The sequence below is a fragment of the Solanum stenotomum genome, chromosome 1, assembly GCF_019186545.1.
Source record: "Solanum stenotomum isolate F172 chromosome 1, ASM1918654v1, whole genome shotgun sequence".
NCBI lineage: Eukaryota > Viridiplantae > Streptophyta > Magnoliopsida > Solanales > Solanaceae > Solanum > Solanum stenotomum.
Genome location: NC_064282.1, coordinates 74,751,819 through 74,817,405, shown reverse-complemented (window position 1 = coordinate 74,817,405; position 65,587 = coordinate 74,751,819). Strand labels below are relative to the sequence as shown.

The following is a 65,587-nucleotide window of genomic DNA, read 5'->3' as shown; positions in this document are numbered from 1 at the left end:
ACAGCTAGATACAAAAAAGAAACTACAATCATTCTTAGGACTAGTAAATCAAGTAAGAGAATACATACCAAAATTAGTAGAAAATTTAAAATCATTACAACAAAAATTAAAGAAAGATGTAGAATACCAGTTTGATAAAAAAGACCAAACACAAATACAAAAAGTAAAATTATTATGTAAAAACCTACCTAAACTATATTTTTCGGATGAAAACAAAAAAATTACTTATATAGTAGAATCAGACGCCAATGAAAAAAGTTATGGAGGAATCTTAAAATACAGGTATGATGAAAAAAAAATAGAACATCATTGCAGATACTATTCAGGAACATTTACTAATACAGAAATAAAATGGGAAATAAACAGGAAATAATTATATTCAGTATATAAATGTTTATTATCATTTGAACCATATATTGTATTTAACAAATTTATGATAAGGATAGATAACACACAAGTAAAATGGTGGCTAACAAGAAAAATACAAGATTCGATAACTACAAAAGAAATAAGAAGATTGGTATTAAATATATTAAATTTTACATTTACTATTGAAGTAATAAAAACTTACAAGAATGTTATTGTAGATTACTTATCAAGACAAAGCTACTCAAACTGAGAAAGAAAATACAATTGAAGATACACTCAAACCCATTACTACACTTTGTATCAAAGTGGACAGTATGGACAATGAGATACAAAAGCTAAAGACTAATGAAGATAATCTGAAGTCTAAAGCTAGTACAAGTCAGCAACATGACTATAAAAATGCGGAGCTAAGTCGATCGGAAGACTTTAAAAATTCAGAGCTAGAAAGAGACGTTGGGATACTCCAAAAAACCCATAATGATTGTTTCAATGCAGCTGCAGGTACAAACAAAACAGTTAGGAAACAATATACAAGCACTAATTTAAACAAAATGTTTGAAAAACCATTTACACCAAAAATACCAAAAGACCCATTGATTATATCACCACAAACCTAACGTATGCAGAGAGCCTAAACAAAGACAAAAAAATTTATAACCATATAACACAAACCTATATTAGGAATATACACAAAATCCAAATATATTTGAATCTTAATCCCAGATCTACCACTACTAAAGAACCAACCCAAGATTATTTAACTCAAAAGTTACAAGGGTACAATAAGTTGATAGCTCAACCACGAACTAAAGGAAATTTAGTCAAAACCAGTTACAACTATGGATTATTAAGTACAGTCTATACATACGATGGAGAAGAACTAAGCGGTATATCAGAGATACACAAAGCATTTATAACCTATAAAAGAGTAACAAAAGGCAATCTATTTTATGTAAAGTTTTATGCGGCACCGACAGAGATACTATATAATGAAATAAAATCAATAATACAAGTTGTAAAAATATGATCAACCAAAGATATGATAATTCCAGAAGATATTGGACAACAACCAGAGATACAAGAAATTGAGATACCAAGTTTCTATGCTAATAAGAGAATAATTGGTATGTCAACAATTATCCAAGAACTAGCAAATAATTATCTAAATGGGAATGCAATATAGAGTTATTATTCACGAGACCAACTCATGATATATTCAAACTAAAGGGAGCTAAGGCAAGCAGATATGGATGAAGTACAAAAATGGATATTATCTTTACTCAAACCAGAAGAACAACCTATTACCAGAGCATTAAAGAAGGGATTCATCTCAAATGAACTATTAACCAGATATTGTAAGCTAATTGAACACAAATATCCAGATCATATATGTTCAAAATGCAACGGAGAAGATAATGTGATACCAGATGTCCAGCTAGAGTGATACAAAAGAAAAAGCAAAAACATGATAGGAGAAAAGACAAAAGAAGTGGCAGACAAGTTATGAAGATAAGTGGAAGAAAAAAAAGACAAGTTATGAAAGTCCTAAAGTAAATAATGGAAAGATAAAGTAAAGTCAAAGTTTTTGACTTGTTGTGTAAATTATAATAAAGAAACGTAGTAAAGGACAAAGTAAAGTAAAGTAGAATAGGATAGGTGTAAGGCAAAGTAGAATAGCAAGTAGACAAGTGTAAAGTGGGTAGGTGTGGTAGCATTATTAAGAGACAAGTGTAAAGTGGGTAAGTATGGTAGGTGTCATTATTAAAGGAGTGTGCAGATAAGTATGAGTGCAGTAGATAGGCTAGAATTTCCTTTCTATATAAGGGAATGTATATGTAACATAGTAAGCAAGTCTTCAATAAATGAAGCTTTCTTAAAAAACACTCTCTCAAATATTTAAATACTTAATAGATAATGTAACAACCTTCAGATATCACAGATAAGCAAGAGGCAAAGGTATATTGTTCAAAAAATATGCAGAACTAATTTCATATAATATTGAATATCATATATATGATTGAATAAATTTATGTTAGTTATTATGTTTTAGAATTATTTGAATCATCCTAGTTTATTAGCACACTGGAAACAGGGAGAAAATTTCTATACTATGTCATCCTAATGTTGAAACCGGTAGGCAAGGAAAGCCGTTTAGGGGAGTAAACAAAGTTGAGGCACTGATAAGAAGGAAGTATCTGCTAAAGTACGATGCTAGAAGTGACAGGAGAACATGATAAACATAAAATCTAGTTCATAATGATCTAATATGAATTTAATCAATTATGACTATGATAGGAAGGAATAATTGAAAATAAAAACCTCCATGATAAAGAACATGACTACATACATGCATGATAAAATGATAAAAAACTATAAAACTTTAATCTTATATATACTTAAAGATATAAAAATAATTGAATTAAGAAGAATAATATGGAAAAAATTAATTAATGATAACGGATCAGAAGATATATTAAACCAACAATGATATGAAATAGACCTACATGATTTAGACCTCGAAAGAATAGAATGGTATGATTTAGAAATAAATTCAGACTGAAATGAACTACGAATATTACAATATTGGACAGAATCTATGGAAGATATAAAACTATTTATTCAATTAATGGAAGAAAATTTATATATGTACCTAAAAACCCAAGATATGTTATATCTAGAATATATCATAAATAATATCAAAGAGATATCAAGATTAAGACCCTTGAAAAAAGAACATTATCATCAAATCTTTAAGATAAATTCCTCACCTACCACACTACCACCTACCACACTACCAAAAATATGAATTCATCAATTACCAATTCTGCACCCCAAAAATTGGTATCAGAGCTATGGATGAAAAGAAATATAAGAAGAAACATACTAGTAGAAAGTTAAGAAAAATAAGAAGAAAATTAAACAAATTATATCCAGAATACAAACAACTCAATATCACAAAAACTGATAACGACAAATTAGATCAATTAATAGATAATATATCTAGAATAAAATATTAACAGATTCAGTATTTAAAAATACAATGAATAACGAGAATAACGAACATAGACAAAAACTTACTGAAATAATTATAGCGAAAAGACAAGAATTAGCACATAAGCAAAGTAGACTTAACAGTAATATATTCGCAGGAACTTGTAAAAAATCTATAGTAGCACAAAGAAAAACTATTTTATATCTATAGATACAGATAGAAAGTTTAGAATATAAACTTCAACACAATCTATAAATTAATAAGGAATAATATCCCATAGACAAAAAAACATATGAAAACTATGACGGATTAAAAATAAAGATAATATTTTCTAATCTAGGAAGAAGATATAAGAGACTAGGTGACAATCTAAGTTTAANGAGACCAACTCATGATATATTCAAACTAAAGGGAGCTAAGGCAAGCAGATATGGATGAAGTACAAAAATGGATATTATCTTTACTCAAACCAGAAGAACAACCTATTACCAGAGCATTAAAGAAGGGATTCATCTCAAATGAACTATTAACCAGATATTGTAAGCTAATTGAACACAAATATCCAGATCATATATGTTCAAAATGCAACGGAGAAGATAATGTGATACCAGATGTCCAGCTAGAGTGATACAAAAGAAAAAGCAAAAACAAGATAGGAGAAAAGACAAAAGAAGTGGCAGACAAGTTATGAAGATAAGTGGAAGAAAAAAAAGACAAGTTATGAAAGTCCTAAAGTAAATAGTGGAAAGATAAAGTAAAGTCAAAGTTTTTGACTTGTTGTGTAAATTATAATAAAGAAACATAGTAAAGGACAATGTAAAGTAAAGTAGAATAGGATAGGTGTAAGGCAAAGTAGAATAGCAAGTAGACAAGTGTAAAGTGGGTAGGTGTGGTAGCATTATTAAGAGACAAGTGTAAAGTGGGTAAGTATGGTAGGTGTCATTATTAAAGGAGTGTGCAGATAAGTATGAGTGCAGTAGATAGGCTAGAATTTCCTTTCTATATAAGGGAATGTATATGTAACATAGTAAGCAAGTCTTCAATAAATGAAGCTTTCTTAAAAAACACTCTCTCAAATATTTAAATACTTAATAGATAATGTAACAACCTTCAGATATCACAGATAAGCAAGAGGCAAAGGTATATTGTTCAAAAAATATGCAGAACTAATTTCATATAATATTGAATATCATATATATGATTGAATAAATTTATGTTAGTTATTATGTTTTAGAATTATTTGAATCATGCTAGTTTATTAGCACACCGGAAACAGGGAGAAAATTTCTATACTATGTCATCCTAATGTTGAAACCGGTAGGTAGGCAAGGAAAGCCGTTTAGGGGAGTAAACAAAGTTGTGGCACTGATAAGAAGGAAGTATCTGCTAAAGTACGATGCTAGAAGTGACAGGAGAACATGATAAACATAAAATCTAGTTCATAATGATCTAATATGAATTTAATCAATTATGACTATGATAGGAAGGAATAATTGAAAATAAAAACCTCCATGATAAAGAACATGACTACATACATGCATGATAAAATGATAAAAAACTATAAAACTTTAATCTTATATATACTTAAAGATATAGAAATAATTGAATTAAGAAGAATAATATGGGAAAAATTAATTAATGATAACAGATCAGAAGATATATTAAACCAACAATGATATGAAATAGACCTACATGATTTAGACCTCGAAAGAATAGAATGGTATGATTTAGAAATAAATTCAGACTGAAATGAACTGCGAATATTACAATATTGGACAGAATCTATGGAAGATATAAAACTATTTATTCAATCAATGGAAGAAAATTTATATATGTACCTAAAAACCCAAGATATGTTATATCTAGAATATATTATAAATAATATCAAAGAGATATCAAGATTAAGACCCTTGAAAAAAGAATATTATCATAAAATCTTTAAGATAAATTCCTCACCTACCACACTACCACCTACCACACTACCAAAAATATGAATTCATCAACTACCAATTCTGCACCCCAAAAATTGGTATCAGAGCTATGGATGAAAAGAAATATAAGAAGAAACATACTAGTAGAAAGTTAAGAAAAATAAGAAGAAAATTAAACAAATTATATCCAGAATATAAACAACTCAATATCACAAAAACTGATAACGACAAATTAGATCAATTAATAGATAATATATCTTTTATAAAATAATAACAGATTCAGCATTTAAAAATACAATGAATAACGAGAATAACGAATATAGACAAAAACTTACTGAAATAATTATAGCGAAAAGACAAGAATTAGCACACAAGCAAAGTAGACTTAACAGTAATATATTCGCAGGAACTTGTAAAAAATCTATAGTAGCACAAAGAAAAACTATTTTATATCTATAGATACAGATAGAAAGTTTAGAATATAAACTTCAACACAATCTATAAATTAATAAGGAATAATATCCCATAGACAAAAAAACATATGAAAATTATGACGGATTAGAAATAAAGATAATATTTTCTAATCTAGGAAGAAGGTATAAGAAAATAGGTGACAATTTAAGTTTAATGTTAGAAAAAGAAACGGTAAGACTAGAAGATAGTTTAACTGCTATGATAAGAATAACAAAAGAAAATGAAGAAATAGATAGAAAAACGGAAATTGAAAAAATAAAACAATAAGCAAAAAAAGAAGTACAACAATTAGAAGAAGTAAAAAAATACTAAAATAATAGAACTAGAAAAAGAGCTGGAAATGTTAAAATAAATGTATGAAATGAAACAAAAAGAAAAAGAACAAAAAACAAAATTAGCAAATGAGATAATTAAATTTAAAGAAATATTGCAATTAGAATATGAATTAGAAGAAAAAGAAGAAAATAACCAAGATAATCTACCTGAAATAAGAATTGATGAATTAAATGACGATGATCTAGATGAACAACATTCGGAAACAAGCGAAACATATACGGAACTTTTAACAAACATAAATAATACAAAGAATTTAGAAGTAAATACATGAAACGTAGACATGGATGAAAAACCAAGTACATCAGGAGTTAAAAAACCAAAAAATCCAAGATACTATAATACAAACTATGGACAATATGATAGAGAAAAAACTATGTGGGATAAAAGATTGAATAAAAAATGGACACCTAAACCAATAACTGAACAACATAATTTTTTAGATTTAGATTGTGTAACAGATATAAATAAAACAATCCAATTATGGATGGGATATGTATCAAAACAATTAATAGATAAAAAAAAATAGGAATGACAGAAACACCAGGATATATAGAAAGAACACTTATAGGAACAGTAAAATTATGGCTACAAAATTTATCAGATGAAAGTTTAAAAACTTTAAGAAGTAATAAAAATTTGATGGTGAAATAGCTACCACAACTATGGAAATATTATATAAATACGAGTAGCTATAAGAAACGAATTTAGTAGTATGACAACAGAAGTAGAAGAACAAAATAAAGAAAAAATCATAAACCGAAATCTAATGACAAAATTAGCAATATGTAGCATGTGTTATATAGATGAATATACATGTGCATTGATAGAATACTATTATAAAGGAACATATAACACAGAAGAAAGTAAAGAAATAAAAAAAGTATATTTTACAAAATTACCAGAACCTTTTAATTCAAAAGTAATAAAAAGTTGGAATGAAGCAGGATTAATAGATACCTTAGGAACTAGAATGAAATTCTTACAACGATGATTTATAGATTTATGTGAAAAACTTAAAGAAGAAATAAAAATGGAAAAAATATTGGTAAAAAACTTAGCATGTTGCAAAAATAAAACGGCACCCCAATTTGGTTGTAGGGACAAATACTATAAAAAGAAATATAATAAAAAATACAGATCAAAATATAATTATAAAAAACCAAGAAGAAGATACTAGGTAAAAAACTATAAAACTAAAAGGTCATATAGACCAAAGAAAAAATTAATAGAATGTACCTGTAACAATTATGGAAAATTAGGACATATAGCTAAAAATTGTACATTACCTAAAAATCCAAAGAAAAAACAAATATCAGAAATTCTGGTAGACAATGAAAAATATACACAAATAGAGTACGTAGATTATGAATTAGAAAGTGAAGATAGTATATATTAATTATCAGAAAACGAAACAGACGAAATGGAAAATAATTCAGTAATAGAATCAGATAATGAATACTATATCAATGACTGAAACAGATATACAAATAATAACTAAAGAAAAATATCAAGATGAAGAATCGGCAGAACAAAAAATAATATTTGATAATAATATATTTGAACAAATAAAAGGAAAAGAATTAAACCTAAGCGTAGAAAAAAATATTCTAAATACCAACAATGAGAAATTGGTTTAAACGACAAAAAGAAGAATATTATGTAGTAAGTCAAAGAGAACATATCATAGATTGCGAATACACCAAAGGAAAGACTAAAATACCAATAATAAACAAACGAATAATAAATAAAGAAATACAAGATATTAAGGCTAAAAATCCAATTAAATATGTACATTTAGGAGGAACGGAAATACTAATAAAAACATGTTTTAGAGAAGGAATAGATACACCCATAGAAATATACTTAGCGGATGATAGAATTATACAACCTATAGAAAAAAGTATAATAAGTGCAGTAAAAGGTAACCTCATATACCAAAAATTTAAATTTGTAATAAGTGTTAACTACTCAATAGCAATAAATGACAAAAACATAGATAAATCACTAGTATTATATTGGAAAATGTCAGGGATAGAACTAGCCCCAGGAAGTAAAATATTTACAGCTAGATGTAAAAACTTATATGTTTTAACAACAAAACATAAAATAACAGCAAAAAATAAAATAAATAAAATAAAAATAGAAAATCCTTTTGAAAGGATAGTTACAGTCATAGATAATGATTATTGTTATAATGAGATTGATATAGAAGAAGATTTAGAAATAGTAAAAAAAAGATTAAGCATATCAAAAAGAATAAACTATGAAATACCCCAAATATCATCAAAAATGAGTACCTCAAGAAGAATAGATAAAACTCCACAAAAATCAATAGAAGAAGAAATAAAACCATATCATTACCAGATAACGGGAGTAATGGAAAAACGAAAATATCTAATATTAATAAATACAGGACAAGAAGAAAACTATATTACAAGAGAACTAGTAACAGAAGATGAAATAATTACTATTGAACAATCATGCCCTGAACTACCAAGGCATTAATATATACCGAAGAAACTACAGAAAATGAAATAATAATTGGAGGAGTACCAATAGTAATAAAGTTTAAAGTATATCAAGGAGATAAAAATATAACTTTATGAATAACTGTATTGTGATTTTATGGGTCATGAAAATAAACTATTAAATGATATAGGGGTTCTACATGTTAACCTGAAAGTGTGATAATTCATTGTACCTCTAGTTTCATATCTGTATGATAACATACATAAGCTTCCTCTTATTTTTTCCGTAGTAGATATGCCTTTTCTTTCTATAAATTGCAAAGTTTTCCATACAGAATCTGGAAAAGAAAGAGCCATTGCTTAATTGAAATTTGAAATACAGAAAACCGAATGGATTGGTTTCTTATAAAGCAAGTTCGGATTCCTTTGTGTTGGATGAAGCAACAACGTTCTGCTTCTTTGAATATGGTCATAAACAACAATAGCGTGCTTATGTGGTACTTCTACCTTCTCAATTATAATTTTCTCTTTGAATTTGAGTCGGGGCTTAAATGTTTAGATCAAGTCTTGAAGGTTTTTCTTGTAAGAATTATTATTTATTTACTATTAATTATTTCTTACTTATGGCCCAAGTTTACTTGGAATCAAAGTAATACCATAAATAATATTTAATAAGGAATAGATCTCGTCCGTACATTAGTTACTTGATGGACGTACCAGATTAAGTCATAACCTCTATAAATTGGTTCTCCCTCCACCCATTAGGGTTACCACATATTCTCTACATTAATTCCATCACTGACGGTTCTGGTAACATAATGTTAGGGCAAGGAGGTAGAAACCAAATTACGACTAACGCTTCCGCTTCTCTTTGTGATGATGTCTTCTGCATCAGGTATGTGCCTATAACATTTTCTATGTAAGATTATCGTGTTCAAGATCCTGATACGCATTAAAGTATTTAATCTTACATGTGGCATCAGAGCATAGATTGTTTGAACCGATAATTTTCGTAAATTATGTAACCGCATCACAAATTATGTAGCGTTGTATTTATGAATTACGTGAACCACCTTACGTTATCTTCAAATTGTGTACATAACAACAAAGCAGTTCGAGTTGATAATGTATGTTAATTAACCGTTTTAAATTTCTTCTCTTTTGGGGATGCTACATTATTCGCTATTCTTGTATGTGCTTCTTTGTTGCATGCACTGGAAATTTTTTTATTGAATTTCTTGTGATTGGCTAGATTACATCAATACATGTTGTCCATGCAACTTGATTGGTTTTAAGTATGACTCAGTTTTCTGGTGTTTCCAAGTTAAACTTATAATAGTAATTATGGCCACAAGTTATTATATACTCTTACGTTAACTTCAAATTATAATCAAACTTGTAGCTAATTTTGTACTTGTGTTTGGACCCATCAGTTAATCCTCCCATAATGCAATGGTTATGTTTTGTTTTAGATTGTGCAATAAATTAAAGTGATAGTTATACTAAACAATAAATATTATGTGTGTACTTTGCGCATCAGTTTGTTAGTCACCAAAGTGGCCAAACTAAAATGTTTAAAATTATTCACATGCACAAAATTTTATGAGATTATGTATGCATTTGTATTCATATAGCTTGTTAGTCACCAAAGTGGCCAAACTAATATGGTTAAGAAAAATATGCATTCATAAAACTGTCAGTTATCTATGAAGGTTAATTAAATGCCTATATATTGAAAAATAAATAGATAAATTGACTTTCACTATTGCTAGAACTTAAGAATTTACCCAATGGTGAATCAATCATTCTACGAATAGTGAAAATTATGAGGTAAATTAATCTTTTTAGTCAAAACTATATTGTATATCCAAAGATGTCATATATGTTTGATTAAAAATATTCAATTACCTATTAAAGATAAAATTGACATTTAAATTATGATAATGTGTCGTAATATCTACCCAAAGGAGAATTACGATATATTTTTTATCGCTTTACTGAATTCACATTATTTTATGATTTGTGAGCATGTATATCTATTTTGCAGTTATTCCTCTTCATTCGCATGCTTCGTCTGTTACTGTGTTCAATGGATTAAACTTCTCTGAATGGCATGAACAAGTACAGTTCCACTTAGGTGTAATGGATCTTGACTTGGCTCTGCTGAATGACAAACATACTGCAATTACTGATAAGAGCAGTGATGATGAGAAGTCTTTTCATAAATCATGGGAACGCTCTAACAGATTAAGTCTTATGTTCATGCGAATGGCTATTGCTAACAACATTAAGAGTACTATTCCACAAACAGAAAGTGCCAGGAAATACCTGAAGTTTGTGGAAGAACGTTTTCGTTCTGCAGATAAGTCTCTCGCTGGTACACTAATGGCTGAACTCACAACCATGAAGTTTGATGGGTTGCGTAGTAAGCAAAATCATATCATCGAGATGACTAACATTGCAGCAAGACTTAGGACCTTGGGGATGAAAGTGGATGACACCTTCTTGGTTCAGTTCATTCTGAACTCATTGCCTCTTGAGTATGGACCATTCCAAATTAACTATAACACTATTAAGGATAAGTGGGATGTTAGTGAATTGTCCAGTATGCTTACTCAAGAGGAGTCAAGACTTAAGAAACAAGGAGGTCATTCCATTAACCTCATAGGTCAAGGAGCTGGTAAAGGACTTAAAGTGAAGGTTAACAAGTTTAAGAAAAAGAAAGCACCTGCTAAAGTTCCACAGGATGCTCATAAGGAACTCAAGGCTGATGTGTGTCGTTTCTATAAAAAGGAAGGACACTATCAGAAAGATTGCCTGAAACGTAAAGCTTGGTTTGAAAAGAAAGGTACATTTAGTGCTTTTGTATGTTTCGAATCAAATTTAGTAGAAGTTCCTAATAATACTTGGTGGCTTGATTCTGGTGCAACTACTCATGTATCCACTATGTTGCAGGGATTCACTGCGATCCAAACTACAAATCCAAATAAGGATTTCGTATTTATGGGAAATCGCATGAAGGCTCAAATTGAAGGCATAGGGACTTATCGATTGATCTTGGAGACTGGACATCACCTTGATCTATTACAGACTCTTTATGTTCCTTCAGTTTCTAGGAATTTGATTTCCCTTTCAAGACTTGATGTTTCTGGATTTGATTTTAAGTTTGGACATGGATGTTTCAATTTATATAAGAATACTATTTTTTATGGTTCTGGTGTTCTTATTGATGGTTTATATAGATTGAAACTCGATAATAATTTTTCTGAATCCCTGCTTACTATTCATCAAAATATTGGAATTAAACGTAGTTCACTAAATGAAAGTTCTGCTTATTTGTGGCATAAACGTTTGAGTCATATATCCAAGGAACGATTAAAAAGATTAGTAAAGAATGAAATTCTTCCGAATTTGAATTTTGCTGATCTTCATATATGTTTGGATTGCATTAAAGGAAAACAAACCAAACATACCAAGAAAGGTGCCACAAGGAGCACTCAGCTTCTTGAAATTATACACACTGATATTTGCGGACCCTTTGATGTTCCATCTTTTGGTGGTGAAAAATATTTTATCACCTTTATCGATGATTTTTCACGTTATGGATTTATCTATTTGTTGAAAGAAAAATCTCAAGCAGTGGACACTCTCAAAGTGTACGTTAATGAGGTTGAAAGACAATTAGATAGAAAAGTGAAAATCATTAGGTCAGATAGAGGTGGTGAATATTATGGAAAGTATAACGAATCAGGACAATGTCCAGGTCCATTTGCAAAATTCCTTAAAGAACATGACATATGTGCACAGTATACTATGCCAGGAACACCTCAACAAAATGGTGTTGCAGAAAGGCGTAATCGAACACTTATGGATATGGTTAGGAGTATGATGAGTAATTCCTCATTACCCAAATCATTGTGGATGTATGCTCTTAAAACCGCTGTATATTTATTAAACAGGATTCCTAGTAAGGCAGTTTCAAAGACCCCTTTTGAACTGTGGACGGGAAGGAAGCCTAGTTTAAGACACCTGCATGTTTGGGGTTGTCAAGCGGAAGCTAGAGTTTATAATCCACATGAAAAGAAATTAGATTCTCGAACGGTAAGTGGTTACTTTATTGGTTATCCAGAGAAATCTAAAGGGTATAGGTTTTACTGTCCAAATCATAGTTCGAGAATTGTTGAAACCGGTAATGCAAAATTCATTGAGAATGGTGAAGTTAGTGGGAGTGTTGAACGACAAAGTGTGGAAATTAATGAGGTAAGGGTAAATATTTCATTGCCCATAAATGTACCTACTTCCGCACCAATAACAAATGTTGTTCCTATTGTTGAAAAACACTTTAACAATGTTGAACAATATTTGGGTGAAACACTTCAAGAAAGAACTAACTCACAAATATTTGACGCAAATGAATCACAAACAGTGCCATTAAGAAAATCTCAAAGAGAAAGAAAATCGGCCATTTCAGATGATTATGTGATTTATTTGCAAGAGTCAGATTTTGACATTGGAATTAATAAAGATCCGGTTTCATTTTCACAGGCCATAGAAAGCACTGAGTCTGATAAATGGATTAATGCCATGAATGAAGAGTTAAAATCCATGGAATACAACAAAGTCTGGGATCTTGTTCAATTACCAGAAAGTTCTAAAAGAATCGGATGTAGATGGGTCTTCAAGACCAAACGCGATTCTAATGGTAATATTGAACGATATAAAGCCAGACTTGTTGCCAAGGGATACACTCAAAAAGGAGGCATTGATTATAAAGAGACATTTTCACCGGTCTCAAAGAAAGACTCATTAAGAATTGTTTTGGCTTTAGTAGCTCATTATGATTTAGAGTTACATCAAATGGATGTGAAAACTGCCTTTCTAAATGGAGACCTCGAGGAGGATGTTTATATGGACCAACCAGAGGGTTTCGAAATTAAAGGAAAAGATCAGATGGTGTGTAAACTAAAGAAGTCAATATATGGACTCAAACAAGCCTCACGACAATGGTATATAAAGTTTAATGATACCATAACATCTTTTGGATTTAAGGAAATTACCGTTGATCGGTGCATATACCAAAAGATTAGTGGGAGTAAGTTTATATTTTTAGTCCTGTATGTTGATGACATTTTACTTGCTGCTAATGATTTAGGCATATTGCGTGAGACGAAAGACTTTCTCTCTATGAACTTTGAAATGAAAGATATGGGTGAGGCATCCTATGTGATAGGGATAGAAATATTCCGTGATAGATCACAAGGATTATTGGGACTGTCTCAAAAAGGTTATATCGAAAGAGTTCTAGAGAGATTTAACATGAACAATTGTTCAGCAGGAATAGTTCCTATTCAAAAAGGGGACAAATTTAATCTCATGCAATGCCCAAAGAATGATGTAGAACGAAAGGAAATGGAAACAATTCCTTACTCTTCTATTGTTGGAAGTTTGATGTATGTTCAAACTTGCACAAGACCGGATATTAGTTTTGCGGTCGAAATGCTAGGAAGATATCAAAGTAACCCTGGAATTGATCACTGGAAAGCTGCAAAGAAAGTCTTAAGGTATCTGAAGGGAACAAAGGATTACATGCTCATGTATAGGAGATCCAATCACTTAGAAGTTACTAGATACTCGGATTCAGATTTTGCTGGATGCGTTGATACTAGAAAGTCCACATTTGGTTACTTGTTCCTATTAGCTGAAGGAGCAATATCATGGAAGAGTGCTAAGCAATCTGTCGTTGCTACATCCACAATGAAGCAGAATTTGTGGCATGTTAAGAAGCCACAATTCATGCATTATGGCTGCGAAACTTCATTTCAGGACTTGGGATTGTCGACACCATTACCAAGCCGCTGAAAATTTATTGTGATAATACTGCAGCAGTATTCTTCTCCAAGAACGATAAGTACTCCAAAGGTGCCAAACATATGGAATTAAAGTACTTTATTGTCAAGGAAGAAGTTCAGAAACAAAGAGTGTTACTTGAGAATATTAGAACTGATCTCATGATTGCAGATCCGTTAACAAAAGGCTTACAACCAAAGACATTTAAAGAACATGTTCAAAGAATGGGTCTTGGTTGTACTTATGATTGATGCACTTGTGATATTTTTACACTCTGAGCTCAAATTATGTGTTTCTGATATACATTAATGAATTTCTTGTTTCTCATAATGGTGTACACATTATTGTTTGAGATAATACAAGATAAGACTCTATGAGACATTATTGTGGACCATAAAATGTTATATGTTTTTATAGCTTATGAACCTAGTATGATAAGTTGCTAATGCAGTAGTATATGGAAGGAAGTATGTAGCTTAAAATTTATGTACAACCGCCATAACTCGCATTAGTAGTTTATTATATTGTGGTATTTATGATGAACATTATAGAAGAGATTTATTAGACGTGCAACTAATGTTTATTAAATATTAATGCTATATGGTCATTGGGTCAAGTGGGAGACTGTAAGAATTATTATTTATTACTATTAATTATTTCTTACTTATGGCCCAAGTTTACTTGGAATCAAAGTAATACCATAAATAATATTTAATAAGGAATAGATCTCGTCCGTACATTGGTTACTTGATGGACGTACCAGATTAAGTCATAACCTCTATAAATTGGTCCTCCCTCCACCCATTAGGGTTACCACATATTCTCTACATTAATTCCATCACTGACGGTTGTGGTAACATAAAATTAGGGCAAGGAGGTAGAAACCAATTTACGACTAACGCTTCCGCTTCTCTTTGTGATGATGTCTTCTGCATCAAGTATGTGCCTCTAACATTCTCTATGTAAGATTATTGTGTTCAAGATCCTGATATGCATTAAAGTATTTAATCTTACATTTCTTTATTGGGATTTTTCTAGGAATTTCGGGTAACTTTCTGTATTAGGTGAAGCTTACTTCCGGCGGTAGCCCCTTGGACCTTATCCTCTAAAGGGTTGGGTTCTAGTGGCGGGCTCTTGGGTCGCCCGGACCCATATCTGGTAAAAGTGGTGGCCTGTTGTCCCTACACCCTCTTATCATGCGTGTCTGTGGGAGCAGTTTGTGCTAGCGTTTTGGCGCACACCTTATGATTCTCAGTCCTCTTTCGCCGAGATGCCTTTTAAAAAGATCTTTTCCCGCATCGGAGATAATATCAATTGATGTCCAAACTCTCTTGGATTGGTAGATATGGAAGGTAGATGAGAGATGGAAGGTGATGTGGAATTGTAGTTTCCTGTTTGGTAGCTAAATATCCGAGTTTTTTTAGTTACTATTGTTATTGAAAGTAACAGATTGTGGCATTGAGTTTCAATTTCAAAATGTGAATTATTTTTTATAGGATTGGAACATCTGTTCTACTTAAAGCCTTTTAGGAGTGTGTTCTGTACAAAGGATATGTTTGCTGCGAGAATAACATAATTTGTTACTTATTTTTACGTGTTCGGTACATAAACAAAAAAATATTGTCCTAAAAACATGTGTATGCAATCTAAATACATACTCTGAGAGGTGGGGTAGGGATAAGTAGGCTTGTTCATGGTTATGGTTAAAAAATCAAACCGAACCGCAATTCGAACCAAACCGATTAAAAAACCGATATTTGGTTTGGTTTGATTTTAAATTTTGAAAATCGATACGATTTGGTTTGGTTTTGGTTTTACTAAAACACAACCACAAAAATAACCAAACCGAACCAAGAAGTTAGATTACACGTGCGTTGCACGTGATTACCAATTCTAAAAATATATGTTATAGTAAATAGTATTGCTTATTTAACCGAAGAGTTGAATAATAAGCTTAGCAAAAAAATAATATTGCAGATTCTTTTGTGAATGTTCGACGTAGATCGTTATATATATTTCTTATTCACGCAAACCTATGAAGATGGTCAATGAAAAAATTTTATTAGTAAAATGCAATAATGTATATATTTATTTCAATTTGATGAGGTTAATCATGTAATTAGTCTTATCTCACTAATATTACCTTATAGACCATATTTGCTTTGTATTTTTCTTGTCATCTAACCAGATGTGTTTTGCATGTATATTTCATGTTAAATTGTTTAGATGTCATAGAAACATGTGAGGAGAACAACTAAATTTTATATATTCACATATTTTAACATTGGTTGTGAGTTTTTTTTTAAAAAAAAAACTCAAAACATTTTAAAATAATATATTTTGAAGTTAGAAGATCTTGTTAACTTGATAATACATTTGTGACATATATAATACTTTAATTTAAATACAAATACCTACCCAAATATAAATATATATTTGCAGTAATGAAAATATTTATCTCATAAAAGTAACTATTAAATAAATAATAAAAATTAAAATAATACAAACTTCAACTGGCGTTATTACAAGTCATATGAACTTTTCTTCTTCTAAAATACTAAAATATTAAGGAATAGTAAATAAGTAAAATAAAAGGACAATGTTTATATAATAATTACTATTTTGAAGTAAACTTCATAAGAGTCTAAATCACATAAGTAGCATTGATAAATAAAGTCATTCTTTTGTCTTGAGCATCAAAAATAAATCGTGACAATTCTCTAAATTTTGGAAAAGATATTCAGAACCATACATCTACATCAGAAGAGAAATTGTTAACAAAAACAAATGAATTTAGACTACATGTTAACTTCATATATTGGAATATTACATACTAATGTATATATTAAGCAAGAAAATAATTATTATATCATCAAAATTATTTTTCTCAAGTATACGAGGTTATGAAATATACACTCTTAGGATAGAACAACTTACTTCATCAGAATAGTGGTACCTCATATTCCGCTAAACTTCAAATTCTCTCAACGACAATAAATCACACAAAAAATTTTAAAATGCAAGAAGAAGAAGAGTAGAAGATTTAAAAAATTGCGGTTGAAAAATGAGAGGAAGTCCCTCTATTTATAGTCAACAAAGGATAATATGAACAAATATTTTTTGTGTCTTATCCGAAAAGTCATAACCTTTTCGAGAAGTCACAAACCTTTGGAAAAGTCATAACTTATTGAAAAAGTCACAACTCTTTGGAAAAGCCACAACTTATTGAAAAAGTCACAACTCTTTGGAAAAGCAACAACTCATCGAAAAATCACATCCCTTCGAAAAAAGTCACAACTTATCGAAAAAGTCATAACTCATCAAAAAAGTCACAACTTAAGTTAGGGATATTATAGTAATTTAACATTCAAGTTAGGAGTTCATACTTTTAAGGTAACTAGATTCACCGCACGTGCATTGCACGTGGTTGCCTTGTCTTGAGATTGACATGAATATGTAAATATATAAGACTATATTAGTCACAATATATATATTTTTTTTGTAGATGATTTTTCCTATAGTTGCAACCGTTATTTATGGGTCTCCAATTATAGATTCCTAAATAATATTGCCTTATGCTCGAGTGATTTACTTACTCATAGTGTTTTTTTGGCGCTGCCTTTGTTATAAAAGTAACTTACTGAATTGTTGATAACCATAAATTCCATAAAAATGGTGAAGTGGTGATACCACCGATAAAAGTTACAATAGTGCTGCCCTCACTATTTGTTACATATTTCATCGGGGTATTATTTATACAACACGCAATAATATGAACACAAAATTTAGTATTTGTTTATTTAGTAGTTGTCTTTGTTTGGTGCGATCATAAAGGGTGTGGATTCCACTTGTATTAAGTTGTATCAAACTAAATAGCTTACTAAATTTTCAACTAAAAGTGAGACCAGCTCATTAGGTACATAACTCCCCATGTATTAACTGATCAAAACTGCTTTACCATCTGAACTCATAGACAATTTTCAAGATTACAATGCTTCATTAACAAACGCACCTTTCATTAATGGTCTCTGGTGAGGATTTTCAAATGAGTAGACACTTCAATCATTGATTATGCACAAAGAGACCAGTTAGAAGGGACTCTGCTTGACGACAATGTGGCATATTATGCACATTGACATCGAGAGGGAGCATACGATACTCAATATCTAGCTCTCTGGATATCTTAACCATTTCCTCAACTAAGAGGGCTCTCCTTGCCCATCTCTCTCTCATGTCTTTCAAATTCATTGTGTGTGTAATCCATACTGACCATCTTATCCTATTTAAGTCTTCAATATCCCTCATGACAACTGAGGTATCTAGATATCAATGATCACTTTTGTTCTGATCTGAATATACCTAACATAATAGAAGCCATACCATAAATTATTATAACGGAAAGAATATAACTCACTTCATTTCAATTTGTTTGTTTGATTTTGACTTGGTATATGGAGTTTTAGGAAGTTAAGAATACTTTTGAATCTTATGGTCTTAAGCATTGTGATGTGGAAAGTTTATGTTAAAAGGTTGCAAAAAGGAAAGATATGTTTTTTTAGACGAACTCAAAAGGAAAGTAAGACAAAGAAATTGAAACGGAGGAGTAACTGGTTTCTTGCTTATGCTGAGAAGCAAGTCAAAAGGGGGTGTTTTGTTCCGTCTATTTTACCAATAGTAATAATTCCAAAAAAAAAGTCAGGATAGGTGCTTTGTGTGTAGAGAGACTACTAAGATGAGTGTATTCTTATTGTGAGCATCATGAAAGAGCAAGTCAACCACTATAACGCAAGAGATCCGTAAAGGAAACAACTGAAATTTATCAATGGAAGATGAATAGTTGTATATACCTTGTTATTTTTTCTTTCATCAATGCTATTTTTTCCATAGGAGTTGAGATATACATGCAGAATTCGATTGCATCTTAGGACTGCGATAGTAGTTACTTATGGGCTTTGTAGATAAGACACTGTTGGGATATATGATCTTCAAGTTATCGTATTTCAGGAGTATCGTTGTCAATGTATTCATCTCTTCTACAATCAGCTGAGACCCAAGAATCAGAAAAGGTCCTTTAATAAACAAAGTCGAATGGTATCTAAAGATCTATATTAGAGTGGATGAATTCTTACATGCACTCTGTCTATTCCAACACAATGCCCTACATCAAATGGGTGCATCACAAATAAGAATATTATTGCCTTGATTGCTGTCTTGACAGTGTTTCCAAACATGAATACGACCAGAAGAACCTGAGAGCTCATAAGACCAGGAAATGTGTAGTGTCAACATTGAGTATAAGAAGACAGATGACCAGTATGATAACCCATACTAAGACGTTCAACAAGTGATGCAATTTGTTCACAATAGTATTTGTGTCTCAGTCGCCATGTGGCCTGAATCTCGATGAGTGCAGGTACCTGGGGAATGAGTGCAATAATGTTAACTCCAAGGGTAAATTCATATTAGTAGCATTGATGAGGGTAACATATGGTAATAGTCTGCAATAATTGGCAGTAATTTGATGCATAAAAAACGTTATCCGTAAGATGCACCGTGCGGGTAACCTAAAGCTAGCAGTAACATATATATTTATATATTATAAAGACAATTATAATTGCCAGGGGACTGCAGGTAAGCAGAAGAACCAATAATAGTCCATATAATTGTTGCCTCAAGGGGATGTAACAAAGTTGATTAGTGCCATGTATATGCTAGTTTGTATGGTATTTTCCTTCTGGACTGTGAAGCAGAGTTGGTGTGATTGTGATGCATACAAGAGGGTAGCAGTAAGATGTAAAGGTCAAAAGTAACACATATATGGGAAACTTGTAATTACAAATGGCAAGGGATTGTGATTCACCGAAACTAAAACAAATCAAGTCTAGAAATAGGAATATATGTTATAGTAAATAGTATTGCTTATTTAAGCGAAGATTTGAATAATAAGCTTAGCAAAAAATAACATTGCAGATTTTTTTGTGAATGTTCAACGTGGATCGTCATATATATCTCTTATTTACGAAAACCTATGAAGATGGTCAATGAAAAATTTTATTAGTTAAATGTAATAATGTATATGTTTATTTCAATTTGATGAGGTTCAATCATGCAATTAAATCTTATCTCATTAATATTACCTTATAGACAATATTTGCTTTGTATTTTTCTTGTCATCTAACAAGATGTGCTTTGCATATGTATTCCACTTTAAACTGTATAGATGTCATATGAACATGTGAAGAGAACAACTACATTTTATATATTCACATATTTTCACATTTGTTGCAGGTTTTTTTTAAAAAAAAAACACGGAATATTTTAAAATAATATATTTTGAAGTTAGAAGATCTTGTTAACTTGATAATACATTTGGGACATATATAATACTTTAATTTAAATACAAATACCTACCCAAATATAAATATATATTTGCATTAATGAAAATAACTATCTCATAAAATTAACTATTAAATAAACAATAAAAATTAAACTAATACAAATTCCAGCTAACGTTATTACAATTAATATGAATTTTTCTTCGTCTAAAATGCTGAAATATTAAGAAATAGTAAATAAGTAAAATAAAAGGGCAATGTTTATATAGTAATGACTATTTTGAAGCAAACTGCATGAGAGTCTAAATCACATAAGTAACATTGATAAATAAAGTCATTCTTTTGTTTTGAACATCAAAAACAAATCGTGACAATTATCTAAATTTTGGAAAAGAATTCAAAAGCATATATCTACATCACAAGAGAAATTGATAACAAAAACAAATGAATTTAGACTACAAATGAATTTAGACTTACTTCTCAGAATAGTGGTACCTCATATTCCGCTAAACTTCGAACTCCCTCAACGACCATAAATCACACAAAAAGTTTTGAAATGCAAGAAGAAGAAAAGTAGAAGATTGAAAAAATTGTGGTTGAAAAATGAGAGGAAGCCCCTCTATTTATAGTCAACAAAGGGTAGTATGAACAAATGTTTTTTGTGTCTTATTTGAAAAGTCATTAACTTTTCGAGAAGTCACAATCCTTTGGAAAAGTCACAACTTATTGAAAAAGTCACAACTCTTTGGAAAAGTTACAATTTATTGAAAAAGTCACAACTCTTTGGAAAAGTCACAACTCATCGAAAAATCACAACCCTTCGAAAAAAGTCACAACTTATAGTAAAAGTCACAACTCATCGAAAAAGTCACAACAACCCTTCGAAAAAAGTCACAACTTATCGAAAAAGTCACAACTCATCGAAAAAGTCACAACCTAAGTTAGGGATATTATAGTAATTTAACATTCAAATTAGGAGTTCATGCTTTTAAGGTAATATAGATATAGATAGATATAGATATATAATTCTAAACAAAAGATAAATATTTTGTTAAATTTTAATCAACTTAAGTCTGTAACTTTACCATTTTTCAAGCTCAACGCTTAAATTTTAGCCCAACTATTACAACCCTAAGTCCAAGTCCATCAAAATCTATTACTTTAGTCTTTACCTACTCTACCTCACATAAGATAGTCACACTTTCTCTTAATTGAATCACTTTGTTCGTGTAATAATAACTCTAGCATTGCTTAATTGCTCAATTAAACTCACAGTTGCTAGTAGCTTTCATTGTTCATGTACTAGGTGTCTGTGTCTATCGAGATACGTATGTCCTCAAAAAATTTATTACTTTGAAATTGAAAAAATCAGAAAAATCGAACCAAATCGAAAATAACCAAATTGATGGCTTTTTTATTTTTCATTTGATTTGGTTTGGTTTTAGAAATTTAAAAACCGACTAAATTGGTCTAGTTTTGGTTTTAACCAATAACCGATTCAAATCGAACCACGAACTCCCATAGGGATAGGGGTGAGGATGGGGACTATTTGGGTGAATTGAAGACTAAGTGTGTTAGAGGATTAGGAGGACAAAATTAATGTAGAATGCTACTTGTACAACTTGTTTTTCCTATTTTTACTAGGGGACATCATTATTTTTTTCTAACTTGTCATAGAGAAACGTATTTTCAAAAAATTTTGACCAATCAAATATGAAACGTATTTCTCCATATAGAACACACCCCAAATCTTTTCTTTTAGTCGCAGAAGGAGGATTAGGATAGAGAAAAGTGTGGTCGGGTACATGGTAGGGGTGAAGATGTTATATGTATCTTGGGAGACTATTGGCAATGAATACTTCTTAGTTTTCCTTTAGAAATAAGATTGAACTATAAACAACCACAAGGCTTTGATAGAGTGATAAGAGAACATCGCGTGTCGTGTGATTTAGACATATCATGGCATCATATACCACACTATAGATAAAAGTCAAATATTTAAGAGGAGAAGAATAGAGGTATGGACTGGTCTTTCATCCAAGTTTCCAACCCGTTCTTCATTGAGACTTGGAGATTTCTAGATTATAAAAAAAAAAGAATAGAAGATTGAAATCTATACAACTTGGACTTAATATGTTGTGGTTTGAATGTCACATGATGAAACATGTGACAACTTGTTGAGAAAAGCAAATGTCCAAGGCCTAGGCCCAAAATTTTAGTACTTGTTGAAATATAGAGCTGCATTAGATGTTTACAAAGCTCTACAACAAATTTGGTACAAAACTGAAACCCTCCCAAAACACGAAGGAAAATATATCTTAGACAATCTAACGATTTCCCCCCATCAAATGAATTGAAAGAGGGTACATCAGTTTCAGTTTCTTGGAGTAAACCATATAAAAAAACATAACAAGAATGATGGTGGAGGCTGTGAATGATTTCATAATACGTAACCTCCATGCTCCATGTTAGAATGCGCGGTGAAGAAATTGAAGTCATGGTGACTATAAGAAAGCTGTTTCAGCCATGAACCTGCAGCATTTTGAAGATCATATAGTTTTTCATAGTCCTTTTGTGTATGAGTGTTTAGCCATACATCATTTTGCATCTTGTATGCAGCTAAACCGAATGGACTAAGACGAATTCCACCCTCACCCTTCCTTTCTCCATCAGGTTTCTCTTCTGCAACATCTGAAAACAAAAGGCACATTACTCAGTCAAGTAGGATAGAGTAATACCAAAAAACTCTTACATTGTCAATGTATAACTTAAATCAAATATAGCGAGTTTAAAATATATACCTTGGAAAGTTGATGACAATGTATGGTAGGTAAGAAAGCTTGCAGAAACATTTTTAGTAATTCCTTTCATTGGGACATAATAGATTGGATACCTAATAATATGATGTAAAGCAAATAACTTAGTAATTCCTTTCATTGGAACATGGTAGATTGTTTCTCCATGGGAATACCTCATAGTTTTTAACCAAAGTTTCAGGCCATGCTGAGGTGCCACTTTAAGGGCATCCCAACTTCTGAATAGAATTCCAAGATTAACCTTAACCATATATTTTGAAAAGAAAGAGTAGTTTATCGAGAAAACAAATCATTTACCAGTATAGAAAAGAATGGCCCCAAATAAGGTAGAATGGATATAGGAGACTCATAAAGCTGATCCTAACTAGTCCAATATCTAGGCATAATTGATTGTTAGAAATAATTTGAGAAGGATAACAGAGTTGTGGCTCTGACAGAGCACGACTTTTCATCTTCCAGAAGTATACCAATTTGTGGAGTTCCTCTCAAATGACATATCCCATGAGCTACAAATCAAAATCACCTCACACTGTAATCTTCATTTTTCAAGTTATTAAAAATTATGCAAGAATGTTAGGAACTTCAGTGTGACCCTCTTCCAATGGTCAAAGCAACCGCTCCCCTAAACTTGTACCTCAGCCTGGTGGTATTACCCAAAAAGAAGCAATTTATTTTCCTCCACCATTGATAGTGTTCTGTCGTCTTTGGAATGTAACAGTGTCTTCATTCCTGTGATCTGAATTGCCTCTTCTATTGGCATAAACAGAAACATTACTACTAGATCCTTCTACTGCTTCCTTCAGAAGGACTATCAAGCGACTGCACCCAACTGCTGCCAGAATATTTCTTTATCCCGTTTACTTTCATAGCCGATCTTAGGCTGTTCGCATCGCTGCAATAACCAAAAGATAAGACAAACTAGATGCAAGTACATAGTTTGATCCAAGATCAGGCCCTATTTTGAGGAGAATCTCCCTTATATTTTCTTCTTCGCAAGGAATATGACCATGATGCTTACAAGCACTAATGAAACTCCTCAATATCACAGAATTAGGCTCTGTAGGCATGCTCCTGATAATATCATAAGCTTCTTCTAATTTCCAGCACGTCCAAACATATCCACCATGCATCTGTAATGTTCCATAGTTGGCCTGATGTTATAAATACTTGTCATTTTTTCAAAATATTCACGGCCTGCATCAACAAAGCCAATATGACTACAAGCAATAAGATTGCAGAAAATGATAAGCTATCCGGCCAAAAGCCAGATTCTTCCATTCTGGCAACAAGGACACAGCGTCTTCTACATGTCCATGATCAGCAAGACCAGAAATCATGATGGTCCAGGTCTGCAGATTTTGATCATCTATTGAATTGAATATGCAGAAAGCCTGCTGTATATGACCACATTTTGCATACATGCCCAGGAGGGCTGTTTCCAGCTCAACATGTAGTTCAATACCACTGGTAACAATGTGCGAGTGAATACATTTACGTAATCTGATATTCATGATACGAGTACATGCCCCAGCCAGCTAACCAGAGTGACAGAATTTGCCTTTTCATTTGCTAGCTTCACACATTGGAACAAGAGCAGAGCATCTGAAAGCAAGTTACTGAGATATCCAGGAAAACATTGACTATTATGACTTTGAAAAGCCAGACAAAAAGCAAAAACCTCACAGTAAAAGTTAAACAGGAAAAGAAAGCAGGAAAGACAATCATATTAATAGACCTCCTACACAAAAAGAGAGGTCAAGGTAGCAAATACCAAAAAGGGATGAAAAGCGAACATAAAAGCCCATTAAACTGGTCCCTCTATATGATCAGGTACAAACTATTCAACTTCTTCTACGTCTATAAAAGAATTGATTCACTATATGAAAAAAATGAGCATATCACATGTAGCGGAACTTGGCTTAAGAAATTTATAGAATTTACTTAGGTGACATCCTGAATCACACTTCTATGATATCAAATGAAATTGAATAAGACGGGAAAGTATTGACAAAACAGTTGGAGACCCCTGCAAGAAGAACAGGTAGAATTATTGTCATTACTTCAACTATGAGGAGCAATATCCAAATGTTCGGAGACTTCATCAGGAGAAAGAGTCAAGCCTTATTATATTATCTCTATTGTCTCCCTATTCCCTATTTATAAATGCAAAACCCCTTATACTCTCCCTTGGGAAAGACAAACTAACCATAGTATCATTATAAAGTCGTCGTCTTTTCAATGTTTAATTCAAAGTTTATCTCAAAAGAAACATAATTATAGGATTTCTCTTTATTTTTCAGGTCTAAATTGCAGATAGAATTTGACATGGGAATCCATCCATATGCAATCCAGACAACTAAACAGCAGCAACGTTAGACTATTAGACCAAGTTATTGTCCATAATCCACCTTAGCTTGTTAGTTTTAGAATACTCACGACCATTGGAGCCATGAACTAGCTTCCTTTCCAAAAGTTTTGTAGGTAAAAAGTCCAAAGATTGGTTTGCAAAAATTGGGTTTCAAAGCTTAGTGTTTTTATTGGACATGAATGCACATAGAGATTCCAGAATTAAAAATAAAAAATCTAACATGCTCTGATGTATGCAAAAGTAAACAAATACAGCAGTGAGACCAGCATACCTAAATACAAGAGGCTGGGAGTGTTGCTCACATCCCAACCATGAAAGTTTTCCTTCTTTGTTAATTCCCCATTTTAAAGAGTGTCGTCGGGACTTTCCAAGATAAATACCTAAATCTAAACCATGAAATTTTTCTCCATTTTTACTTCCTTATTTTTCAGGAGTACATGCTCCTTTCCAATTTAAAAGAAAAAATTCCAACCCCAAAAATTTCCATCATTATTAGTCCCTGATCATTTAGGAGTGTATGCAGCTTTCACAATTTTAAAGGCTCATTGATCCTTTCAGATGTGAACCCTAGGCATCGTTTAATAATCTATTGCAGTATTGCAGCAAGAAGGAAAAAGATAAAAAGTTAGACTAGTGAACACATTTGGAACTCCTTATTCAAGCTAATATATCCAAGTAATAGTAACACTGGTTTCTTCTTATGGTACAAAACAAGTATTCACAATCGATATTTGGGATGAATTTTAAAAAGTTCACTAAGAGTATTAGATCACAGATATCTACTCAAGAGAACCACAAATACAATGGCACCAAATTTCTGAAGCATAACGAACAAGGTTACAAGCTAGCATTGTTCATAAAAATTGTGACCTATTATGTGTCACACCTATCAAAAGACGTTTAACTTACAAATTCCTCACAAAACCATACTTGAACTCGTTTCTACAAAGTAGTAAACTTGTCATGCTCAAAATCTACTTACAGTTTGGTAATTCTATTCATTCCCATTATAATAATCATCTTAAACAACTTCCACATAATGCTATAGAATCTCTCAGCCTTCGCACACTTGCCGGGTTCACAAATCATAAATAATGTACTGATACCAGAGTAATCAGTAGATACGTGAAATATCTTTTAGAAGGAGAAAGAAAAATAAAATGTAAATAATAAGACAACAATTACTACTATCATGCTTGAATCACAAGTAGTTAAAATCGGCTATATGATCCTTAATACATAGATTGTGATAATTGGGGTGTGAAATTCGTATAAAAGTTAATATGTGTTTTTGGCAAATAACTGAAACAAATGTACATACCAATGAACGTAAGCAGCCATCATTGAACTCCAAGAAACTATATCCCTCTCAAGCATTTCATCAAACACCTGTCTTGCAAACCTGATCACACCAATCCAGCATACATTCTCAAAATGGTATTGTTCACATGTAAATCTGAACCAAAACCCGACTTCACAGCGATGGAATGCAACGATCCACCCGTTCCAATCATCAAACAATGCCCAGAAACCTTAAGCACAACAACGAATGTGAATTTATCTGGTTTTAATCCAATTTTTTGAAACTGTTCAAAGAGCTTCAGAGACTCTACTTGGGAATATGCTCTCATCATTGTGTTCCATGTGAAGATTGATTGAATTATGTGAGAATTATCAAAAATTGTACGGGTGAATTGGAGGGATATTGAAGAAGATAATGATATGAACTGGGAGAGATGATAGTGGTCGTGATGAATACCAATTTGTGTCTCTGACAGAGCACGGCTTTTCCTCTTCCAGAAGTATACCAATTTGTGGAGTTCCTCTCAAATGTCATATCCCAACTGATCTGATACATTTGTCATTATTTTTTCTGTATCTTCTTCCTAATTATGTTCATTTTTACTACTAATAGTTGTTACTTCAATTACTTTATTTATTTTGCTGATTATGTTTCTTTGATCCTAACAACGATTAAACTGCTGACCCGAGTTGGAAATATGGGAAAAGAACAACTGAGACCAATAGGGTAGCAGTTGAGTGTAACTTTTATAAAAAAGTTACTAATGGTGGAATCTTTCGTCACAAACAACACCTGATTGATACTTGCAAGGACGTCATACGGTGTGAACAATGCCCGAATGTTGTCAGGGAAGAAATGAAAAAATATGTTGATGAAAAGAAGGAACAAAAACGTCAGATTTTACTTCAATTGGATGTGACTAATATTGGTGATGATAAAGATGAAAATATGGAAAAAGGTGAAGCTACTGAATAGTCACTTCCTTCAAAATCACGAAAATAGTCATAGAATGCAACAATCATAGAACCATTATGGTTTTAGGGAGAATACTAAATGCTTACAAAGGACGGGAAAAGAAGTAGCTACATGCCTAGTTGACGAAGCTGAGGAAGATGATGGTTCTATGATTGTTGCATTCTATGACTATTTTCGTGATTTTGAAGGAAGTGACTATTCAGTAGCTTCACCTTCTTCCATATCTTCATCTTTATCATCACTAATATTAGTCACATCCGATTGAAGTAAAGCCTGACTTTTTTGTTTCTTCTTTTCATCAACATATTTTTTCATTTCTTCCCTTACAGCATCCGAGCATTGTTCATGTAACACCTCGACCTTTCAAAACGTCTAAATTAACTCGTATCTTCATGGAAAGACAAGGAGGGTGAGTAATAAATTAAAAATGATGTGGTATGTCATATTTTAAGTGTTCAAGGGTTGTATCTCAAGTTTTGAAGTTAAGTAAGTTGCAAAATAAAAGTTGGCAAAAGTTATCGTAAGTTCCTTTTTAAAGATTTCTATAAAATTTGGGTCAAATCTCTTGGATATTTTCTCCCAATATATAAAGAGTTAGAAGTCCTATCACCCATTAAATCGAAGGCCTACGAGTCTAGTTTGCAACGCACAAAACCCCGTATCAAACCAACATCAGAGTAAAAAGTTATGAGGGTTTTACTAGGGATTGCCGGGGCAGAATCCGGGTCGGGTAAAAAATATGGTATGTCGGCTTATATAACGTTTTAATCCATGGAAACATTTCATTTCAGTTCTAAACCAGAGATAAAGCTTAAGAGAAGGCTCCTATGGAGTTCTAGCATGATGAAGGTTAGTTTTGACGATTTCTACCATTAACATTGCCCCCGTGCCTAGAAACGTAATCCCTACACATGGTAATCGTTTTTCCCTTCTATTAGTTGTGTTTGGAGCTGGTTTTTGAAGATATAAATTTGTAGTTTTTGGTGTTTCTTCAAGTTTTACACTTGGTTAACTAAGGCAATCATCTCGGGACCCTTTTATGGTTGTTTTTATGAATTTCTACGAACGTTTCGACAAGTTGGGGCAATATGGCAAATCTACCGATTTAAGATTAATTATGAACTGTTTATAGGTGCGTACCAGCTGTGTATATATAGTGTTTGCGAAGCTTAGGACATAAGGAACAACTTTCATGAAGGAACTACGATCTTTCGAACGTTCCTTGGAAAGGTATGTTAAGGCAATTCCATACTTACGACATGTTTTCCTTAAAGCTTAGGAGCAATGTAATTGGGTTTTTATCCTTGTTACACTTGTAGCCATTATTGTTGATTGTTGGCTACTTGAGTTGATATAATCCTCCCTTGTCGGGATTCTTATTCAGTTAGTAGCGTCCCTATGTTGGACACGACTTAAAGGCTATTTGTATAGGTTGCTTATAACTAAATTGCTTTCTTTTAGCGATTGAATTGTTATTGTTGCCCTTGGGGCTATTGTGGTTAGCTGCAGGAATGTGATTTATGCCTAGAAGGGCTATGTTCTACCTACAGGGCTATATGGATGCCTAAAAGGTCTATGATTTGCCTACAGGGTAATATTGACGCCTAAGAAGGCTATGTGCTTCCTACAGGGCCATGTTGTTGCCTAAAAGGGCTATGAGTTGTCTATAAGCTATGTTGATGCCTAAAAGAGCTATGTGCTGCCTACGGGGCTATATTAATGGCTAAGAGGGCTATGTGACTGCCTACGGGGCTAGGGGACTACCGATAGGGGTATATAAGTTGATTGGCACATTTCGGGCTTATGAGGGCCTGAGTAGGTGGTCTTGTGTGCTGTTTGTACCTGTCGAGCTTATAGGGGCTTGGTTAGGTTGTTGTTTTATTATTTTTGATAAGTTTAGATTTAGGAGCAGGTCAATACACTTATTTTATCCTTGATTTATTTATCAGATTATTCCAGTATACCAAGATACTTCCTCTTAGTCTATTTCATTTCATACTCTGTACATTATTTTGTACTGACGCCCCATTGCCTTGGGGGCGCTGCATTCATGCATGCAGGTCCTGACAGACGACCAAGTAGACCTCCTCAGCAACAGGATTGACTTTTATCCAGTTGGCAAGACCCTTTCCTTCGGAGTTGCCAGAGTTGGGAGGTTTGTTACCTTTTGTTGTATATATCTTTATGGGTAGGCTGGGGCCTGTCCCGCTAATCTTTACTCCTTTTAGAGGCTTGCAGACTAGTGTGTGGGGTGTATAGCTACGTTATGGCCATACTGTTCTATGTTGTTGGTTTGTTGAAGCTTGTGAGTTGTTTGATGTATTGTATTGATATATACCTGCTTTTAGTTTTGGTATAGATATCATGGTGGCCTCGACGGCCCAATCAGGACTTCTGTGCTAGTTCGCTATTTATTTATATGATCTCCTGGGAGTAGCTGTTTCTTTTATAGATCAAAGGTCTTGCTGGCCGAGGGCTTAGTTTATAGCCGAGATATACTTGTTTGTTTTCTTGATTGCGTATGGCTCCATGCGCTAGTGGCAAATGGTTCAGCAGGGTCGGCTCAGCCCTGAGTTTTGGCATTAGGAGCCAGTTGCGCCCCTCGAGTTTGGGGCGTGACAGTTCACACCGTGTGACGTCCTTGCAAGTACCAATTAGGTGTTGTTTGTGACGAAAAATTCCACCATTAATAACTTTTTTACAAAAGTTACACTCAACTGCGGCCCTATTGGTCTTACTTGTTCTTTTCCCATGTTTCCAACTCGGGTCAGCAATTTTTAATCGTTGTTAAGATCAAAGAAACATAATCAACAAGATAAATAAAGTATTTGAAGTAACAACTATTAGTCGTAAAAATGAAGAACAGAGTTAGGAACAAGATACAGAAAAATAACGACAAATGTATCAGATCAGATTGATGATAACAAAACGGTTTAACCAAAGTGACAGAATTTGGCTTTTCATTTGCTAGCTTCATACATTGGAACAAGAGCAGAGCATCTGAATGCAAGTTATTGAGATATCCAGGAAAACATTGACTATTATGACTTTGAAAAGCCAGACAGAAAGCAAACACCTCACAGTAAAAGTTAAATCGGAAAAGAAAGCAGGAAAGACAATCATTTTAATAGACCTCCGACACAAAAAGAGAGGTCAAGGTAGCAAATATTCATTTGCATGCCAAAAAGGGATGAAAAACGAATATAAAAGCCCATTAAACTGGTCCCTCTATATGATCAGGTACAAACTATTCAACTTCTTCTACGTCTATAAAGGAATTGATTCACTATATGAAAACAATGAGCATATCACATGTAGCGGAACTTGGCTTAAGAAATTTATAGAATTTACTTAGGTGACATCCTGAATCACACTTTTATGATATCAAATGAAATTGAATAAGACAGGAAAGTATTGACAAAACGGTTGGAGACCTTTTCAGGGAGAACAAGTAGAATCGTTGTCATTACTTCAACTATGAGGAGCAATATCCAAATGTTCGGAGACTTCATCAGGAGAAAGAGTCAAGCCTTATTATATTATCTCTATTGTCTCCCTATTCCCTATTTATAAATGCAAAACCCCTTATACTCTCCCTTGGAAAGACAAACTAACCATAGTATCATTATAAAGTCGTCGTCTTTTCAATGTTTAATTCAAAGTTTATCTCAAAAGAAACATAATTATAGGATTTCTCTTTATTTTTCAGGTATAAATTGCAGACAGAATTTGACACGGGAATCCATCCATATGCCATCCGGACAACTAAACAGCAGCAGTGTTAGACTATTCGATCAACTTACTCTCTATAATCCACCTTATCTTGTTAGTTTTAGAATACTCATGACCATTGGAGCCACGATTTAGCTTCCTCTTTCCAAAAGTTTTGTAGGTAAAAAGTCCAAAGATTGGTTTGCAAAAATTGGGTTTCAAAGCTCAGTGGTTTATTGGACATGAATGTACATAGAGATTCCAAAATTTTAAAAAAAAAAACTAACATGCTCTGATATATGCAAAAGTAAATAAATACAGCAGTGAGACCGGCATACCTAAATAAAAGAGGCTGGGAGTGTTGCACGCATCTCAACCATGAAAGTTTTCCTTCTTTGCTAATTCCCCATTTTAAAGAGTGTCATCGGGACCTTTCCAAGATAAATACCTAAATCTAAACCCTGAATTTTTTCTTCATTTTTACTCCCTTATTTTTCAAGAGTACATGCTCCTTTACAATTTAAAAGAAAAAATTCCAACCCCAAAAATTTCCATCATTGTTAATCCCTGATCATTTAGGAGTGTATGTAGCTTTCACAATTTTAAAGGCTCAACACCTTATTGATCCTTTCAGATATGAACCCTAGGCATCGTTTAACAATATATTGCAGTATTGCAGCAAGAAGGAAAAAGAGAAAAGTTAGACTAGTGAACAAGTTTGGAACTCCTTATTCAAGCTAATATATCCAAGTAATAGTAATACTGGTTTCTTCTTATGGTACAAATTAAGTATTCACAATCGACATCTGGGATAAATTTTAAAAAGTTCACCAAGGGTATTAGATCACAGATATCTGCTCAAGCGAACCACAAATACTATGGCACCAAATTTCTGAAGGATAATGAACAACGTTACAAGCTTGCATTGTTCATAAAAACTATGAATCGAGATTAAGGAGCTATTCTAATGAATTCTAGCTCGGATTGGCTACTTAATGTGCCCTTCCATGGATAATAAGATAATTTAAGATCAATAACTATTTTGTGGGATTTATGCTTAGACACCGAGATGATAGTGAGATGGAAGGTCTCCCGTAGTTGAGATCGGGTTTCTAGTAGCAAATTCCCTATCCCATAACTATGTGTCACCATAGGTTTGTCATAGATAGACATTAACTAGTGGATCCACCTAAGTTAAAAGTTTATGGTTCTTACCTTGACAAGTAACGACATATCTTTTAGGTATGGGATAGACACCGGATTCCCTGTTATAGCTCACATGGTCTATGTCCGTTAAAGGTAATATCCCACAATAATGAACTAATGCTACTTCCAGAAGAATCTCAAATATGTTTTAAAGATGTTTAGCTTGCATTGACCATGATTATGACTTATGTTTTCTAACATATTATTTTATTATTTATCTTGGTCATTGCATGTCATGTAAAGTCATTTCTAGCGTGATTTCATAACTCTTGTGTATTGCTATCATACTTAGTACATTCCATGTACTAATGCATACTTGTGCCTACATTGTTGTACTAATGTAGGGTCTGACGCTTCCATTTCGCGCACTCGTGGCTAGTGATCCCATATAGACATTCAAGATTGGTGAGTCCTCATGTTCTGAGGACCGAGATTCTTTTATTGTTTTCACGTCTTTTCATTTCAGATTTTGTATGTGATGTATGGGTTACGTCTCAATCAGTCCTATGATGTAATAGATTACTTGAGACTTACGTTAGACTTCCGCTATTTTTGTCAAACTCTTTATAATTCTAAAAGTTTTTTGAACTCTTTAAGATTCTATTATCTTGTTTATGTATACTAAGTGGCTTGTATAGGGTCTCTCGAGGTCCTATACGCTATGTTACGACTAGGGTGTATTTTGGGTAATGACAGTTTGAGGCTCTAATGTTTCATCGAGCCCACTATGGCGGTAGGCGTCCCGCTATAGCCACACTCAGACTGTTATAGTGGGTTGGGCCACTATAGCGGGGTGAAACACGATTTTATGCAGAAATAACCCTAAAACCCCTATTTTCTGCAGTTTGTGTTCTTGGAGTTGGGAGGGGTGATTTTGGGCAGTTTGCACTCATTTTTTCACGGAATTCATCAGTAAAGGTAAGTTCTTGACTCCCAACCTTGTTCATTGATTCTGAAGCCATAGAATCTAGGTTATTGCTCTTAGGGGAAGGGTTTTGACATGATTTCATGGTGGGAAAAGCTCTAAGTTGGGGAAGATGATCATATATTTATCTGGGATTAGGGTTTCTCGATGATCCAGGTAAATTATAGGCCATTAGTGATTGATTATTTCTTTTATTATTTATTTTACACCACTAAAAAGTTAAGGATATTCACAAGAGGAAAGCTCGAGTTCTTTAGGGTTTCTAAGAGGCTTGATTCGAAGTAGGTGATGGTTGTATATTTTCAGTTTATGTATGTATGCATGCATGTTTACTCCTTTGTAGTGTCACTGAGGCTATGCATGGTAGTGAATACATAGGGAGACATGACATGGCATCATGTAGGTAATCCAATGTAACAGACTTGGTATTATGACTTAAGGTTTTCAAGTGGTATTGTTTACTGTCCGTGTGATTGTGCATGATTGTTTGTGATTGTTGGTTGGTTCAGGTACCACACCAGTACATTAACTATAGATGATTCAGGTAACACGCTGGTACACTATCAGTTTTGGTTTGGGTTCCGTGAGAGGACATGGTATGTTATTGTGGTTCCATGAGAGGACCGGGCATTTGATCCAAGACATCAATTAAGGGACGCTTGATTCTAAATCCAAGGGTGAGCTACATCTTTCACGATGCCATGGATTTCTCTGATTTTCTTGTCCATCTCTTTTGACACAAACATTAGCTTTAGTTTTATGTTTAGTTTCAGGGTTGCATCCCCAGTCTTGATTATTAGAGTTTTGGTATGGTTACTTTCAGTTCTTAGGGTTATTTCTGCATTAAATGTCTTTGGATTCTAGGATTGAGTTTATGGGGACTCAATTCTTTAGTTGTCTAAATTGTTATTTCTTATTTATGACAAACTTGTTTTTATTAAAATGGTGTTGGGTCAGTCCTTGGTTCTCCCACCAGGTGATTTAGTGTGGGTGCCACTCACAATGGTCGGGGTCATGACAAGAGGAACAAATATTAACATAAATTCACTACTAAGAAATAAATTCAATTTATCAAGATGTCATATTAATATTTTCCTTAAATCGCATATTGAATGTTAAAAAATAACACATCTCAATGAAATATTAAACGTGATAACTAATTATTATAGAAATCAACATTCTTTTAGATAATTTTTTCTAATGGAATTTAGAATAAAATGTAAAATGTAATTAATATTGTATTAACTCAATTGCCAATATATCATATTGAATCTATGACTAATTCGGATTCTAAGGGACACTCTTTAACAAAAATTTCTACATACTCAAGGCTCAAACCCGAGACCTCTGGTTAAGGATGAATGGATCATATACATCTCACCACAACTATTGTTGGTACTAATTATTACTTAAGTTACTTTTAGTTTAATATTTGACAATATGCTTGATATTGTTTTTGTGTTCTACCAACACGGATTGTGATGTAGTAGAAGATAGTATTCCTTCATCCTTAACCAGAAGTGTCAGGTTCGAGTCTTGAGCATGAGTTACTTTTGTTAGAAAGAAGTTTATCCTCAATTTGAGACTTTTCATTATCCAAATCTAATTGAGTCACAATAAGAATCTCAGACACCAAGTGAAATACACATTTTTTTCTTTTACCTACGAACATTAGACATTTTGTAAAAGGAATTTAAGGGTGAGCTTAAATATTAGGAATTAGGCTCATCATTCCTCTATCTTTTAGTGAATAACTCCACAATCTCCTTAATGAAAACATTTTTTTTTACTGGTTTTGTGTTCTCTATATATAGAGTATCGTCTTTATCTTCTTCTTTTTTATGTGTGATTAATTTAGATTCATTTAATGTTGATAAAGATAAAAAAAAGTTTAGAAGAAAATGGTTGTTTGTTAATTAGATTAATTTTGTGAATAACTTTTTTTGTGGTACATGATGGTGATTTTTGAATAAATATCTTGTGTTCTTAACCTATTAAATGGCATGAAATTGAATAAAATTAAGAGGAGCTAATATCAAGAGAAGTTCACTACTAAGAAGTAAATTTTATTTATTCAGATGCCATATTTACATGTTCTTTTAAAATTATTTTAATCACATATTGAAAGGTAAATATAACATATCTCAATGGAATATTAAACGTGACAACTCATTATTATAGAAATGATCAGTCTTCTAGATAAAATAGTTCCAATGGAATCTAGAAAAAATTTGAAATTGTAATTAATATTATTTTCACTTTTTTTCAATATATCATATTGTATCCTGACTAGTTCGGATTTTGAGGGACACTCTTTTACAAATTTTTCTTCATACTCAAGGCTCAAACCCGAGACCTATGGTTAAGAATGAATGGATCATATACATCTCACCACAACTATTGTTGGTACTAATTATTACTTAAGTTAATTTTAGTTTAATATTTGACAATATGGTTGATATTGTTGTTGTGTTCTACCAACGCAGATTGTGATGTAGTAGAATATAGTATTCCTTCATCCTTAACCAGAAGTCTCAGGTTCGAGTCTTGAGCATGAGTTACCTTTGTTAGAAAGAAGTTTATCCTCAATTTGAGACTTTTCATTATCCGAATCTAATTGAGTCACAATAAGAATCTTAGACACCAAGTGAAATACACATTTTTTTCTTTTACCTACGAATATTAGACATTTTGTAAAAGGAATTTAAGGGTGAGCTTAAATATTATGAATTAGGCTCATCATTCCTCTATCTTTCAGTGAATAACTCCACAATCTCCTTAATGAAAACATTTATTTTTTTTTACCGGTTTTGTGTTCACTATATATAGAGTATCGTCTTTATCTTCTTCTTTTTTATGTGTGATTAATTTAGATTCATTTAATGTTGATAAAGATATCAAAACAATTAGAAGAAAATGGTTGTTTGTCAATTAGAGTAATTTTGTGAATAACTTTTCTTGTGGTACATGATGGTGATTTTTGAATAAATATCTTGTGTTCTTAACCTATTAAATGGAATGAAATTGAATACAATTAGGAGGAGATAATATCAAGAGAAGTTCACTACTAAGAAGTAAATTTTATTTATTCAGATGCCATATTTACATGTTCTTTTAAAATTATTTTAATCACATATTGAAAGGTAAATATAACAAATCTCAATGGAATATTAAACGTGACAGCTCATTATTATAGAAATGAGCATTCTTCTAGATAAAATAGTTCCAATGGAATCTAGAAAATTTTTTAAATTGCAATTAATATTATTTTCACTTTGTTTTCAATATATCATATTGTATCCTGACTAGTTTGGATTTTGAGGGACACTCTTTTACAAAATTTTCTTCATACACAAGGCTCAAACTCGAGACCTTTGATTAAGGATGGATGCATCATATACATCTCACCACAACTATTGTTGGTACTAACAGTAACTTAATTTACTTTCTCTTGAATATTAGGCTATATGTTGGATTTATTAGTTGTGTTCTACCAACAATGATTGTTGTGGAGTAGAAGTTAGTATTAGTAACCTTAACCAAAAGTATCAGGTTCGAGTCTTGGGCGTGAATTACTTTTGTTGGAAAGAGGTTCACCCTCAATTTGAGACATTCCATTATCCGAATCTAATTGAGTCCCAATAAGAATGTCAGACACCAAGTAAAGTTAATTAAGATACTTTTTCTTCTTGTACTTATGAATATTAGATATTTTCAAAAATAAAATGAGGATGATCTCAAAGATTATGAGATTAGGTTCATCAATCCTCCATCTTTTAGTGAACAACCCTTCAATATCCTTAATGAAACATTTTAATTTTTATCTATTTTGTGTTTTCTACATCTAAAGTATCGTCATGTATGTTATTTTCTTTTTTTTCCTATTAATAAAGATTCTTTTATTGTTGATAATAATAATTTGTTTTGAAGGAAACGATTGTATGTAATTTAGATTAATTTTTCTTACTAGTTTTCCTTGTGGTATATGGTGATGATTTTATAGCTCCAAATAAAATCTTGTGTTCTTAACCTATTAAGAGTCATGTTATTGGATCAAAATTAGGAGGAGTAAATAGTAACAAAAATATTCACTACTAAGAAGTAAATTCTATTTATTATGATGTCATATTTATATTTTCTTTTAAACACATATTGATAGTTAAAAAATAACATATTCCAATGGAATTATATAACGTGATAGCACATTATTATAGGAACTATCATTCTTCTTGATAAGAGAATTCCTATGGAATTCATAATAAATTGTAAATTGTAATTGATATTGTGTTCACTCGGTTTTCAATATATCATATTGAATCTTTGACTAATTCGAATTTTGACGGACACTCTAACAATATTTTCTTCATATCTAAGGCTCAAACTCGAGACATCTGGTTAAGGATGGATGAATCAAACACATCACACCACAACTATTGTCGATACCAATAATAACTTAATTTGCTTTCTTGTGCATATTCTACAATATATTTGATTAAATTGATGTATTCTACCAACAAGGATGTGGTGGGGTAGGATTTATTATTCCTTCATCGTTAACTAGAAGTGTCAGGTTTGAGTCTTGGACATGAGTTATCTTTGTTAGACAGATGTTTACCCTCAATTTGGGACTTTCCATTATGCGAACCTAATTGAGTCTCAATAAGAATATTGAATACCAAGAAAGAAAAAAATGTTTTCTTCCTGTACTTATGAAAGTTAGACATTTTGCAAAAAGAAATTGAGGGTAAGCTCAAAGATTAAAGAATTAGGCAATCAATCCTCCATCTTTTATTGAATAACCCCTCAATTCCCTTAATGAAAATATTTACTTTTTATCTGTTTTGTGTTCTCAACATATAAAGTATCGTCTTTATCTTTATTTTATTTTCTTTTTCTGTGCTATTAATATAGATTCATTTAATGTTGATAACGATAATTTTCTTTTGAAGGAAATGATTGTTTGGCAATTAAATTAATTTTGTGCCTAATTTTCATCATGGTATATAATGATGATTTTTATAACACTAGGTAAATAAAGATCATGTGTTCATAACCTATTAAATGACATGGTATTAAATAAAAATCAGGTTGAGTAAATATCAATATTAATTCTTTATATTCTGATGACATATTTATATTTTCTTTTAAAATTTCTTTTGAAAACTTATTGAAAGATTAAAAAAAACACATCTTAATAAAATATTATACTATGAAGCTTAGACAGGTCAGCAAATTAATAAAGAGACAAGTTTTTTCTATCTTAATCAAAGTGCAGCTGCAGAGATGAAAATCTTGGTGGTGGAATGTATATGTATTTCTAGGGATCAATTCTCATTATTCATGCTAGAAAAAGAAGGGAACATTATGCAGATCTCATTAGGAAGGTGAAGGATAAGCTACATGCATGAAAATGTAATATGCTTTCTTTTGGTGGTAAAGAAGTGTTATTGTCCAGCGGTTTACAGAGCATACCTATACATGTTATATCTTCTCTTGTCCCTCCTTAATATGTGTTGAAAGAGCTCCATAGAATTTTCGCAAAGTTCTTTTGAAATAATAGGCTAACTGGTAGGAGCAAACAGTGGGCTACCTGGGAAAACATTTGCTTACCAAGGACTGAAGATGGTTTGGGTTTTATATCTACGGGTGATGTGTCTAAAGCAATGCATTCTAAGTTGTGGTGGAAATTTTGAACTTAAAGCTCTTTATCGGCAAACTTCATTTGGAATAAGTATTGTTAAAAGCATATTCCTACCCTTGTTCAATGGGAAGGGGATTCACAAGTATGGAACTAAATGTTAGAAAACAGAGAAGTGATGGAATAGAATATTTGGTGGGAACGAAAGGGAGGATCTTCTAGTATATGGTTTGATGATTGGACCAATCATGGTCCTTTATTTTCTCTTCCTACAGAAGCGCATGATTGTCATCTATGGCTGATATTTATATTTTTCTTAAAGAAGATGGTTGGGATATTGAAATAATGCATGACTATTTGCCTAATCATATTTGGAACATGTCATATCAAATATGAGATTTGTTAGGCATACTGATCAGATGGATAAACCATGGTGGATTAAATCTAGCATAGAAAAATTTACTGTTAAATCATCCCAGGAGACACTCAGATATAGGGCTGATTATGTAGATGATTACAAGAAAATTTGGGTGCAAGGATTACCTTTCAAATCTCTTTTTTTGGTTGGAGGCTCTATGGCATAGCATGCCTATTGTTGATTTATGTCTAGTTAGAACCCTAACATTTCTCAGTTGTGTCAGTGCTGCAGGATTCCTGTTAGGGAAACTATTGATCATCTTTTCCTCTACAGGGAAGTTGTTGCCTTTATTTGGGAGTACTATGCTAGGGCTGCTGGAATTTTAGGCCCATGGATTCAGATTAAACACACTATGAAAATGGTGGAATGCACAAGCTAATGCTAGGTTGAGAGTGCTTTTACATGCAATGCCTAATATCATATTATGGCTTATGGAGGAGGAGAAACACAACCTTGCATGGAGGCTCATATACTACAAACAAGATGATGTGGGAGATTACCAAGTTTATAGGTTAAAGTTTCACACAACTTGTCCTACTACTTGTCCACAAATGGTGATCGTGTTGGAAAATTACTCACCCCTATATCAGACTAAATTTGTAAGGTGGGTTTCACCTCCTAATGGTTGGTTGAAGTGCAATACTGATGGGGCATCTTGAGGTAATTCTGGTCCTAGGGCTACTGCTTATTGTTTGAGAGATCAAGATGATTCTCTTGTGGGTGCCAAAGGATTAAGGATTTCTGGTTCTACTAATTTGGTGGTTGAGGCTAGGGCTATAAGTGAAGGGCTGCAATAATGCCTAGAAAAATAGTTTACTAATATTATCATGAATCAAATTCATTGGCTATGGTTAACATCATTAATGGAGTTTGGAAGATCCCTTGGAGTGTGACTATAGAGGTTAACTCCATTCACAGAATCAACAGCATTATCACATTGAGAGTACAACAATCCTTAAGGGAGGGAAACACTTTCGCTGATTTTTTTTAGCTAACTTTGGTTTTTAGTTTTGCAGGTACATATGAAGGTATAACAGAACAAGAAGTTCCAAGAGAAGGCAGGAGAATAATGATACTAGATAAAAGCAGCACGCCAATCTTAAGATTTCAACAGACAAGCACAATAAAGAAAACATATAAGATTGTACAAGAACAAAAAGAATCGCAAATTCAGACTCTAGGATGCAAAAGAGGATTTTGGTGATTCTATTTGAGTTTGTTTTTAAGCCTGAAGCAATTTCATCTGGTTGACAGTACTAGCACCTTGTGAGAGCATAGAGGTGCTCAAAAGGTACTAATTAGGGTCTAAAGAGATCAAGTAAATTTTCACCGAACCTGATATTGGTTCAAAGGTTAATTCAGTCTCAACTTTCTTTAGCTCAAAACAGTTTTTGAAGTAATAAACAATGACATATTTAGTCTTTTTTTGAAGGTATTAATTGCTTATGAGATTCAATCCATTGAAGATTAGGTAATGAAATTTCAAGTTACTCTGAGTGTATCAGATAAGTATTTGATTCCAACAAAAGCATGTGATACAAATACTTAGTTTGAACAATTAGAATGGTCCTTCTTGACCTCGATCATCATAAAATGAGATGTATCAATGGATTACATGGTTTTAAGCATTAGTCGAAAAGGAGATGGCAGTTACTTGATTGAAGCTAAATTTATCGATTTAGCTACCAGTGACCTTTCTCGAATGGTTCCGATCGACTGAGTAGATTAATGAAGGGCCTAGAAATATCGATTCTTAATTAGTTTTAGTCATAGATCTACTCCTTAAACGGTGGTATCAATTTTCTTGAGAGATTATATCTATTGAATGATAGATTTAAAAATAATACTAATGATTGGAGAGTGTACCTTTGTTGTTTTACTTGAAACACAGCTCAACCCATATGATTTCTGATCGAAAATGGTGATCTCCGCAGCGGCATAGTTGAGGAAGCCTGAGATCTTTAGATGTCCAAAGATGGTTGTTCAGTTTCCAATTCTAGGATCTTTCCCCTTTTCTTTCTATTTGTTTATTGCATTCCTTTTTTGTTTGTTTTGTTTTAGTTCATTTTTTCCCAGATCTTATGGGCTTTGGTATTTTGGGCTAGCTATTTGTGTTCATTTTAGTATTTTATAATATTTGACCCAATCGGTCTTTAAAGTTATTTTTAAAAAGAAATTATCATTCTTCTAGATAAAAGAGTTCCCATGGAATTTAGAATAATTTTAAACTATAATTAATATTGTTTCACTCGGTTTCAATATATCGATGTCACGATTCGAAATCAGGCCATGATGGCGTCCACTATAACCCCCCAAGTGTACAAGCCTTACCCAAAAAAGATGCAAAAGAAACAATTTAAATAATATTAATAAGGATAAGTGGAAGTAGAATGGGGTATATATATACCGAATAAGCCATGTCATAAGTTTGTAATATGATACAAAATGTACAAAACTGGCCCAAAAGTGACCAAGAAGACAAACTAACACAAGAATCAATCCAGAGACATGGTGTTACCTATACATTGGCTACTAAGTACAGAAAAGTCATATATCCAGACACTTGACTAATCCAGAATACAAAATATGAGTCAGTACAAAAGGACAACAACAAGTGAGTGAACTCAAAGAGCTCACTACAATCTAAGTACGTGACAACCACGGGAGATCCAACGCTCACTGGGGGTGACTCATATCGGGAGCTTCATCAGAAAAAGATACACAAGTGCAATATGAGTACCAAAACACGGGGTACTCATTAGGCATCATAGACCGACTGAGCTAAGAAATATCAAATATATAGAAGGAGCACGATGATACTAGTAAGTAAAGGGAAATTCTAAGATACTCTAACAATACTGTAGAGAACAGACAAATAATATCAAGATTCAGTCATAAGCTACACATAACTCACAAGGCAACCAACACGCTCAAAGGCCAAAGCACATAGTCATCCAATGAAAATCACCAAGGAAGGAAATCCATAAGCCCGGAAAAAACATTGAGCCACCTAGAATGATACTTCAAGCTTAACCGAATGGTAATAACCCGAATAGATGTATCCACGGGCCCTAGGGATGACACGTCGAGCTTACCAATAAACCAGATAAATGCATCAATGGGCCGCCTAGGATGATACATCAAGCTTACCAACAATGTAAATAGAAATAGTAGTATGTAGCCCGAGCCTAAGTCAATGGGCAGCCCGGAATGGTACATAAGGCTCATCAGAGTAAAAGCGGTCGAAAACACGGGCAATGAAGCAAATGGGCATTTTTCACCCTCTCCCATTCATGATAGTTCCCAAGGACTACCAATTTGTTCATAAAAGCATTCATTTTACCTAAACAAGTCCTTCACCAATTGTCATCAATCAAGACAATAATACCTCAAATATCTTCACAATCAATTCACATCACACACATATAACCGGGTATAATACCCATCACACCATGAGAGTACTAACCTTGAATTCGTGTCAGTCCAAGCTCACGGCCTCGGGCCCAACAATTTAATAAATAACCAAAATCACAACTTAAGGCACCACAATATCAACCAAATCAATCAAACACAATACAATCCTATGTTTCACGTCACCTAAGAACAATGTCTAAGGATACTACCAAAACAAACACAAGGATCACCTAAACTAAGGCTACTTCGACTAAAACTATGTTAATCAACCAACTTATGGACATAAGTATACGAGGATCAATAAAACCTAACACAACCTAAGGTTCCAACCTAATCATGCAACACTACTCAAATGTAGTAATCTAACTAAGCCAAGTCTAAGAACAAGGAAGCCATAACCTACCTCAAAGCCCAAACTGAATATGAACTCAGGCAATTTTCCCTTATGTAGAGCCTCGGACTGCTGCCAAACTATAAAGAATAGAATGAGTAAGTCAATATGGGACTAATGATACCCATATCACTAAAATTAATTTCAAACTAGAATTGGGTAAAATATTGACCCTCGAATCGACAATACATAATTATGAAACAAACACTGTCATTATGTTCCCCTCAAATTGGGGATCACATGCATGAAATATGGGCAAAAATGGAGCTCAATTCAGACCTCAAATGGTCAATTAAGCTAACTTTAAAGATACTAAATCCAAGAATTTGAGGTCAAAAAAGGAACTTCATTGTGGAATTTAAGCCATAAAAGAGTAGAGAAGAGTGAGAGGAAGAAATTAATCTTTAAAGCATTGAAAATGGTGAAGAATTGCATAAATTAACCAAAACACGATCCCCTTCTCAATGCCATTACCACCTTCATGGACTTGACGACACGAGTGTTCAGTACGTATCTAGATATGATCGTCATTGTGTTTATAGATGATATTCTGGTATACTCACGGAGCAGGAGTGATCATAAGCAACATTTGAGGATTGTGTTCTAGACTTTGAGAGATGATCGACTTTATGCCAAGTTCTCAAAGTGCGAGTTTTGGCTGGAGTTGTAGCATTCTTGGGGCACATGGTGTCCAAGGATAGCATCATGGTAGATCCGACAAAGATTGCGGCTATTCGTGGTTGGGTTAGGTCCACTTCGGTGACTGAGGTTCGGAGCTTCGTCGGTTTGGCAAGCTACTACAGACGGTTTGTGGAGGGTTTTTCAACTATTGCAACACCTTTGACCCGGTTGACCCTCCTTGATGTTCTGTTTGAGTGGTCTGAGGAGTGTGAGTTGAGCTTTCGGAAGCTCAAGGAGTTGCTGACTACTGGTCATGTATTCTCTCTTCTAGTTGAGGGCGAGGGCTTCACCATCTATTGTGACGCATCCAGCGGTATTGATGCAGCAGGGTCAGGTTAATGCTTACGCATCGAGGCATCTTAGGCTACATGAGCGCAACTACCCCACTCATGACTTAGAGTTGGCAGATATAGTTTTTGTGCTTAAGATCTGGAGGCACTATCGGCACAGAGCTCATTGTGAGATCTACATTGATCACAGGAGCCTTCTGTACATCATGAGCTAGAGGGATCTTAATTTGAGGCAGGGTCACTGGATTGAGCTTCTGAAGCGACTATGACCTCTTTATTCTCTACCATCCGAGAAAGATGAATGTGGTAGCGGACGCCTTGAGTCAGAAGGTAGTGAGTATGGGTAGTCTAGCCTTCTTATCTACTGTGGAGCGACCTTTAGCTTTAGACATTTAGTCCTTAGCTAATCGAATGATACGATTGGATGTTTCAAATTCTAAGCATGTCTTAGCCTATGTGGGAGTTCATTCCTCTCTACTTGATTAGATCTGCAACCGCCAGTTTGACGATGAGGCCTTGGTGGCACTTTGAGATCGAGTGTTAAAGGGTGAACCTGATCATGTTACCTTAGATTCAGATGGGGTTTTGAGGTTTGTGGGCCATATTAGTGTTTCGAGAGTTGGGGGTGTGATTCAGTTGATACTCTGTGAGGCCCATGATTCTAGATATTCTATTCATTTAGGCACCGTAAAGATGTATCGTGACTTGAGGTAGGATTACTGGTGGACCGGCATGAGGAGAGATATTGCAGACTATGTGTCTCATTGCTTGAGTTGTCATCAGGTGAATGCCGAGCATTTGAGACTTGGTGGTGAGTTTTAGAGATTACCTATTTCGGAGTGGAAGTGGGACTGCATCACTATGGACTTTGTGGTAGGGTTGCCTCGGACTTCTAGAGGTGTTGACGATATTTGGGTCATCGTTGATCAATTGACCAAATCAGCACACTTCCTCTATGTTCAGTCTTCATTCAGTGCTGAGAGGTTAGCCCGTATCTACATTCGTGAGTTGGTTCGTCTTCATGGTGTGACTGTCTCCATTATATCAAATTGGGGTGCTCAGTTTACTTCTAGATTTTGGAGAACTTTTCAAGATGAGTTGGGTACCCACGTTAACCTAATCATAGCTTTGAAACCCACAGACAGATGGTTAGTCGAAGCATACGATTCAGATTCTTGAGAATATGTCACGAACTTGTGTTTTGGAGTTCAAAGGTCAGTGGGATTAGTTCTTGCCTTTGGCAGAGTTTGCGTACAACAATAGCTACCATTCTAGCATCCAGATGGCCCTATTCGAGGCCTTTTATAGTAGGCGTAATCGCTCTCTGATTGGTTGGTTTGAATCTACAAAGCCCAGACCGCGTGGTACAGACTTGATTCAGGAGGCTTTGGAGTAGGCACAGGAGTTACGTTGATTGTAGGTGGTGGCCTTTGAGGTTTTCAGTTGGTGGTAGAGTCTTCCTCTTTGTGTCGACCATGAAGGGCGTGATGAGATTTGGGAGGCAGGGCAAGTTTAGCCCCAGGTATATTGGGCCTTTTAAGATCCTCCGGACAATTGGAGACGTTGCATCAGAGCTAGCTTTGCCTCCGATGTTCTCAGCTATCCACCCAACCTTTCATGTTTGACGTTGCACCGATATGTTCCTGATGAGTCACATGTGCTTCAATATGATGCAATAGAGTTAGATGATCGATTGACCTTCATAGAGGAGCCAATTGTCATTCTTTCCAAAGATGTCCATCGATTGTGTTCGAGAGCCATTTCTATGGTTAAGGTCCGTTGGAGGTATTGTCCATTTGAGGAGACTACCTAGGAGACCGAGCATGATATGCGGGAGCAGTTCCCAGGCTTGTTTGAGCCTTCAGGTACTTCTTCACTCTTACTTTTGCAAACGAAAGTCCTTTTTAGTAGTGGATGTTGTAATGACCTTCAAGTCATGTTTGTGTTCATGCCTCCTGTTTTTACTTTATAGATTTCATGTAGCGATCCCAAGTCATTTATGACTTGCTGGGACTGACAGTTCGATCACCTGGTCGTTCTTTTCGTATTTATGCGAGTGTTAGTGTTTCGGGAGCTTTTGGACCTTAAACGGTTAGTTTTGATCAAAAGTTCAGGAAGATGACCTTGGAATTCAATTATGACAATTCCATCAGCTCTAGAAGGGTCAGTTTATGCTAGTAGCATTATCTGCACGACTCTCGAGGCTTTAAGTGTGGGTATGTACAATTAGGTGTTTTAACTTTCAAGTTGAAACCTAAGTTTGACGTTAGTCAACATTCTAAGTAAACAAGCTCGGATAAGAATTTTGTCAACGTGGTTAGCTCCAGATTATGAATTTTAGTCTAGAACAACCCTTCGTTTAGTTCCCGAGGATTCTGGGCTAATTTCAAGTCCCCTCGTAGATTTTGGCTTGAAATGGAAATTGGGTGTCAGACCCACATTTTATCAAAACCACCTCGGAGGGGAATTTTGATGGTTCTGTTGAGTCCGGGATGTTGATTTTGATGGGGTACATAGTTTGTTTCCATGCACGGGGTTCCGAACAAGTCCAGGGCACCCCGTCGAAGTTTTGGAGGCCAAGCCCTTTGTTGTCAGCTGAGGCATCGCGGTCGCGCACCTAGCCTCGCAGTCGCGAAGGGCTAGCGCCTAGGCTTTGCGTTCGCACACGAGCTGCCACATTCGCGAATGACTAGACTCGCATTCGGAATGGCTGGCCTCTATATTCATAGCTATTGTTCCAATATCTCCACATTGTAATTAGAGGTCTTGTATGCTTGGGTGTATGGTTAACTGGTGGTTACTTTGGCATCTCCTTCTTTGGGTCAGATTATATGGGTTCTCCCCTGATGAGTATGCGTTGTCTAAAGATCAAGTTTTTGTAGCTTAAAGTTTTTTTGGAGGATTATGTTAAGAGCATGAAATTTTACTAAGATTAGTGTTGGTTTTGTGCATTATGACTTATGAGTGTTTGGTGGTTGGATCTGTCTTCACTCCTGGTTTTAGGAGGTATTAGTTCAAAATTTCTCGTGATTATGAGGAAAAAAGATTTGTCCCAATGGTTGTGCTGTGGTTTAGAGAGTTTCAATTCAGGTTCGGTTCATGGGTTAGTCTGTGGCATGGTAATCACTCCTGGTTTGCAGATTTTTCAATTTTTGTTTGGAAGTTAAGTTCTTGGTAGTTGATCCTGATGGTATGGTCCTAAGAATGAGTTCACTTGGAGAAGCAAATACCAATTTTGGAAATTATGCATCAACATCTTGATAACATCGAGTATTCTTCTTTCTTTTCTTTATGTTTGAGGACAAACATGGTTATAGTGGTGGATAATGAAATGACCCTAAAGGTCATTTTTGAAATTTTTTGGAAAATTATTGTCTTACCCCTCTCGATAGTTGCCCCGTGTCTTGTTTGATCAATTTACGAAGTTGGTTTTGAAATTTGCGTATAAAATTGTGCTTTTCAGAAATTTTAGAGTTGTGGAGAGTTAAAATTGTTAAAAGTAGTTTTTGGTAACAACCATAGCTACGAGTCTCAAAAATGCAATTATGTCAGTTCCATCAGCTCCAAAACATGGCTTTTGGGTTAGTAAGACTATTGGCTCAGATCTTGAGGTATTAATATGAGTTTTGGAAGAGTTTTTGAGTGTTGAAAGTTAAAAGCATTAGATATTTAACCAAAGTCAACATTTGGTGATAAAAAGCTCGGATGGAATTCTGATAGCTCTGGAATGTGGTTTTTGGTCAAAATTCAGAGTTATGGGTGTGGCAATGTGTTTTCCAAAGAAATTTGGTACTAATGGTTATTTTGGAAGCATGAGCAGAGGATCAATAAGGTCATGATATTTCGATGGCATTAGATTTTTTCTATTTCAGTTGTCGAATTATGGTGAATATGTTGGATTTTGATGAGTCAAATAGGTTTCAAGTTGTGTTGGTGATCAAAAGCATATATTGAATGCAGAGAGAAGTCAAATAGGTAGGAATCAAATAACTTGAGAGGTTTTAATTGTGGACACCAGGGAGGGAGTATTATTTTTTTTATAATCGAGAAATCCGTCTGTGACCCACCCTTTGGACCAATCACAACCTTCTAAACTCAGTGGATGATGGGCCCGCCTCTCCACCCTTATCCACTTAAATACCGAGCATCGCTTTGCATGCTGTAGGGCTCGAACCTGTGACCTAAGCCACAAATCCTCCACCTTTTGCCACTCAAGCTAGGCCTTGGGGGCCAAGGAAGGAGTATTTTGAGTAAGACAAAGAAGAATTTTGGGTAGTTAGGGTATAGTAGTAGCACTGCATGTGCGAACATTATTGAGAGTGCTTGTATGAGATCTATTATGGGGAATTGCAGTTTCTTGACAATCTTGCTATTTATCTTATCATTGAGGACATGTTTCAGCTATGTGTGTTTGATTTGGAGGGCCATTGGGCCTAGAGTTTTCGTTTTCAGGGGTTGTCTACAATCATAGCTATTGTTCCAGCATCTTGACAATGTAATTAGAGATTATGTATGCTTGGGTATATGGTTAACTGGGTGGTTACTTTGTTGTCTCCTTCTTTGGGTCAGATTAGTTGGGTTCTCCCTAGATGAGTACGCGTTGTCTAAAGATCACGTTTTTGTAGCTTAAAGCTCGTAGGAGGATTATGTTAAAAGCATGAAATTTTTTTAAGATTGTTGATGGTTTTGTGCATTATGAGTGTTTGTTGGTTTGTTCTGTCTTCACTCCTGGATTTAGGAGGTATTAGTTCAGAATATCTCGTGGTTATTTGGTTAAAAGATTTGTCCCGATGGTTGGGCTATGGTTTAGAGAGTTTCAGTTTAGGTTTGGTTCATAGGTTAGTCCGTGAAAAGGTAATCCCTCCTGGTTTGTAGATTTTCAATTTTGGTTTAGATGTTCAGTTCTTGGTTGTTGATCCTAATGGTATGGTCCTAAGAAGGAATTCACTTAGAGAAGCAAATACCGACTTTGGAAATCATGCCTCAGCCTTTTGATACCGTCGAGTATTCTTCTTTCTTTTTCTTTATGTTCGAGGACAAACATGGTTTTTAGTGGTAGCTAATGTAATGACCCTGAAGGTCATTTTTGGAAATTTTTGAAAAATTACCGTTTTACCCCTCCCGATAGTTGCCCTACATCTTGTATGATCAGTTCACGAAGTTGGGTTTGAAATTTGATGGTAAAGTTGTGATTTTTGGAAGTTTTAGAGTTTTGGAGAGTTAAAGTTGTTAAAAGTGGTTTTTGATAACAACCAGAGCTACGAATCTCATAATGAAATTCCATCAGTTCTATCAGCTCTGAAACGTGACTTCAAATTTAGTAGGACTATTGACTCAGGTCTTGAGGCATTTAGATGAGTTTTGGAAGAGCTTTTGTGTTTTGAAAGTTGATAGCATAAGACAGTTGCCAAAGTCAACATTTGTCGATAGCAAGCTCAGAAATGGAATTCCAACAATTCCATTAGCTCCGGAATGTGGTTTTTGTCTAGATATATTGTTGGTTTGGGTCCCCAAGGCTTTTGGTTTGACTTTGAGCCATTAGAAAAAATGCAGAGAAAGTTAAGGCTGAAGTTTTATTTTAGTCAACGTTGAAGTTTAAAAGATCATTTTCGAGTTTTGATGATTCCATTAGATCTGAATTGTGATATTTGGTCTAGTTGAAGGCTTGGTTCAGTTCCCAAAACTTTTGGATGAGTTTCATGTCATTATTTGGAAATTTGGAGATTCTTAAGTTCAAGTTAAATTTGGTCAACATTGGGTTAAGGTGATCTAGTTTGAGTGTTTTGATGATTTCATTGACTCCGAAATATCATTTCCAAGATAGAAGCACATTTGGTTTGTGTTCGGGAGGTTCTAGATGAGTTTTGGGTGAGTTTTTAAGCTTTTTGGGTGCTTTGCCGTTGTTTCAACAATTTGTGTCTACTAAAAGGTTCGTTATTAGTTTGAAAGATCAAAAAATTATTCTGAAATTTTGAGCATGAATTATAGGAATGATCTGCAAACTTTGGTGCATTTTTCGCTAAGTTGAGATTGGACTTTTATCGCGATATATAAACTAATTGTTCATCGAGCAGAAATGATATTTGACTGAGCAAACGAGCATGGAATTGAGTTTCCATTGAACAAGCAGATCTGTATAATTATTTAAGACATTTAGGAAAAAGAATCGGGTCATTTAGCTATCGTATGAGGAAGTTACGACTCTTTTAGTGAAAATTTAAATTGTTGGTGCATTGGTATAAATACTCTTGTAGCGGTATTTAAATTTCAGATTGTGTTCATTTGGTAATTTGAGCATATTGGGAGTTCTAGAGCTCAGAATGGAGTGATTCTTGCAACTTTCTTCTCGATTTAATATGGGGTTAGTATGCAATCCTTATTTCAACTTTCTCTCATAATTTCTTCATGTGGTTTTCTTTCCTTATCCGTGTATTTCTCGGGGGAAATTGGGTTTTTATCAAACTGGACTCAAGTTTTGATGAATAATGTATATTTAGGATCCTTATGGTATGGGTAAACTGATTTTGGCATAAACATGTTGATTCATCAATTATTTTCATCATATTAACCATGTATAAGCTTGAGAATTAGGAGTTTTCCTGATAAAATTTAAGTTTGATAAATTGAGGATTTCCAAGCCGATTTTAACTCCGTTTTCAATGACCTTAGCCCTCGTGATTGACTTTTTGGATTGTTTCGGACCTAATTTTCAAAATCACATTATGAGTGTTGTTGTTCATATTTTCTAATGGGTATTCTATATTTGATTAGTTGGTATGGATTTTGTGGCTCGACATGAAGGGAAACCTCAAGTACAGGGGTGATTGATTGTATGTTTGAGGCAAGTGGACTTTTTGACCCTTTGTTAAGTATATAGAATCTTGTATTCCTTATTGCATGTGTTAGGGAGTAATGGGAAGTGATAAACGGTTTGATATTTGTGGTCACATATTCATATTGAGTGATTCTAATGATAAAGAAGGAGAAAATAAAAAGGCAACTTGATGGTATAATGATGTGTGATGTGTTGCGGGTGATTTGAAAGATTATATTGATTCATTATTGATGATGTATCATGATTGTGTTGATATGGATTGTGTATTAATATGAAAATTGTCATCTTCTCATTGTTGTGTGAACATACCTATTTGCATTGGTTTTAAAACACTTTGATGAGATATATTGTGTTATGCCAATGGAAATGGATCCAGTGATTGATGATTATGCCGAGGGAAAATGGTCTCACGTGTGTACAAGCCAAGTCTAGTAGAGCCTCGAGGATCAGTGCAAAAACGTCATTTACTTATCTTCNTCTCATTGTTGTGTGAACATGCCTATTTGCATTGGTTTTAAAACACTTTGATGAGATATATTGTGTTATGCCAATGGAAATGGATCCAGTGATTGATGATTATGCCGAGGGAAAATGGTCTCACGTGTGTACAAGCCAAGTCTAGTAGAGCCTCGAGGATCAGTGCAAAAACGTCATTTACTTATCTTCGAGAGGCTATGGTGACTTTTAAGAAAAACCTTCACTTCTTGACTCTCTACCGTTGGTCCGATCTGATTCCTATTGTTTCATTCCATTCTCTCACTATACTAGTGACTCGTTCTTAGTTCTTTGTGCGTGCAATTGGGATGTCATCATATGATTTTGGTGATGGATCTAGTACTAACACGGAAGTGATAGACTTATGAAAATGATGTGTGGTCAGACTTGGAATGTTCTGCAATTCGAAGAGATTGAGTAAGGTTATAGTTCAACAATGCATTTTGACGATATTTGAATGGTAAGGGTGAACAATGAGGGAATGCATGAACATCTTATCGTCTATGGTTAGTTATTTAGCAAGGAAGAGAATTTGAATGGTTTAAGTGTTAAAATACGACTGCTTCAGCATTACTTGTGTTCCCTTGTTTAGAGTCATGAAGTGTGTTACTTTTGCTATCGACCTGGTCTATGAAAGGGTGCATATCAATTTGGGCTAGAGGCTGAACGAATTTGGTAATGTATTGAAGTTACTTAAGAGTTAAATTTGTATGGGCTATTGATGTTTGCGTAATCAATGACACAACTTCCGATGCAAGTGTCTACGATCGTGCAATAGTATACTAACTCAACCAAGGGTTGGGGTTGAGTCCCAAGGGAGTGGTTTCGAGAATTAGTAGAAAAATAAAATTCAGTTCTAACTAGTCATAGCTAAAGACATTAACGATCAAAAACATTGCAAATTAAAGGGGGGACACAAGAGTGTCAATTAACAATGGGGTTTTTGTCACTAGTAAGTAAAAACAACAAAATAAACAAAGGTTTCTAGGTAATGAGAAAGGATTCCTGGGATGTGACTGGAATACAGGTTAATTTAAATTATTGGGTACATGTTTTCGATAGGGAATTTATAGAGTAATAGTGACTAGGCTAAGCTATATGTGGGAATAAATTCTCTCTGGAGCAACTTACCCCATTTCAAATGGGTTCCTCTCGGACACCCAATTGCCGCATGAAGACCAGCCTAGGCCTTACCCCACTCACTCTCTCAAGCTGAGTGTTAGGATATGGGACTAGGGCTCACTCTTTCGAGCTAAACCTCATGTCGACCCACTCCTTAGGCCATCAATCTAGTAGTCTTGGTTTCGCGACCTCTCTCTCGAGCAAGCCGAAAACACATAAATAAACTTGTATTTGCAACTACAAATTTGTTAACTTCAACCACAACTACTAGATGAAATCACCATTAAATTACATCTAATCTATCAGCAAGCAAGACCCAACAACAATCTTAACCCATATTCGCTAAATCACACCCCAAGAATTGGGGTTTTTAGCCACACATCAAGAGATAAAAATTTATACCTAAATGAACTTGCATTCAAATGGGTATGAATATTTAAGTCTTGTTACAGGCCAAGAATGAAGAATCCAAGAGACCCAAGTCCAAATCCTTGGAGATGAAACCCTCTTCTTCTTCAAGTTTCAAAACCCTCTCAAACTCAGAGAAAAAATAAAAAGTACTATTATTATATTAATTGTTTCACACTACAAATCTGATGATACTAAAAATCTGATTATAAGCTAAAACTCTCTACGCGTATTTACAGTTTTAAAGAAATCTGTGCTGCAGCAGACCATTCGGCGACATTAATCGGAATCGCCGATCAACTCGGCGATTCTCCCCTTGATGTAGTTCATCGCAGTCTTGCACCATCCTTCAGCATCGTCGTGCTATGGGTCATTGGGTGACATAGTACTACCTCGCAGAACATTTCGGCGATGCGCCGAGAACTCCCCTTTTCCGCAGACTTGATCCTTTCCATCAGGGCTCAGCACACTGGAACAAAAGTCGAAGTGAAACCCTTCAGCGACTCGCCAAGTGGACTCAGTGATCCTCAGGTCTTCATTTTCTTCGTTCTTTTCAGCCTTTTCGTTCCTTTTTGCGAAGTAGTGTCCATGCTCTCTTTCAATCTTCAAATACCTGAAACTTAAGGGGTTTCATCAGATATAGAGATAAAATAAGCATTTGAGGACACAATTTCTATTAAAATATAGCCCTAAATGAGTCCAATTTGTGGACTCATCAACACCCCCAACTTAAACTTTTGCTTGTCCTCAAGCAAACTCAAGTTCAGTCGTTCAAAAAGGGTGTCTCAAACAGTGCTACACAAGACTCAATCATGAATACACACAACAAGAATCAATTTACTTATGCAAAGATCAAATGTGCACCTAAATATTCAAGTTTTGACTCACCAATATCAAAGAATCTCATGCTCACAATACTTGCTTCAAATGCAAGTTCAAACTCAACTATAGTGTTCAAACGCCCTCACAAAAAGGATGATTCCATATTCACACAATGATTCACAGTTAAAAGCTTCATAATCAGATGCAACGCTCACTCTCACAAGGAAGAACACAATGCATGCTTTCACCCATAGGTTTGCTCTTATTTTCCGATCAACATTTGTTTCAGCTCACTAAAGATCAAAAAGGTTTTTTCAAGGTTTGTAATGGGGTTGAGTGCAAAGGTATGGTCATTTAGTCTCAGTGACTTTCATTCTCATTAAATGTGGTGCTCGCAACACTTCCTTTCCTTTTCCTTCATCATTCTCTTTAGTGCTCATAAGTCATCCTATTATTCACTTTCCATGGATTGTTTGAGAACCCCATTTATTTTGTACCTTTATTTCACAACTTTCTTTTTCATTCTTTTTCTTTTTCTTTCTATTTTTCTCTCTTTTTTTTCCTTTTTTTTTGATATGGAGGGGTTCCATTTTTCTTAAATCCATGGGTGAGAGGAGACTTTCCTTGCACTTCTTGACTTCTCCTTTTCTTGTCACCACACCATTGGCTTAAGTTGGCTATTCAACTAACCACAATTCAAGAGGATTATAGGTAGTGGATAAAGAAAAATTAAGGTTTCATCAAGTTTTTTCCAAAGAAGGGTAAGGCTCAAGGGGTGTTCAAAAGAGAATCACACGTTCACAGGGTAGGTCACAAAAGAGGTATATGTCAAATTGGCTCACACTCTTAGAAGTTGCCTAAGATCATATCAAGAGATAGCATCACATAGTTGACCAAACCAACGAGGTAAATTCTAGAATCTATTAGATCAAAGTAAGCTCATCACACAAGGCATCGACACTAAAGTCAAACAAGACTCCACACTTTTGCTAGTGTGCAACGGTCATCACAGGAGACTCGATTCGATAAATGGCTAATCACAACGAGATGCAAAGAGTTCACATATTGTCTATGCAACTTCATTTGGCCTCGTCGTACCCGCGCATTCATGTTCGTTCAATTGAGAGCACTATTCAAGTCATCGGTATTGATCGGATCCGAGACTTAAATTTTGCAAAAGAACAGTCATATTCAACACACGAGAGGTGGCAAAAAAATTTTGGACGGATCAAAATTAAAATCATTTTGCAATAAAATAAAAGGAGCTATAAGCTCAAAGATCCACGAAAAGCAGTGTAAAACCAATTTTAAACAGAACAGCCCAAATATATATACAAAACACGAACACAAATAGCACACAAAAGGTGTGGGCCTCACCCCACCACAAATAAAAGCAATTTGTCCTCAAATGCAATTAACAAAATATCACGAATGTAAATAAAAGGAAGACAAAAAGGAGGTAAAGAAGGGATCATGTTTAAGCAGTCGCTCCATCTGTCTGGGCTTCAGTGCCCGGAGTGTTGTTAGTCTGCTTCAGGTTCTTGTTTTCTTTTCTCTCTGCTTCAGCTTCTGTAGCGATGTTTGCCTCAACCATGTTATCCAAATCATGCGCTGCTTTGAAGGCATGTATCGCATTGACAAACCCTCGAGCCCATGAAGGGACAACATGGTCACTGTGAATCTTCATACTGGAACTCGCTTCCGTGCTCTCGCTCTTGTCAGTTCTTGTGAACTGTTGTGCTCTTATATGTCTGGGTGGCATGTTCCTTCTTGCAAACTTTGGTCTGGCCATGTCTGCAAAGTCTTTGAGATAATATTAGAACATATTTGATAACAAAAACAAAGACTTTCCTCAGCAGAAAGACTAGATAATCCGTTCGGCGAGCCATAGACAATCCGCAGAAGGTCACAATGTGGAAGGAGTTAGGGGTGCAGACAAAGGGCGAGTAAGGTATTATTTAGTGATTCACCAAATGCACTTGGCGATCCCATGCTCCTCACCGAAAGTTACAGCAGACACAACGAATTAAAAATGATAGTAAAGGCGAAATGAGGTATTTAGGCGAACCACAAAGTGGTTCGACAAGCTCGTCACAGCTCGCCGAATCACTTATCGTGCCTACTTTTGACCCAATTTTTTTGAAATCGGCCCCATAACCCCCAAAAACACAATTTAAGCACAAATAGCACAAATTTAACCAGACCCATAACATACGAATACCACCCATCACACATTTAACTCGACTAGATATATCGGAGAACAAGATTTCACAGTTTAAGTGAGATGATCGAATAACAATCGACACTTAACCAGTTCTATCCAATCAGGGATGTTCAACAGATTTTAACAATAACGAAGAGTGCGCAAATGAGTACAATGCTGGCAAAATAATTATGGGTATTAAGAAACTAACCTTTGTACCGATTGAAATACCACCGAGAAGCTAAGCGACAATGCAATCCAAATCTGCGCACAAATCAATGAACCAAAATACTCCAAAAGTGCAAAAAATATAAAGCTAGAGTGCAGGTGTGGGTTTGGACAGATAAAAAGTGAGGGAAAGTAAATAAAGTTGAAACTTTTAAACCTTTGATTTGCAAAAACCGCCCAGTTTTCGCCCAATTTGCAACATTAGTCAAGCTCACTACTCACTCGGCGAAACACCAACTATTTAGTTTCTCCGCCGAAATTTACAGAACCTCTGGTTTACAAGGGGTCCAAACGGTGGTTTCCATCATGATCGCTGACATGGTCGACGATTCACCACTAATTTCCAAAACTCACCGAGTTTTACAGACTCCAATTTTGACGATGTCTTGAATCAAACGGCGGATAAGATAGGATTCGCCTATCCTTTCGGCAACTCGCCAACTAGATCTATTGCTCGCCAATCTACACTTTTTGTTCACTCTCAACACTTTCATCTGCACAATCAACACACCATTATTTTATCAAAGCAAAAGAAAGCAATAAATGGTTTTAGATTGCCTCCCAAACAGCACCTTAGTTAACGTTGTGGCATGACGCAAATTCACCTTTAAACCTCATTCTTGGGGTTAGCCATGGTATCACTCAGCAAACCCCCTGGCTGTCTCGGATTTAGGTGAGACGAGATATGACCCATATGGGTCTCCAACTGTTTGATTGAAACTAAATGAGAGGTGACGGTCTGGCTAAGGGTAGACACATCTTCTTTCATGCCTTTTAGCATTTTGTCTGACCCTTCAACTTTGTTGAGGATGCGTGAGAGTATATCCTTAGACCTACCACCATCTGAATCCTTTGGCTTCTCGCGCTCATAGGGAGGCACGTATCTATCCTTCTCCCCATCCTTCCAATTTGGATTTTGGTCCCTCCATTCATGATCTCTATCCTTCTAGCCTTTGTCCCTAGCCCAGCCTTGGTTACCACCCTGCCTTGGGTANGACCTACCACCGTCTGAATCCTTTGGCTTCTCGCGCTCATAGGAAGGCACGTATCTATCCTTCTCCCCATCCTTCCAATTTGGATTTTGGTCCCTCCATTCATGATCTCTATCCTTCTAGCCTTTGTCCCTAGCCCAGCCTTGGTTACCACCCTGCCTTGGGTAGTTTAAACGATAGCCCCCGCCTTGATTTGCTAGAAAATTTACCTCCTCATTATATAGGGCTTCAAATTTCATCTCTTCAGAATTTTTACACCCTACCCCCCACAGCTTTGACACTACGGGCACCAGCCCCCATGACATTTTTGGATAGGATATCAAGTTGTGTCATGATTTTGGTCATGTTTTGGTCTCTCTCATTGTCTTTTCCAATCTGCTCCTTAGACAACTTGAATTTGAGAGAGGATACTGGATCCTTGCGAGTGTACCACGCTCTGTTGATGGTTGTCATGCCATCTAAAAGTTGGGTTGCTACTGCATATGGTTGTTGCATTAAGACTCCAGGCGAGAGTTGATCAGCGACACCTTTGTTTACCAAATCCAAACTCCGATAAAAGTATTGAAGTAGCACGTTGTCCGGCAAACCGTGGGTTCGGCATTGCAGCACCAACTTTTTGAAGCTTAGCCTAGTTTCGTGTAGAGGCTCTCCTTCTAGACGTTTAAAGCTCTAGATGCTATCCCGTAGTGACAACGTCTTTGAGGGAGGGAAAAATCACACTTGAAATGCGGTTACCAACTCCTCCCAAGAAGTGATGGATTCACGTGGTTGCTCGGCTAGCCACTTGCAAGCCTCTCCCATCAACGAGAAAGGGAATAGCCTTAACCGGACCGACTCCTAAGAGATGTTTTTGAATGACAATGGTCCACACACATGTACAAAGTTTTGAAGATGCTCGTGAGGATCCTCATGAGCCAGTCCGCTGAAAAGTCCCTTCAGTTGCAAAAGTTGCAACATTGTGCTCGTTATGTGAAACACTGCATTTCCCTCGGCTGGGGGTAAACGGATGGCTCCAACACCTCCCATGAGATGGGAGCCATTGATGTTGGGTTCTTGGACATCATCGAGATTTTCGATGTCGTCTTGGTGGCCTACCTGGCCACCGTTGCTACCATTAACACTTATGTTTTCTGAAATATTCACACAACAAACAAACAAAACTAAAAATTAGAAGTAGACTACAACTAATAGGAACAAAAATTCTACTAATCTAAGAATTCTCAAGTAACACCACTCTTCGGCAGCGGCGCCATTTTGACGTTTGCGTAATCAACGACACAACTTTCAATGCAAGTGTCTACGATCGTGCAATAGTATAATAACTCAACCAAGGGCTGGGGTCGAGTCCCAAGGGAGTGGTTTCGAGAATTAGTTTGAAAAATAAAATTCAGTTCTAACTAGTTGTAGCTAAAGACATTAATGATTAAAAACATTGCAAATTAAAGAGGGGACACAAGAGTGTCAATTAACAATAGGGGTTTTGTCACTAGTAAGTAAAAACAACAAAATAAACAAAGGTTTTTTTTATGACAAGGGAAACCCGCAGCCGCTACCCTTTGGGTGCGCACAGAGTAAAACCCTCGCTCCTATGCAATAGCTCGCAAACCACATAGGAGAGGTAACCCACACTAGGCAAACCAGGTGTGACGAGCTCGACCCAAAAGGCAAACCCCTTGCTTTCGCTGACAAGGGGTTTCTAACTTGAGACCTCTAACATGGAAGTCCAAGCCCAAACCACTGGGCCACCCCTAAGGGTAACAAAGATTTCTAGGTAATGAGAGGGGATTCTTGGGATGTGACCGGAATACGGTTTAATTTAAATTATTGGGTATATGCTTTCGATAGGGAATTTATAGAGTGATAGTAACTAGGCTAAGCTATACGTGGGAATAAATTCTCTCTCGAGCAATTTACCCCGTTTCAAATGGGTTCCTTTCAGACACCCATTTGCCGCATGAAGACCAGCCTACGCCTTACCCCACTCACTCTCTCGAGCTGAGTGTTAGGATATGGGACTAGGGTTTACTCTCTCGAGCTGAACCTCATGTTAACCCACTCCTTAGGCCATCAATCCAGTAGTCTTGGTTTCGCGACCTCTCTTTCGAGCAAACCAAAAACACATAAATAAACTTGTATTTGCAACTACAAATTTGTTAAATTCAACAACTACTAGATGAAATCACCATTAAACTACATCTAATCTATCAGCAAGCAAGACCCAACAACAATCTTAACCCATATTCGCTAAATCACACCTCAAGAATTGGGGTTTTAGCCACACATCAAGAAATTGAAATTTATACCTAAATGAGCTTGCTTTCAAATGGGTATGAAGATTTAAGTCTTATTACAGGCCAAGAATGAAGAATCCAAGAGACTTAAGTCCAAATTCTTGGAGATGAAACCCTCTTCTTCTTCAAGTTTCAAAACCCTCTCAAATCAGAGCAAAAATAAAAAGTACTAAAATTATATCAATTGTTTTACACTACAAATTTAATGATACTAAAAATCTGATTATAAGCTAAAACTCTCTACGAGTATTTATAGTTTTAAAGAAATTTGTCCTGCAGCAGACCATTCCGTGACATTAGTCGAAATCACCGATCAATCCGACGATTCTCCCCTTGATGTAGTTCATAGCCGTCTTGCACCATCCTTCAGCATTGTCGTGCTCTGGGTCATTAGGCAACATAGTACTACCTCGCGGAACATCTCGACGATGAGCCGACTGCTCCCCTTTTCCGCCGACTTGATAATTTCCTTCAAGGCTCAGCATACTGGAACAAAAGGCGAAGCGAGACCCTTCGGCGACTCGCCAAATGGACTCGGCGATCCTCAGGCCTTCATTTTCTTCGTTCTTTTCAGCATTTTCGTTCCTTTTTGTGAAGTAGTGTCCATTCTCTCCTTCAATCTTCAAATACATGAAATTTAAGGGTTTTCATCAGATATTGAGATAAAATAAGCAATTGAGGACACAATTTCTATTAAAATATAGTCCTAAATGAAGGGTGCATATCATTTTGGGCAAGAGGCTGAATGGATTTGGTAATATATTGTAGTTACTTAAAGGGTAAAATTGTATGGGCTATCTGGGTACGATCTTCTCAGTGGGTGTGATGTGTTTTAGTGTTGGATCTAGCTGACTTTCACGATCTGGTACTAGTGATAAATGGAAATAGACACATCGATTATTGAGTGTGATTCCTAACTACATAAGGAACTATCAGTTGTTTCACCTATTAGGGAAAGAGGAGGTTCGATGTTGCATTCACGTTTCAGGAACCAACTGGCTGTTACTACGGACGCTTGAGTTAGGCATTGTTGATAAGGAAAATTATAGTGGTAGATCTTTGGTTAGGTATTAATGTGTTTACGTTGTGAAGTGTATTTCAAGAATCTAATTGGGGACTGATGATTTCATTTATGTACCAAAAGGAGTGGATTGATATTGAGATGATAAAATTATGGGTAAAGAAAGTTCCAGTGAGTATACTTGTGTGAACGCAATTGAGGATGTTAGTAAGAAAGTGCATGTAGAAATTGGTTAATTCTTAGGATTTGGCTAGTATATCTTGAGTTTGAAGTATCATATCAATGGTAAGATCGACTATGTATGGGGCTTTGTTTTACCTGTTCAAATTATGGTAATAAGGTCACGTGTTCATCAAATGGGTTAAAAACTTTCGGGTAAGATTTAAGAAAGAAGTCTACAGACGTTCGACTTAAGTGTGGTGATAAGTTCTTTTGTGGTTTCGAGTTTGGTAATTGGTACAGTTGGATTTCTAACGAAGGATATGGTTAGGCCAATGGAGAGGCGATCAATGATAAGCTAAGATATGTGATTTCATAAAATCTTCAAGGTATAGGCTAATGGCGATGGATAAGGGGATTGGTTTACATAGTTTAAATCAGAATTCAAGTTTTACATTGAAAGTCTACATTCGTGGCAGTAGGTTTTGTCAAGTTATGGATTGGTGAGGTGAGAAATGATTGGTCGTGTCGATTAGTGAGCATTTGGAAGGACTTGTGCATGGCTTGAGTTACAGAATTTATTACTTTTGATTGCTAAAGGGCCTAATGAAGTGCTTCGCTTGAAGTTTATGGTTTAGAGTATGAGGTAAAATGTTATGAGTTTTTGGTCAAAGGATAGGATTGGTAAATGAGTTAGAGAAAGGAACAACAGCCTTGTATATTGAAGAGTTCAAAGTATTTGGAATTGTGTCACAAGTACAATTAAAGAAATGTTAAGGGATAAAACATCACATATAGAAACTTGGTTCAAAGTTGAAGGATGTATCAATTTTCGCCGTGGAGTTTAGATATAACTATGTAAGGTGGACTGATTCGGCACAGACTTATGAAGCGTTTATCAACGACTTTTTGAAGATTTAGTATTGGTTTGGCAGACAAATAGTGATTTATGGGAGATTCAGAGTTTTTATGTTGGGTTGTGTTGCAACCAAATCGCACACGCAAGTGCACGTGGTCGTTCAACTATTAAAGTGGCTCTTTTTAAGAGCCGGGTATCGTACCCACAGGGACGTACGCTTAGAATTACTTAACTTCTCTAACTTTCAGCTAAACACAAGTGTATTCAAGATTTCAAAAGTGATTTAGTTTCTACTTTTAAGATTATAACAAAATGTAACAAAAACGATTCAATTTCAAGGGTTTAAAAACAGTGATTGGGTAAAGTCCAGGGCTGCAGCTTTTATCAGGAATCATGCAATCAATATCATTTATATGGGTAATTATCAACTATCGAATCAATGAATCACAGGGTTAAATGTATGATCATGGTCTCCCGACCACTAATCGTCTACGATAAATCACACCCTAACTACATCGTTGAGCAGGGATAGGATGGATTAAGTACCGAGCATTACGATTTCTTCATGTATGGTGACCCAAGCAAGGTTTCTAGGTATATCCCTATCCTAGATACAAATTAACCCTAGTTATTTAGAATTAATCATGCTCCTTATGTCCCACGTTCTATTCTCTTACTCCTCTCCCGAGTTCAATTTGGATAATGTATTTATTTCAATGGTGATCAGTCATGAAATATGGAAAACAAGAACATAAGAAAGATTCATATGATAATTGACATTAACCCAATGAAAACTTAATAGATTACAACCATCATGTAGTTACAGCCCTAGAACTAGGGTATTTAGCTACTCATGATCCAAGAATCGATCAAACAATGTTCAAATAGCATACAAAGATCGAAAGGAAAAGAGTTTAGGAAAGAACCCTAAAAATGGTGAAAATGTTCTCCCAAGTCGTCGTTCTTCAAAACCCAGAAAAAGAATGAATAATAAAATAAAATATTTAACTATCTATACTAAAAGTCGAAACAGCCAAAATTGGGAACAAGGGCCGCAACGCGGAGGCAGTTCCCAGATATTTGTTCTGTGATCTTAATCTCTACTTCGCGACGCAAGGATGGCACGGAGTGCTCTGCCTCAATTCGACTTTTCTGAATTCAACTGAGACCTCTTCTCCGCAACGGGGAGACCCACATATGCTTTGATTCTTGAGACTCACTCCTTCTCCGCGACGGGGGCACTCCACGGAGTGTTCTGCCTAAACTCGCTTCTCGTGAATTAATTTGAGACTCACTCTCTACGACGCGGAGAGGATACGGCCATGCCTTAGAATCCTTTTCTTCCTTTTTCTTCTTTTCATACTTTTGCCTTAAATCTTTTGTGTTCCTCATAATCCATTTGCGTGCTCGTTTCTCCATTTATGCTCACCTACACAACTAATCATGTTGGTTAGCTCATAGACAACCAGAAAACTCGATAAGACTATAAACAGACACCTATTGAGTTCAAACTTAGCTTAAATATGAGCATTATTAGATTTCTAGGCATATAAATATGCCTAAGATCACTACCCCACACTTGGAGCCTTGTTCGTCCTCGAACAACTTACTAACTACTCCTAGACCTAGACTCACTACTATGATATTTGTGTTTCCGCTACTTTCTTCCAAGGAACTGTAACCAGTTAACACAAGAATGTTTTCATTCATAATATGCATGACTCCTGTAAATGACTTGACAACCTTTAGCAACCAACACATTCAACAACATGTGCACCATTACCTATCACCTCTCCTTTATACAACAAGTGCCCCTCACTCCAAAGAATAGTCCACACACTCAACTCAGCAAATTGAATATAATTTAAGGACTTTGTAAACAAGGTACACTCTCACTCAACAACAACATCAAACATGTATGCATTGAGAACCATAAGTTTGCCCATTATGTACATCTCTACTAATAAAGTGTATATAATGCTCACAATCAAACAGGACTTGTTCTGATTGTAATGTAGGCATAAGGTGAGGGAGGATTCGTTTAAATAAAATTAGTGACTTATCCTCCCTAATGCACCAAATTCAACTTCCTTCTTACATTTACAACTATTTCTTTTCGTTAGCCCCTTCCTTCTTTATAAGTTTCCACTAGTGTTATTAACCTTGCCCTATATTTCTCACTTGCCCCTTTATTTCCTTCTTTTTTCTTCTTCTTTTTTCATATGCTCAACAATAGCCACCCTTGACTTAGAGATTGCTCTCAAGTTAAGGTGCACAATGTCCTTAGGACTAAGGCCAATCTCAGATTCACACTCATGGGGTATCGTTTTACCTCCTCTTTCACTCTTCCCCAACAACTAAACATTTCCACCCTATTTACTCTTTCCGCTGTTTTTACCTTTCTTCCTAACATAGTGCATTAGGGATTGGGATCAAAGCTAACGGTATCAATAAAAGGGATTCAGCTTAATTATGCGGGTTAGAACAAAATCAAGGCTAAAAGGCTCAATTGGGCTATACTAGGGATATTCTTTCTGAATATGCTCAAATTTCAGACAATTCAAAAGAAGCCTATTATCATCTTTTAAACACAATAACACTTATATTCCGCTTCAATAACAATCTGGGCAAGTTCAAGACTCAGATGCATTCATGGATATCATACAAACTCACCGCTCATGGCACAAGTTATACTCAGAATGGATCAATCACAGCAACACAATCATATCATGCACAATGTTCAGATTAAGCTTAAGTTGCACATTCAAATCATATACAAGAATTCAACTGCATTCATACATCAATTTCAACCATGCTTTTCATACATATTCCTTTCAGACTTTAAGCTTCAGCATAACCAAACCTAAGAATCAATGACGAAATTGCCCTTAAGATAGTCGTCATCCATCTATCATTGGGCAGCTTGACTCAACTATGACTACAAACTCAATCCTATAAAGACAAAAATCTTTTTGTATTTTGTACAGTTCAAAGGGACTATCTTTGGCCAAAGAACCGAAAACAACCTCCAAGGAACTCAAAATAAAACAAACCAAAGACAAAACAGACTCAAACAATGTTCAACACCATAGAAATATATGTACAGACCAGATATGTTTTTCACCCTCACCCCACACTTATACAATAGCACTGCCCCCAGTGCTTTACAAAGAGCAAAATAGTTCAATAGGTAAGGTGAAAACACTCCCTGATCAGTCCTCCATTGCATCACCCCCGTCAGCTGCATCATCTACCTTAGCGGGG

General features: G+C 34.9%; 2 protein-coding genes and 1 pseudogene across 2 annotated transcripts; 1 reads left to right on the top strand and 2 right to left on the bottom strand.

Moving 5' to 3' along the window:
* Positions 1-22,874: 22,874 nt before the first annotated feature.
* LOC125863721 (uncharacterized) lies at positions 22,875-24,259 on the bottom strand. Its single transcript, XM_049543747.1, has 3 exons — positions 24,203-24,259; positions 23,554-23,645; positions 22,875-23,443 (listed from the first exon to the last, which is right to left on the bottom strand). The coding sequence occupies exons 2-3, from the start codon at positions 23,621-23,623 to the stop codon at positions 23,193-23,195; spliced, it is 321 nt and encodes a 106-aa protein (XP_049399704.1). The 5' UTR covers positions 23,624-23,645; positions 24,203-24,259; the 3' UTR covers positions 22,875-23,192.
* Positions 23,841-27,749, bottom strand: LOC125863700 (pentatricopeptide repeat-containing protein At2g36730-like; annotated as a pseudogene).
* A 16,873-nt stretch (positions 27,750-44,622) lies between these two features.
* On the top strand, positions 44,623-46,284 carry LOC125856636 (uncharacterized). The gene is made up of 3 exons (XM_049536228.1): positions 44,623-44,853; positions 45,852-46,036; positions 46,152-46,284. Exons 1-3 carry the CDS (start codon positions 44,623-44,625, stop codon positions 46,282-46,284), a joined length of 549 nt encoding a protein of 182 aa, XP_049392185.1.
* The last annotated feature ends 19,303 nt before the right edge of the window (positions 46,285-65,587 follow it).

What these genes read in the sequence shown, in the direction of transcription:
- LOC125863721 (XM_049543747.1), bottom strand. Translation starts at nt 23,623, where the DNA reads ATGAAAGGAATTACTAAAAATGTTTCTGCAAGCTTTCTTACCTACCAT. An exon ending in ATTGTCATCAACTTTCCAAG is followed by an intron (nt 23,444 to 23,553) that starts GTATATATTTTA and finishes TTTTGTTTTCAG; the next exon opens with ATGTTGCAGAAGAGAAACCT.
- LOC125856636 (XM_049536228.1), top strand. Translation starts at nt 44,623, where the DNA reads ATGGTAGATCCGACAAAGATTGCGGCTATTCGTGGTTGGGTTAGGTCC. An exon ending in AGTTGCTGACTACTGGTCAT is followed by an intron (nt 44,854 to 45,851) that starts GTATTCTCTCTT and finishes CTCTATGTTCAG; the next exon opens with TCTTCATTCAGTGCTGAGAG. An exon ending in TTGAAACCCACAGACAGATG is followed by an intron (nt 46,037 to 46,151) that starts GTTAGTCGAAGC and finishes GTACAACAATAG; the next exon opens with CTACCATTCTAGCATCCAGA.